Source organism: Bos taurus, chromosome 5, assembly GCF_002263795.3.
Source record: "Bos taurus isolate L1 Dominette 01449 registration number 42190680 breed Hereford chromosome 5, ARS-UCD2.0, whole genome shotgun sequence".
Taxonomy (NCBI): domain Eukaryota; kingdom Metazoa; phylum Chordata; class Mammalia; order Artiodactyla; family Bovidae; genus Bos; species Bos taurus.
The window spans coordinates 15456320-15528408 of record NC_037332.1 but is presented as its reverse complement, the minus strand read 5'-3'; the positions used below and the strand labels follow the sequence as shown (position 1 = coordinate 15528408).

General features: G+C 37.3%; 1 protein-coding gene across 1 annotated transcript; it reads left to right on the top strand.

The window, feature by feature from the left end:
• The first annotated feature begins 26432 nt into the window (after window positions 1-26432).
• On the top strand, window positions 26433-60016 carry RASSF9 (Ras association domain family member 9). Its single transcript, NM_001193083.2, is given in 2 exon segments — window positions 26433-26479; window positions 58756-60016. Coding segments are annotated over 2 exon segments (1308 nt in total).
• The last annotated feature ends 12073 nt before the right edge of the window (window positions 60017-72089 follow it).

Here is a 72089-nt window from a genome sequence, read left to right as displayed (position 1 = left end):
CTTCCTGGACTCTCCAACCTTTTTATACTTTAATACCTAAAATTTACCCTGTAGTGTTTCTACCATCTGGAATCTTCCTTCCTTTTTCTCTGTGACCTCTCTGTCTCTCACTTTCTGACATTATCTTTCATTTTAAAAAGGCTGTATTTTATGACCTTATCAAAGTAAACTTTTCCAAGTTTGAATCCCGAAAGTCTCATCTGTTTCTACTACTTCCAGTTTCTGCTAGCTGTTTGTGGTCAACTGTGAAGGGAAGCAGAATTTGCACTCCCAAAATATGCCTCTTTGCTGTGTTGATTATCTTGAGCTGGTTATTTTTAAGACACAGCCAAGACAAGAGAAGCTCTGAAAACAGTAGAAGCTACCCGGCTTTTAAGGGCCCTTTACTTTAATAAGGAGAATCTCCACTTGTAAGATTATCTTCCTCTCTAAACTATGCCTGGAAGGGAAGGATGACTGCATCTCTGAAAACTCTCACCAGTGGAGAAGGCACCAATTGCATAACAATTACATCAAGGTTTACTGTGCTTTCCCTGATAATCTCCCATTAACAGGCCTTCCCCAAGCCCCTCCCCGACATCTCTCTTGCTTTTAGCCAAAGATGATATTTATTATGGTGGCTTGGACCATTTTGGGAGCAGATCAGTTTTCCTGGGTATCTCCCATGTATACAGGAAGTGTATCTGGTATTAAACTCCTATTTGTAAACTGTTAATCAGTTATTATTGTGCAGAGAGTGGGGATGGGGATCTTGATGAAAACCTGGAAGGATAGAGGGAAAATTTGTTTTCCCCTCCCCTACAACTGTAATAGGGCTTCACTGGTGGCTCAGATGGTAAAGAATCTGGAGATTCTGAGGAGGTGGCAGGAGACCCAGCTTTGACCCCTGTATCGGGAAGATCCCCTGGAGAAGGGACCGGCAATCCACTCCAGTATTCTTGCCTGGAGAATCCCATAGACAGAGGAGCCTGGCAGGCTACAGTTCATAAGATCACAAGGAATCAGACACAGCTGAGCAACTAAGAACACACACTCAACTGTAAACCTCTAGAAAAAAAGGATGCTCACACATGATTATATATTCCCTTCTTCCAAGGTTTGCAATCTGTAAGTACTCAATACGCAATCACTAAATTGAATTGAAATGCTGATTATTTTAAATTTCTAACTTGTTCTTCCATATTTCCTTTTGTGACATTTCTTTCAGCCACAATTCTAATTTCAATGACTGAGAACTCTTGTTATCACTAATCTTAATATTTGATATGAGTCTTTAATAATGAGGTCAATTCTCTCAGACTTCACTCTAGTCATTAGTGTCCTCCCTGACTGGGGAAGTCAACTTTAAAAGTATATTTAAGACATACAACCTGGGATCATGTGCATTCACCAGTTGAGTGAATAAATTGCAGGTTCACTCCATTCCTCTAAATAGGTCTCTGGTTTGGAACTGGAACTGTGATTCCTCTGAACAAACAATGATGCCAATCTCTTTGTAAACTCAATTGATTTTTCTGTTCCATTGAGGTCCATTTTCTAAACAAACAGACAATTAAATGCATTCACAGACCCACACCCATATATACTATTGTACACACACAGCAGGTATAATCCAGTCCTTGGAGAGTTAAGTAAATGTAAACCAAATGTCCAATTTTCCAATCTATGTGTAATCATGCTTTGCCCATAATCCCTGTAAATTCCCAGCTTCTTTCCCCTTGGCTCTTCCTGTCTGTGCTCTTGCATCCGTAGAGGTAATTAACTTGGAAAACTTGACGATGGATTTCTGCAGCCAAAGCATATTTTGCAACTTGAACTCCAATTATAACACAAGCTTTGCCTGGGATTCACATGTTAATGAGTTGCCATATTTGACTAAGGATTTTCTATATTGTAGTTTCTGCTGATCTCACATAATCTCATTTCTCATATCAAAGAAAACATTGATATGTTCACAAAAATCACTCCCCTCTATATGTGATGCTCCAGCAATTGTCCTTATAAGCCCTCTTTTTGAGTAAGATTGTTAGGTAGTTAGAATAGGAAACAGGAGTCCAGAACGGCAGTGGCTGAAAGACAAGGAAGGGAAAAGCCCGTGAAATAGAAAAAAGGGAGGTCAAAGGAAGGTCCAAGGACCAGAGTGAGGACCTCAGGTAGAACAAACAGCACTCCTGGAGAGCCCAATTTACATAGGGTAGGCCTAGGGGAAGGAAAAAAACATATAAAAAGAGGAACCAAAGGACCGGGGGTCTCTCTCTCTCTCTCCTGCGCGCTGGTGCACACCCGCACTCTCTTCTCTTCACGTCTTTCATGCCCTCACACCTTGAGGATGGATTTTCCTGCTATTTTCTAAATAAAATTGAGCTGTAACACAGAGCTATAACACTGATCTGTCTAAGAGCTATAACACGGTCTTTTCAAGACCTGAGAGCTATAACAAGGTCTATCCAAGATCCGAGAGCTATGACACGCCAAGGGCTTTAATGTCCGTCACTCCAAATCTTTGTTGAGACCTAACAGAACCAAGGAGAATACACTCGCCTGACAAGATCCAAATGAAAGACTTACAGGAAAAGTTCTTAATAATCTTCTTTTATTTTTTATTTTTACAAATTAGAGTGTAATTATTTTGAGTAAAAAATGAGATGCATGAGTTTTAAAGAAAAGTGTCTCTGTCTCTTTTTTTATTATAAAATCTAAGAAGATTTTTCTATCACTTGTAACACACAAAACTGAACAAACGTACTTGAGTCCCCATTTACCAGAAGCAGATTCAGTGACTTTTTTTTTCTTCATCTGAAGACTATATTAGACACTCAATTTGGAATATAATGGTCTATATTATTACTACTTCTTTGTTTTACTATTTTTTTCAACTTAGATTCTTTCCCTACTGATCTTGTTAAATCTCATGGCTGTGAATTCTATCTATTCCCTAATATCCCGTCAATTTGCATCTCCAACTTCTCAAATTGCATATCCAATCACATCTTCCGCAGCTCTACTTAAAGTATACTTACTGTCCAAAAGACAACTTTTTTTTTTTTGAAGTAAGGAGAGACTTTATTGAAAAAAATTATTACAATGAATGGAGGACTCTTGTAACAGGGAGAGTGCTCTGATCACAGGTCATAAAGTATGCAAGTATCTCCTAAACTAGCAATTTTAATAGAGTGTGAGAGGTACCGTAATAGCAAACACGTAACAAGAGGCCTAGGACACAGATGACAAGGGGGTTAATTCTGCTGCTAGAGAAAGGGACAGAGTGACAGGAACAAGGGAATCGTGTCTTGGAAAGCAAGAAGCCACCTTCAGAATTAATAGGGGTTTACATTTACTTGCTTCTTCCCAGGTGCCTCAGTAGTAAAGAATCCGCCTGCCAATGCAGGGACTCAAGAGATGCGGGTTTGATCCCTGGGTCAGGAAGATCCCCTGGAGGAGGAAATGGCCACCTACTTCAGCATTCTTGCCTGGAAAACCCCATGGACAAAGGGGTCTGGTGGGCTACAGTCCATGGGGGTCACAAAGAGTCAGACATGACTGAGCAGCAGCAGTCCATTTACTCATTGAGTGCTTTCCACAGCCCCGTGATGCTAAATTGCTTTCTGTGTGAACTCATTTAATCCTCACCAAACTGTCAGCGGGGTATCAATTCATTTCTGCTAGTGTAACTTTGACAGAGACACTGAGGCAGGGGGATGGCATCCTTGGGAGCAGGCAAGGGAGCAGGGATGGGAAACACTGAAGCTTCCTCCTCGAGCTCTTCTTTAGCCAAGTCTCCCTGAGCCACTGACTCCAAAGTTCATGAGTTGTGTGTCTATTCAAGTGTCTTCTGTGTGCCAGGCATTGTGTTAGGTGCCAAGGCTACAGCTGGTGGGCAAGACAGCATGGTTCCTATCACTCATCATAAGGTTTATATTCTAGCAGGGCAGCTGAGGGCTTCTCAGATGGTACTAGTGGTAAAGAACCCACTTGCCACTGCATACCTAAGAGACTCGGGCTCAATCCCTGGGCCATGAAGATCCCCTGGAGGAGGGCAAGGCAACCCACTCCAGTATTCTTGCCTGGTGAATCCCAAGCACAGTGGAGTCTGGTGGGCTACAGCCCCTGGGGTTTCAAAGCATCAGACATGACTGAAGCGACTTAGCATGCAGGGGAGATGAACTGGTGAGTTCCATTCCAGTGTGATGAAGAGAAATGAGGGGACACTGGGAGGACTCCTGGGCTTGCAGGATGAGGGGGGCTTCCTGGAAGATCTTGAGTTCAGGGTAGCTGAGCACCACCGGTGAGGCACAGGGGCTGCCTTTGTCCCCCTTCACAAAAGACACTCCTTGCCCTTTGACCCTCCGCTGGCCCAAGAAGATAAGTCCCTCTGCCAGGACCTGGGGTCCAGTCAAGGGCCTTCAGACAGACTCACTTCTGTTTCCAGGGTGTCAGGGTTTCCACCTGCGGCCATGGCATGCCCAAAATAAAACTTTTGAGTCCTTCGAACACCTTTCTAAAAATATCCTCCTCCCTTAGTGTTCCCCATTTCAGCAATTAGAAGCGTCATTCCCTGAATTGCACAGATCCAAAAACTGGAAGTCATTTACAATTTCCATGCCCCCATCACTTCCAAGTTATCAGATCTCCCCAGGGTGCAGGTCTGCCACCCAAAAGTATCCCAAGTCCCAGTCCTTTTCCTGACTCCATCATCACCATTCAGCTCCAAGCTATCATCTTCTTATCACCATTTAGGCCTGAGCTGCCACTGCACCTCTGGGCCGCAGTAATAGTCACTTACCTAGTACACATACCAACAGTCTTAATCCATTTCAATCTAGTCACCATACAGAGAAGTTTTTTGTTGTTTTTTGCTGTTTTTGTTTTCTTTCTTTCTTAGGTAAATGTATTCTTATTACTCTCTAAAGGTTTCCTGCTGTATTTAGGAGGAACTTCTGACTGTGACCTTTATTATCCTGAATGGGCCTCTGATTCTCTCTCTGTCTGTATATTTCAAGCACACTGGGCTTCTGACGTTTCCCTAAAGAAAGCCAACATTTTCCTTCGGAGATCTTCAATAAATGTTGGAATTAGATAGAAAGAAACTGAAAGTGGTAGTCACTCACTCCTGTCTGACTTTTTGTGACCTTTATTCAGCAAATACTCATCTCGTGCACCCTCCCAGAGTGGGTAGAATATACATCCATACCCTTGACTATGACTTCAGCCATGAGGCTTGCTTTAGCCAAGGAGATATTAGTAGGCAGGAGATATTAGTACACATAAGGAAAACAAAGACTTAATACCAGCTGTATCTTGGGACTTGCCCTCCTGCTTCTCTGCCACTGCCACAAGAACTTTCTGTGCTTTACCCCAAAATGAGAAGAAACATCAAGTAAAGCAAAGTCAACATCAAGCAAAACTAGTCAACTTGCAAAACTGCAATGGTGAAGCAGAGCTTCCTGAGCCTAAGGCAGGGTCCTGTTGACCCTAACTCACAGCTATACAAAGAGAATTAAATTATTTAAGTAGCTGAGTTTTAGGGTAGCTTGTTATGCAGCATTTTCTTGGCAATGGTTGACTGAAGCAACTGTCTATTTTAAAACTTATCTCACTGCTACTTGATTCAATCTCTATAGTCTCTATTTATCCACTTATTTTTGTCTTTTGTGCTTAAAAACAGGACTTTTTTTTTTGGTCTTATTTTTCATATTACCAGAACATGAAATAATGCTTTTCCATTGTAGGGACTCAGTAAATACTGTTAATTGGATGAATTAATGAACTAACAAAATTCTTAGTAGCCATCCCTGATGTTTTAGGGTGGCTATTTCTCCTTCATCTCTCACAAAGACATTTTCACTCTGTAGTCTGTGTACAATGAAACCCAGGAAGCAAATTTCTTTTGGAGAGAATTTTTCTCAAATGATATAAGAGAATGCTTCCATTCAGGGGAGTCGTGAATGTTATTTTTAATTGCAATTAATATTTTGCAAGTTATTATTAAGGAAAAGTGGAAGTATGGTGGTCCTAAAAGCACATGTTGATGTTTCCAGTTTGGTGAGTCAGTTTGTACAGAAAGTATATAGAGGGACAAGTTGTCAGAGGCAGAGGCCTACAGCCAACAATATAGCATTCTGCATCTAGAAACAGCCACCGTAACCAATACCACAGTCCTCAGAGTAATATAAGGATTAAACCTGAAATGGATTTATTGAAAACCTGCACTATGATAGACACTGCGTGAGATTAATTTGATTTCATGTATCATAACATACTATGAAGCAGGGTTCACAGAATGATATTATTCCCATTGTGTTGGTTTAAAAAAACTAAGGCCATAGTGAGTTTAAATAAGGATAAGGAGACTTATTAAGTAGAACTTGGATAGGACTGAACAAGGCTTTCATTTCTAAAGCAACAACTAATCTTTGTAATATTAATGCTGGATCCAAGTACAAGTCAAAGAAAATCTTGTATTAACATGCTATAGAAAATACTATGCCAAATAAAGGGCTGGCTAATACTTTTAACCTAAAAGTACATTTAGTAAAAGTCAGATTGGATTTTATTTTCAAATTGATTCTAAGTCATCAGCTTAGCCCTGTTTTTCTCCCTTTTCAGGTTTAGATGTGTTGCACATATTAAACAAATGAATAAATAATCATAAAAAATAAATAAAAAATAAAATAGCAAAAAAAAAAATAATAACAATCTCAGAATCCTCTTCTTCTGAGTCTAGAAACAACTACCATAACCAATACCATAGACCTCAGAGTAATCTAAAGATTAAACTTGAAATTTATTTATTGAAAATCTACTCCATGACAAGTACGGTCCCAAATTAATTTGATTTCATGTAATATAGCCTACTATGAAGCAGGGTTCATTATAAGGGCTATGTTGCATCTCAATGGCTCTACATGCATTGAATTGTTTCAACTGGTGTAGTAAATTAGAAAGTATGGAAGAAGAATCAGGAAGTTAAGCGAGGTTACAGCTTGTGCAGGGTTGGAGTGAGTGATCTGAAAAGGAGGATACTTCCCACTTCGGACTCTGGGTGGAGGCATTTGTATGTCTAGTATGAAAACACCACACAAGCACTCTGGGGAATCAGGTCATATTTTAATGTCATCTTAATTCATGAAGCCAAAGAATGTCACAACAAAAAGGCTGTTACCAATAAGCGGTTTTATATTTAAATTTTAGAGAAGGGAATACAGATCTAGACATTCTAAATGAGTTACAAATCTCCTCTATTTTCCAACTCCTCATCACATTGGTCATGATTGCACAGACTCTAACTTCACTTCTTATCCCAGAGGAAGGCTATTCTTCAATATCAGTCAAGTGATTTTAAGAAATTAATTTATCTTCTATGAGTCTCTCTGTTACAGTACAGCATCCCCATAACAAGCTGGAAAGCATACAATGGGTATTAGTCACTGTAGAATGGACTTTTATTTTGGACAGGTCTGTTTTTTTGTCTTGTTCTTTTATCTTGCTTTGGTCATTATCAGGTTTTGTTGCTCTCTTTCAGTAAATACATCCTTTCGCTTCTAAGTAATAGATTCCTTACTCATATTATCTTTTGTCCCCCCATTCACAGTGTAATATGACCTTTTCCCCTATGTCTTCTCTGGCCCTGAATTCAGAAAAACATGGTCATAAATTAAGTGCGTGCATAACTTCTCAGTCATGTCCCACTCTTTGCAACACTATGAACTGTAGCCTACCATGCTCCTCTGTCCATGGGAATTTCCGGGCAAGAATACTGGAGTGGCTTGCCATTTCCTCCTCCAGGGGATCTTCCCAACTCAGGGATCAAACCTGAGACTCCTTTGTCTCCTGCATTGGCAGATGGGTTCTTTACCACTGAGCCTCAAATGCCTTTAAGGACAAGGAGGTGACTTGTCCTATTTAAGTCCTATTTAAGGGGACCATCTGCTTGATACTGGGACTTCCCCGCTAACTCAGATGGTAAAGAATCTACCTGCAGTGCAGGACATTCAGGTTCAATCCCTTGGTCAAGAAGATCCCTTGAAGAAGGGAATGGCAACCCACTCCAGTGTTCTGCCTTGGAGAATCCCATGGATTAGCCTGGTGGGTTACAGTCCGTGTAGTGGCAAAGACTCAGAAACAACTGAGCAACTAACATTCACTTTCTGCTTGATACTGAGCTTCAGATGATTTTTTTCCATATGGAAACATAGACCTCAAATGGCAAATTTCCCATTTTTTTCAGTATTTTCCAAAATTTTAGATTCTTATGGAAATGTCACAATATTTAAATGCAAATATTTTCTTCAATTTTCTCTTTTGCAGTACCAAGAAAACTGAAATGTCTGTGTACTGAATTCAGCCTCAAGATCCACCATTCTGTTACTCCCTGGTTTTAGTCCTATTCCAATAACTTTCTCCCTGTGGCTTAGACTTTAAGCCTTTTCTGAGCCTGTATTATCATCTGTAAACTAAAAATAATAATTGCAGTCTTCCCTGGTGATGCAGATGGTAAAGAATCTGCCTGCAATGTGGGAGACCTGGGTTCGAAGAAGATCTTCCTGTGTTGGGAAGATCCCCTGTAGAAGGGAATGGCAACCCACTCCAGTATTCTTGCCTGGAGAATCCCATGGACAGAGGAACCTGGTAGGTTATAGTCCATGGGGTTGCAAAGTGTCAGACACGATTGAAGTGATTTAGCACGCACACGCACACATTCCCAGTAAATTTCTCTGATATCACAAACCATTTAAGGTATGGATAACCAACAGTTTGCTGCTAAATCGCTTCAGTCGTGTCCGACTCTGTGCAACCCCAGAGATAGCAGCCCACCAGGCTCCCCCATCCCTGGGATTCTCCAGGCAAGAACACTGGAGTGGGTTGCCATTTCCTCCTCCAATGCATGAAAGTGAAAAGTGAAAGTGAAGTCACTCAGTCATGGCAGACTCCCAGCGACCCCATGGACTGCAGCCTACCAGGCTCCTCTGTCCATGGGATTTTCCAGGCAAGAGTACCGTAGTGGGGTGCCATTGCTTTCTCCGTTAGGCTCTATCCCAGACTAATAAATGCTAACACCAACACTTCTCAATAATTGTCTTTCATTATGTCATCTTAGGAAGTTGTCTACTAATCTGACAACATGATCACAATCAGTTTGAGATGCTATCTCAGTATTTCACTATTTTAAAATGCATGTATGTGAAAAAATAAAATAAAATGCATGTATGTGACCTGATTGAATTATCCTTTTCTTATTAGTTGGTATCCTTCAATACATTTTATTAAATTGTCTAAATTATCAAAGGTATTCATATACCATTTTTAGTAAATTTTCTTTACTATCTTTTTATTGTCTGAGAGTTTCTACAGCAACATTCGCTTTTTAATTGCTGATATTGCTTGTGCTTCTCTTTTCTCACTTTTTCCTTGATCAATTTTGTGGCAGATTTTTTAGTTTTATTCATCTTTCCAAAAAAGCTACTTTTGTCTTTATTTTTTCCATCATTTGATCTTTATTTTACTGATTTTCAGTCTTACCTTTACTCCTATTTCCTTTTTCTTACTTTTGGCTTAAATTATTCTTCCTTCTTTATCTTTTTAAGGTTAGGTTTAGAACATTAATTTCAAAGCTATTCTTTTTCTTCCCCAATATAAACATTTAAACATATAAATTGTTTTATCAGATCATGGTTTTAGCTGTTTCTCACTAATTCCTATTAAAGTGTATTTTCACTACCATTCATTTAAAAACATTTTTTAATTTACTCGCAGGTTTTCTTTCTGATCCACAGAGTGCTGGATCCCACCCCGAAAAGTCCTTATTATGTAGACCAGGTTGGAGTCACAGAATCAGCATTTCCAACAAATTCCCAAATGATGCTAAGGCTGAGCTCAGGCACGGTCCTTATTCTCCAAGGATGGCCTTTCTGAAGATTATTCTCTCTAGCAGTTTGGAAACCCAATTTCTTCCAATACTGGGCTACTTCCAGAATCTCTGCTCTCATTTTCTGAGCAATTACTGAGGGCCTGTTTGTGGAGTCAAGTCTTGCAGGACATTGCCATGAATTTGTTTAGTTGGATATCTGGAGGGGCCACTATGCATACTTCTGAGGCTCCTTCTCTGTGCCTCTCCCTCATCTCTGCTAGCCTATGCCACGGAATATAGCAGCTTTAGCAGCAACAAAATAGAATCACTGTTTTCTTTGACCAGCAGCTTTGCTCTCTTCTCTGGGAGTTCTTCATTCTTAGGCAGCAGTTTGAATGTGCCCGGGTAGAAAATCGAAGGGAATGTGGGACTCAGTTCTGGAGTTATCCTTCTTTCATGAATTACGGTTATATGCTATGTTTTTTTCCAAAGCTTAAAAAGGTGTTTCATATATTTCATTCTATTTTGTTCATTTTTTTATGGCAGGAAGATAAACCTGACATTCAGTATTCTGCTGTGGCCAGGACTGCTGGGTATATAAATCATTATCGCAAACTCTTACCCACAAAGGAATGAAAGATGTTCTCTCAAATAGCTCATTGTTTTTCTTTTCTTCCACTCCTCATTTTCCACTCTCCAATTCCGGCTCCAATTGTAAAAGACACAGCAAAATACTCAATACTTGGAACTCAACTAAAAGGGACCATCAATGAACAAGAAATCATTCTCTCACATAACGCTTCAATTGAAACAAGGTAAATGGCAACAAACCACCTCATGCAAAGAAAATTATTTTTTAATTGTTGATTCATTTTAAATTAATTCGTTCCATTTATATTTATTGAACAGTGACTTTTTGTCAAGCACTGGGTTAAAGATTAGGAATTAAACAATGAGGAAGAGAGTCATAATTTTTTATTTCAATTTTAAGAGAAGAAAGCCTGAAAGAAAAAATATCACAGTGGGAAAAAAATAGAACATTTCAACTGCCTAGATACCAAGAGTTCTCTTTGGTTAGTATCTATATTAGTGAATTCGCCATGATTTAGGATCCAGAAAACTAACCATGTCTTAGTTTTAGATATAATCAAATCCTAGACAACTTAATTCATGATAACTGAACTCACTGGAGAGTAAACAGCAATTTACTCTGAAAGAGCAATTTCTTAATATATACTGAGTTCTCTGCTGCTGCTGCTAAGTTGCTTCAGTCGTGTCCGACTCTGTGCGACCCCATAGACAGCAGCCCACCAGGCTCCCCCGTCCCTGGGATTCTCCAGGCAAGAACACTGGAGTGAGTTGCCCTCAAGGTCTGCTGCCACACCCTCAGACCAAAACATTCTTTCATTTGATACAAGTCTATTAGAATCAAGAGTTGTTTTGCGAGAATGAAATCAGCACAAAGATTGCTAAATGATAAGAATGGTTTCTGGCACCAGGCTCTGGTAATCTAATACTTGGCTTGCACAGTAATAATAGCTAATATTTATTCAGCCATTATTTTCTCACAGTATTTTGAAGTGGTACATACAATTATAATCCCTATCTCACAGAAAGATTGAGCACCTAGCAAATGGTAGAGTTGGCATTCAACATGGTATCTGGCTCAAAGGCTCAAGTTTTCAACTGCTTTGCCACAGGGCAATACAGAGTCATATACAGCATAGCTCCAATGGACTCATATTCCACATAGCTCCAATATGCTAGAGCTGTGCAGGGCACTGTATTCGTTAGCATCAGCTGTTAACAACTTTCAGGTACTTTCCTTAGCAATCCTTGATATGTAGCTTAGCTTGAAGGAAATCATTTCTTATTTCATCAAACTGTATATAGATCTAACACTATTTTTAATGAGTTGTCTAAAATTGGAGTACATTATTTATTTAAATACTTTCTTATTAAACTGTATTCAAAATGCTTCTTTTTATGAGAGGCAGCCTATCGTAATTGGTAAGAACATAGCTTTGCTTCTCTGTCCTGCTGTTCAGTAGCTTTGTGACCTCAAGGAAGTTATTTCACTTGTGTACATTCTAGTCTCCCTTATCTGTGACATAATTATATAAATGTTGAAGCTGAAACTCTAATACTTTGGCCACCTGGTACGAAGAACTGACTCATTTGAAAAGACCCTGATGCTGGGAAAGACTGAGGGCAGGAGGAGAAGGGGACGACAGAGGATGAGATCATTGGATGGCATCACAGACTCAATGGACATGAGTTTTAGTAAACTCCAGGAGTTGGTGATGGACAGGGAGGCCTGGCGTGCCACAGTCTATGGGGTTGCAAAGAGTCGGACATGACTGAGCTACTGAACTGAACTGAACTGAATCATGTAAAAAATGAGCTTACCGCATAGACTCTCAAAAGAATTAAGGAAAGTGCTAACATATAGTATGTTCATTACACAATTTGTTTTTCACTATTGCACACAATGATACAATAGTGCACCATTTGGACACTTACAAATACTTTTTAGGTTAGATTTTTAGAAGCAGAACCACTGAATCAAAGATATGTATACTTTAATTTTTATAGAGTGTACACTGGAAAATTATTTCCCAAACAGATCATTTTGATTGAATACCTACAAAAAGTGTATACCCTGGTAAATATTATTTTTAAAATTTGGCCAATATAATGTTGAAAAAGTTACTTGACTTTGTTGTTCTATTTAGCATTTCTCTGGTATCTAGTAAGTATGATAATAATAGTTATTTAACCATATAATATTGTGTAATATTGTGATTTTTAATAAGAAATAGTTATTCGATTTTCATGCCCATTTCTGGCACAGAGGTTGTAAAACCCTTGGAATTTACTAAATGAGAATGGTAAAGATGTCTGTCTTTTTATGTAAATGAGGTGAATTTTGGATGGGATAATAAGAAATATATATTTGATTTTCATCCCCATTTCTGGCACAGAGGTCCTAAAACCCTTGGAATTTACTAAGTGAGAATGATAACGATGTCTGTCTTTTTTATGTGAATTTTGGATAGGGGTCTGGTTGCCAGGAGAACCAACCATTTGATTAGAGGGTTGCACTTGTCATTCCCCTGCCCCCTATCGACTCCAGGGAGGGGAGAGGGGCTGGAGGTTGAGTTCAATCACAAATAGCAAATGATTAAATCAATCATGCCTATGTAACAACACCTCCATAAAATTTTAAAAGGATGGGGTTCAGAGTGCACCTGGATTTGGAACTAGGAGGAGAATGGAGCACTCTGAAAGGGCGTGGAAGCTCTGCGTCCTGTCCCCGTACCCTGCCTTGGATGTCTCTTCCTTCTGGCTGTTCCCGAGTTATATCCTTTATAATAAATCAGCCATATGGTCTCTTCTGCCATTATTTGTTAGAAGAAAGTCATTAAGTCAAACCTACGGCTATTAAGTGTGTCTCTAAGACCTGTCAACACACAAGGGGAGGAGAATTAAGCTTCATCTTATTGAAGGAGGGAGCATCAAAGAACCTGTGGAAATATTTTTAACACTTCAACACTGGATATCTCTAATCTTTCTATGAATTTTCTGTTTACAAACATGACCATTTTTTTTTTAAGTCATAGGTTTTAGGACTCTGCTGCATCTGAGAATCTACAAATTGTAAGCCACAAGACTGGAGTAGCAACAGAGTCACATTTTAAAAACAAATCTCTCCCATCAATCACCTGAGTAAATGCCTATATTTATGAGGAAATCTAGTATCACCTCTTCCTCTCTCCTTTACTTTCTTCCTTCTTTGGAAAAACAAAGCAATCCTGCTCACAGAAAATACTGGGAAGGAAATTTTGCAAATGTGAACTTTTTCTAGATTTTTAACTGCCCTTGTCCCTATCGCTCTCACAAGGTTTCAGTCTCAAAAACTGGAAACACAAAGTCAGATCTGTGTCCACTGCCCTAAAAAGCAAGTGCATAAAAGGCAACTTGGAAGGTCACACGTTTCTTCCTAACCTACCCTAACAAACATAGGTAGAATTGGAAAGTCTATGGTGGCTACTTTGAGAGTTTTCCAGAATAAGTCTTCCCTCACAGGCTTAGAGTTTTCTGATAGAACACTAGTGAGAAAGACACAACCTGAAAACTTCTTTCAAGTTGACCTTGAATCACCCTTGGCAGCCCTGGTATATTTTTGGTCCAGAATGGCACCTTTATTCACTGAGAAATCCTTTAATATTAATTGAAGATGTGGACTGAGACCCCTGCCCTTCTCAGGAGGCTCCCGGATCAAAGTGCAAACTGCCCCACCTCTTCTCCAAGAACACAAGGAATATTAAAGGAGGGACAACAGGTTCAAAAGGGATATTTTCTCTGGGACAAAAGGTTCTGGTTTGTTCTTCCCCAAGAAAGATTAGTCCAAATGTATCTGCTTCATATTATTGGTATATTCGTCTGCTTGGACTGTTATAACAAAGCATCACAAACTGGGTTACTTAAGTGACAGAAATTCATTTTTTCAGAGTTGTGGGAGCTAGAAACTCAAAACCAAGGTGCTGGCAAATTTAGCTTCTGATGAGGATGTTCATCCTGGCTCATAAACTGTCTTCTGTCTTCTCTCTGTGTCCTAATGACCTTCCTCTCTATGCCTACAGTGAGAGAAAGTGCTGGTGCCTCTTCCTCTTCTTATAAGGACACCAGCCCTGTGGGAGCAGCACTCCACACTTATCTCATTTAATCTCATTTAGGTGAGTCCCCAAATATTGTCTGTTCAAATACAGTCACACTGGGAGTTAGAGCTTCAGTTTATTAATTTGGGGAGGACACAGTTCTGTCCATAACAATGGATATTAGTGCTGTGACACATATGAGGCTAGTACATTCTACACATCATAAAGAAAGATAGTAATCTTTCTTTAGTGTGGTGAACTAAAATTACATTCACAAAATCTTTACTAAGTTTAAAAAAGGAAACAATCCCAAATGTACTTAATAACATATCTATTAAGTATCATATGAGGAAAATTTTCCAAAGATCACATAAGTGATTATAATTTTAAATTATTATTGTTGCAAACATTCATAAAATAGAAATAATAATACCTAGTTCTCAGAGCTATTATGATTTTCCTCTAACTTGCCTTAATAGATTTAATTGCTTCTCCCCCATAACACCACTGTGTTTTATGCACAGCTTAAGTCAAGGGATAATATTTTATATTACCATTGCTTTTCACATTCAACTCAAACTTTTTGAAAACTAGAACAGTGGCTTCTCACCTTTTAAGAGCAGACTTTTAATTCAGTGCTTTGCATACTCTAGTAGTCTAATAAACATTTATTCTGTCAAAGAACTTAATAGCCTTAAGCCAATGTGCTTGTTAAACATGAACCAAACATAAATGAGAAGAAATACTAATTAGCAAATGTATAAGATTATGCTTGTATCTTTTTAACACTAATAATTTAACTGTTTTTAACCTTTGTTAAAAAATCATCAAAATTTGCCATTCTCTAAAATTCTCTGCAAATTACCACAAATTAATTTGAATTTTTCACTCACAAAATGTATTTCAAAGAAGAAAACCAGATTCAAGGCTTTAATTTTGGCTATAAGTAATACTTCAGACATGAAATTAAAAGACGCTTACTCCTTGGAAGGAAAGTTATGACCAACCTAGATAGCATATTCAAAAGCAGAGACATTACTTTGCCAACAAAAGTTTGTCTAGCCAAGGCTATGGTTTTTCCTGTGGACATGTATGGATGTGAGAGTTGGACTGTGAAGAAGGTTGAGCGCCGAAGAATTGATGCTTTAAATTAAACTGTGGTGTTGGAGAAGACTCTTGAGAGTCCCTGGGACTGCAAGGAGATCCAACCAGTCCATTCTGAAGGAGATCAGCCCTGGGATTTCTTTGGAAGGAATGATGCTAAAGCTGAAACTCCAGTACTTTGGCCACCTCATGCAAAGAGTTGACTCATTGGAAAAGACTCTGATGCTAGGAAGGATTGGGGGCAGGAGGAGAAGGGGACGACAGAGGATGAGGTGGCTGGATGGCATCACTGACTCGATGGACGTGAGTCTGGGTGAACTCCGGGAGTTGGTGATAGACAGGGAGGCCTGGCGTGCTGTGATTCATGGGGTTGCAAAGAGTCGGACATGACTGAGTGACTGAACTGAACTGAATACTTGAGGCAATCGAAGAATCTTAAATCAATAGATGATTGCCCTTTGTAACATTTTTAAATGCTCTGATTGAAGAATAGTCTAATTATTCCTCATCTTCAACATATAAAAGTTAACTCCTTTTAAATGTTTACTAATAATAACTATAACTTAGTCAAACCTGAAGGTTGACAACCAACTTTAATTTTTCACTAGTAATAATTCTATCAATTTCATGTGTGAGTGGTTGAGGAAGTGAGAAGAGAAGAAGTGACCCCAGTTCTGTCCAAGAACAATCCATCCAACAGGATAATTTGAGCCTGAGTCATACATTGTACAGGAGGGAGTGATCAACATCATCCCCAGGAAAAAGAAATGCTAGAAGGCAAAATGGTTGTCTGAGGAGGCCTTACAAACAGCTGTGGAAGGAAGAAAAGTAAAAAGCAAAGGAGAAAAGGAAAGATATACACATTTGAATGCAGAATTCCAAAGAAGAGCAAGGAGAGATAAGAAAGCCTTCCTCAGTGAACAATCAAAGGAAATAGAGGAAAACAATAGAATGGGAAAGACAAGTGATCTCTTCAAAAAAATTAGAGATACCAAGGGAACATTTCGTGCAAAGATGGGCTCAATAAAGGACAGAATGGTATGGACCTAACAGAAGCAGAAGATATTAAGAAGAGGTAGCAAGAATACACAGAAGACCTGTACAAAAGTAGATCTTCACAACCCAGATAATCACGATGCTGTGATCACTCACCTAGAGCCAGACATCCTGGAATGTGAAGTCAAGTGGGCTTTAGAAAGCATCACTACGAACGAAGCTAGTGGGTGGAATTCCAGATTCCAGTTGAGCTATCTCAAATCCTAAAAGATGATGCTGTGAAAGTGCTGCATTAAATATGCCAGCAAATTTGGAAAACTCAGCATTGGCCACAGGACTGGAAAATGTCGGTTTTCATTCCAATCCCAAAGAAAAGTAATGCCAAAAAATGCTCAAACTACCACACAATTGCACTCATCTCACACACTAGCAAAGTGATGCTCATAATTCTCCAAGCCAAGCTTCAACAGTACGTGAACCATGAACACTCAGATGTTCAAGCTGGATTTAGAAAAGGCAGAAGAACCAGAGATAAATTGCCAACATCTGTTGGATCATTTAAAAAGCAATAGAGTTCCAAAAAAACATCTACTTCTGCTTTATTGATTATGCCAAAGGCTTTGGATCACAATAAACTGTGGAAAATTCTGAAAGAGATGGGAATACCAGACCACCTGACCTGCCTCTTGAGAGACCTGTATGCAGGTCAGGAAGCAACAGTTAGAACTGGACATGGAACAACAGACTGGTTCCAAATAGGGAAAGGAGTACATCAAGGCTGTATATTGTCACCCTGCTAGTTTAACTTATATGCAGAGTACATCATGAGAAATGCTGGGCTGGATGAAGCACAAGCTGGAATCAAGATTGCCAGGAAACATATCAATAACCTCAGATGTGCAGATGACACCACCCTTATGGCAGAAAGCGAAGAAGAACTAAAGAGCCTCTTGATGAAAGTGAAAGAGGAGAGTGAAAAAGTTGGCCTAAAACTCAACATTCAGAAAACGAAGATCATGGCATCTGGTCCCATCACTTCATAGGAAATAGATGGGGAAATAATGGAAACAGTGACAGACTTTTATTTTCTTGGGCTCCAAATTCACTACAGATGGTGACTGCAGCCATGAAATTAAAAGATGCTTGCCCCTTGGAAGAAAAGTTATGACCAACCTAGGCGGCATAGTAAAAAGCAGAGACATTACTTTGCTAACAAAAGTCCGTCTAATCAAAGCTATGGTTTTTCCAGTAGTCAGGTATGGATGTGAGAGTTGGATTATAAAGATATCTGAGCGCCGAAGAGCTGATGCTTTTGAACTGTGGTGTTGGAGAAGACTCTTGAGAGTCCCTTGGACTGCAAGGAGATCCATCCAGACCACCCTAAAGGAAATCAGTCCTGAATATTTATTGGAAGGACTGATGTTGAAGCTGAAACTCCATTACTGTGGCCACGTGATGAGAAGAACTGACCCATTTGCAAAGACCCGAATGCTGGGAAAGATTGAGGGTAGGAGGAGAAGGGAATGACAGAGAATGAGATGGTTGGATAGCATCACTGACTCAATGGACATAAGTTTGAGTAAAGTCCTGGAGTTGGTAATGAATAGGGAGGCCTGGCATGCTGCAGTTCATGGGTTCCCAAAAAGTTGGACACGACTGAACAACTGAACTGAGCTGAACATACACACTCAGAGTGGGAGGGACTGCAGGTTTATGGAACTGACTATTAATCAGGTATAATGTACTTTGAATGTTATCTCTGTTACTATACTAATTTTCATAATAGTCACATTAAGTATGGATTCTATTTGAAATTAGTTAGGAAATTATATTACCTGACAATAGTTCTCTCTCTTAGAACATTTGACCCTTTTCTTAGAGAAGGGAATGTTGACTGGGAGCTTCCATTAACAGTATGAACCAAATCTTGAGCACTCACTGTATGATTTTCTATTTACATCAGTCATAAGATGGGCCATACCAACAGTCTGACTGTTTACTCGGGCTCTTTGGACCATGTTCTAGAATTTTTTTTTTTTTCACTCATTTAGTTCATACACAGAAAGCATGTCTTTTGTCCCTGAAATCTTCCTGGCGGCTCTACACTGAAATACTATTTACCAAATGTCAAATTGTGTATGATGTTCTTAATTCCATATCATTCTCTTATTTCCCCACATCAACAGGGTTAGAAGTCTGCAAACTATATTTATGAGATGCTTTGCCAAGCTCAGTCATGTCAGACACGACTGAGTGATTGAACTGAACTTGCCAAGCTAGTGGCTTCAGTGCCAACTTCCTCTTAAGTTCTAACATTGAGAAATGCAGGCAGAGTTTGGAAAGTTGGAGAAGCTGAGAGATTTGCAAATACTGACCCAGTGCTATTGGAATGCACACTTCAGGATTTTCACCGGGAATAGTTAAAACAGAAGTGGAAGAAGTTGATGAAGTTTCTCCAGAAGCTGAGAATCTGGTGCTAGCTCATGGGTTTCAGTGCAATCATGGTAGCAACTTCTGGTATTCAGCTTATAGTTCTCCATTCTTTCCAACACCTTTGTAACCAATTTGCTGCATCAAACCTCACTTATCTTGAACTACCTAAAGTAGTGTTTAATTTCCTTATGGGAAACATATTGTATCACCTTCTCTTATTCATTCCATATTATATTTTCTAAAGGAGAGTTTTGAATGTTAAAATTGTTAGTTTCTGGCATATTAAAACTTGAATAGTAAGTTTCTCATAATAAACACATCACATGTCTCTATAAGACATATAATTTTTGCAGCAAAAACTCTTAGTGCTTCATGAGTTCATAAAAATTTCTTTCACTGAATTAAAATAGTTTTACTTCTTTATTAACTATGAAATAGAGGTTATTTAGGTCTATGAGATTTGAACTGGTTATTTAAATGCTTGAAAAATAGATTAAGGACATACAGTTATATAATTTTACAAGAATACTGAATTGGAAGAACTGTGTTGAAAGCCTACTACTGCATTAAATTTGGAAATATACTCTCCTCTGCACTTAAGCAGTAAAATGAGCCCTTGCACAGATGAATTCCAAGGGCTGTGTTTTTAATTATGCTATTTAGGCTGATTATTTTTATTTTGTTCTATTTTAATGTTAATCAAAAAGCTGTATTTGAGTTGTTAATATAGCCAACAAAGTCTGTTCTTGGTTCTACTTCATGTTAACACATTTTTTTGAGCAAGTGCATTTATATCTGAGTCTCGTCTTCTTCATTTACATAATGAGAGATTTGAAGTAGAGGGTAGAGCTATGCTTCTTACCTATACTAAAGTCATCTTTGCCTCCACATTTTGTTCTTTGTCTTGAATAATAGTTTAACCATCACATGGCTCTACACTTCAGTTTTCCTTATTTATAAAACTAAAACAGTATTTTCTCTTCTGCTGAACATACTGGGATCAAGCATATAAATGCTTTGTGTAAAGCACAAAGGTTATAATTCTATTATTATTGAATTCTATTGTTATAACATAATGTTATAATTCTATTATTTCATATAACAGGTGAATGTATATTTGAGGATGCTTATATATTCATATATACTCATTTTATTTTATTAAAGTATCTGTGCTTCACAACATAATCATTGAAGTTGATCAATTTCTAGGAACAGCCTTCCTTATGTGGATTTGTCACTTTATCTCATTTAGGGTTAATAATAGCCATGGCTGTTAAGGGAAGAAATTTGGCCTTTTATTTAGGACACAGGTATCTGGCCAACACCCAACAAGCCAGCTTTTCAAATACTGTTTAATCAATTAAAAGCTTGAAGCCACCTATTGAAGCTGTATGACTAACTAGACATGTGCTTATGTAAAATCTTCAAAAGCTTCAAAATGCCATTCTAAAATTTTTCTTTTGGGAGAATCAAAAGAGCATTGCCACTGTAGAATCCTGGAACTGAAATGAACTTGTGCTTCTGGGCTTTTCCTCAACCATTCAAGATTGCTATTTCTTCCTTGCTCAAACTTTTAGAGAGGTTATTTCATAACCCATAACACATCCATTATTTAAAAGATTCTGTGAGAAAAAGTACATCCATTCCCCTTTTTAGACATGCTTTCTACTTCCATGAGCACCCTTAAGAGAGGAAAGAACTTCAGAAGATAGACACTTATTGGAATAATAATAACAGTGATAATAGCTCTGGAATTCCATTTAACCACATCTTCCACTCACATTTTTTTAGATTTTCTACCTTTTGCTTTAAACAGCTCTGTTCCACATGGTGCCCTTTTGCTGCATCTTGATTGCCCAGAGATTCTCATCCAAGTTTGGATTCCACTCTTCTGGCTAGTATTAATTATCTCTGAGTTCTTCATTGTCCAAATAAAACAGGTTCTCTGTCTTGCTGTGCTGTGCTAACTCACTTCAGTTGTGTCCACCTTTGCGACCCCATGGACTGTAGTCTGCCAGTGTCCTCTGTCCATGGGACTCTCCAGGCAAGAAAACCACAGTGGATTTCTGCGCTCTCCCCCAAGGGATCTTCCTAACCCAGGGATCAGACCTGAGTCTCTTACATCTCCTGAATTGGCAAGTGTATTCTTTATCACTAGCACCACCTGAGAAGCTCTCTCTGTCTTATTATTTTTCTCTTAATTGAAAATGGTGTTTTCAGTAAATCACTAAACTAATTGATTATAATAAGCTGTTATATTTAGTAAAATATAATAACATATAGTATGCTATTTCTTCACAGATTACCATATGGAGTGGAGTGATTAGCCGCTGATTCACATGACCACATGGACGGTAGCCCACCAGGCTTCTCTGTCCAAGGGATTCTCCAGGCAAGAATATTGGAGTGGGTTGCAAAGCCCTCCTCCAGGGGATCTTCTTGATTCGGGGACTGAATCCACATCTCTTATGTCTCCTGCATTAGCAGGCAGGTTCTTTACCACTAGTGCCGCCTGGGAAGGCTATACTCATATCTACTGTCCTTGTAATGAAGTAACACTGCTAAAGCTAAAAGTCAGCCAAATTCATATAATAAAAAGGTCAGCAGAAGTGTAGACAGGGTTGATGGAGGGGGAATTGGAGGCAGGTGGTACAAACTTCTAGTTCCAAGATAAATAAGTGTTGGGGATACAACGAACAGCATGATAACTATAGTTAACACTGGTGTATAAGTACATTGGGCTGGTGGCTCAGATGGTAAAGAATCTGCCTGCATGCAGGTGTTCTAGGTTTGATCCCTGGATCGAGAAGAGCCCCTGGAGAAGGGAATGGCAACCCACTTCAGTATTCTTGCCTGGAGAATCCCATGGACAGAGGAGCCTAGTGGTCTACACTCCATGGGGTCCCAAAGAGTCGGACACGACTGAGCGATTAACACTTTCATTTTCAAAAGGTATACTAACTTGAAGAGAGTAAATCCTGAGAGTTCTCACAAGAAATTTTTTTTTTCTTTTTTTGTTTTCTCTTTTTATTGTATCTATGAAATGGATGCTGGTTAAACCTATTGTAGTAATCACTTCACAATACATGTCAGTCAAACAATTATGCCATTCCCCTTAAACTTATACAGTGATATATGTCCACTGTATCTCAATAAAACTGGGAAAATTCAATTTAAAAAAGACTCCCTAGGGAATTCCTTGGTGGTCCAATGGTTAGGACTGCATGCTTCCACTTCAGGGAACACAGGTTAGATCCCTGGTTAGGGAACTAAGATCCTGCATGGTGTAGCCAAAAAAAAAAAAACAAACACCTTCTTAATATGAAGAGAGGCTCTGAATAAACTGGACCCCAAATTCATACATATATCTTGTTATACCTCCTTCTAAAACAGGCCTTTCTATCAGAATACCTGTTTTGACACTATTTAGCTTCTGATAACAGCTTAACCACAGATTCAATAGCATTCATATGATTCAGGAGAACATTCATTCTTCTATCAAGTCTGATGTGTATCTTTCTTGTTGATTTTCATCTTAATTTAAATATATAAGGAAATATACTATTTTTATTTATTTTGGCTGAGCTGTATACTTAACTATGATTGAAGGAAGATTCTATTTTCTACCATCAAAACACATTTTACACGTTTTATCTTTTAATAAAGATAGGGATTATATAGGAAGTTAACCAAATTTTTGCTAAGAAGATTTTCCATTGGTTCAGAAAAGGACAGATGCATGTTCAGAGTTTTTCTAAAGTATATTATTCAAAAACCTGAACTGTATGAATCTCATACAAATATTAATATATAGTGTGCAAGTGTCAATGATTAACGTATTAATGAAGAATTCAACAGAATTGTAAAGCCAGTCCAAAAGCAGATAGGAAAGACTGCCATATATATTAACAGTTAATGAATTAAAGAAAGAAGGCTGAAATAGTTCTAAGTTAGATGTAAGATTGGTTGATGTCTCACAGAGCAATAAAACTATAATCTTTTGAGTTATCTTTCTACTTGCATCTTTCTTTTCTTCTGTTTCTTTTTTTTTATACAACTTAAGCCCTTATTTCACAGAGTTTGGGCCTAATCAGTAGTAAATAGTAAGTTCAAAAAATCTCACTCTTCAAGGGAACTGGATGGTCTTTGAGAGGAACTGTTAGAAAAAAGTTCCACTATATCACTGAAAGGCCGTGAAGTCATTAGTTTGCCTTATTTTCAATATTAGATAATTTGTATACTACCTTCTACCTAATAAAGAAAAGTACCCAGTTCCTTGTCTAATACTGTGTCAACACTTCATGTGTAATTTTTTATTTAGTTCTCAACAGAGCATTAATAAGCATAAGCCTTTTTATGAAATTGAATATTTCCTTAAGAAAAATTCTTATGAGAAAAAACTTGGATAAAAGAGTTCAAATATTTTAAAGGTTATTGATGTACATAGCCAAATTCATTTTTATAAGGGATATAACCATCTGTACTATTCATGTAGAATAGAATACTCTGACCATCAACTGACAGAGTTGAGCATTATCATTTTAAAAATCAGGCATTTTGGTAGATGAAAAATAAAATCTCATTTCAATTTATCTACATAATATCTGGTTAATAGCTGTTTTTTTAAAACATAGTTTTGTTATTTTCTTTCAAATTATTGTTCACTTGCATTTCTATTTAGATAAAAGTGACCATGTTTTTGACTCCTTTCAGCTTTTAATATCTGAGGGATATTAATCCTTTGTGTTTAATTCTCATACATCAAAGAGTTTGTCATAAATAGTATTAATAGAATATTTTATGTGAGGAATAATTACATCCTAAATGAGGTTCATTTGTGCTAACTTGAAACTCAACATGATTATGTTAATAAAGATATAATGTTGTTTCCTCTTGTTCCATTAAACTGCTCTATTAAAAATTGTTTTATATGAAAACTACATATATAAATAATGTTAATAAGGGTCGAGGACTGAAACTACAGGAAACGCAGGGATATTTGTAAATGCAAAATTCTTTCCAACTTGGCTGCAGCCATTGTTAATAAGTGAACAGCATAGCTTTAGGGGATTCTATTTTGAACAACTTAGAATAACTGGGCAAGTTTCCTTGATAGTATCATTTTGGGGGGATGTGCTTGTAAAATAAAGTCAAGGACTGAAACTGAATTATATCCAAGATTGTTTTATTTATGTTGCATGTAAAGTGTGTACGTGTATATGTATATATACATATATACACACATACATGTGTATGGTGGTGGTGGTGGTTTAGTTGCTAAGTCCTTTCTGACTCTTTGCAATCCCATGGACTGTAGCCTGCCAAGCTCCTCTGTCCGTGGGATTTCCCAAGCATGACTACTGGAGTGAGTTGCCATTTCCCAGGGATTAAACCTGAGTCTCCTGCTTGGCTGGCAGATTCTTTATCACTGAGCCACCTGGGAAGCCCCATACAGGTATAAATTAATATGTATATATATAAACATATAAAACAAAATATGTCATTAATACTTACTACTTTTAGTATTTTAAAGATTTTCTCTGGCATCATTGCCACAGATGCATTTAAAAGATGACTGTATTTTTTAAAAATTGTCCTATCTTCCAAGAGTAGATAAAAGGTAAGGGAAGCCTATCAGTGCTTCAATCCATGGGGTCACAAAGAGTTGGACATGACTGACTGAACTGAACTGAATGGAATTAAAGCACTGGCTATTCTAATAAATGAGCTAACATAACAATTAGGGATATATATGTGGCTTGTAATATTTATGTACAATTACAAATAATAAATTTTAAATAATAGTGCTATATAAAATACATATATATATATATATATATATATATATATATATATATATACAGCACAGAGGACTAGGTAAGAATTATGATAAATTTTGGAAAGATGAGTTTTTTGAGCTCTGTAGAATTCTGTACAAATCAGTGCATATAAAAATAATAGAAAACTTTGAGATCACCCTTTTTTCGGTGTGCTTTTGTTGAGGGTCAGAAGTGTGCTTCCAAAGAAAGTAAAAGCCTTTCATGTCCTTCGCTGAGGGCTAGAGATCCACTAGCCTGAAGTGTTACTCAGATTGAAGCCACAGTCCTTTGATTTTTTTTTCCCCTCCCTTCCTCCAAGCAAAGATCAGAAGAGCGGCGGGGCTGGGGGCGGGCAGGAGGTGGCGCGAGGAGGTGGTAGACGAGAGGGGAGTCGGAGGAGAGGGGTGGAAATGAAATCTGAGAAAAACATGTCTTGGGAAAATTCTGCAGGGCCTCGCCCCTGGACAGCGCTTTGTTTCTCACGGTGTCTCCGCGCAGGCGAGCTCCGCCCACCCCGCACCCGCGGGTTGCAGGGGTCCCGGGTTCGAGCCTACGTGGGACCGGGAGATGCCCCCAGCCCCTAGACCAGCACTACACACTCCCGGTCCCAAAAGGCCGCCCGGCGCGTCCTATTTCAATTTACTCGTCCTGGGGTGAGAGCAGGCAGTTGGCTCTTCCTTCAAACTCTAAAAGGGCTAGTCAATGACAAAGATGGGGCGGGGTCGAGACCCCAAACCCTGGCTGGTTCCTGTGCCAGTGCTGCGATCTTTCAGCCCTGAAGCCCTTTGGTCCTTCAGGTCCTCCAACTTTTGAAAGATGAACTGGAAGGGCGGAGGAGCTGGGAACCTCTTAACCTCCTGAACTCGGGGGGCTCAGATTCCGAGGTGGTCTTCGAGCCCACCAGGACCCAGCCTCCAGCTTCGCTCCTCTAAGCCTGAAACCCCAGGCAGGGATTTTTGTGGCGAATCGCTAGGCAAAGAATTCTTGACCCTCACTCCTGCTGGCCTCGGTCAGATTACTTTTCACAGACTGGAGCTGGCTGGGAGGTGGGGGATATTTACTTTTCAATCTTTTGTATGTGTTCACTACACCTTGTGTGGTTGGGTGTGGACAGCGGGGGAGGGGGGGTTTCCAAATCTAGTGGAATTCCCATTCGTGGGTATTATCATGCCTGTGGGGTTGGGAGTTCTTTAAAGTTTAGCAAGTCTGCAAATAACTACAGAACACAATACAGTCCCCCTCCCTTCCTCTCTCTAGCTCTCTCTCTCTCTTTTTTTTTTCCTTTTCCTGCCTCCAAACGCCTTCTTGGAGGCTGAAGCTGGGCAGGTCTCCAAAGGTGCAGCAGTCACAACAATCCCGCAGTTCAAAGTTAAGCAGCAGTTGCACAACTTTCAGCCGCTCTCTTTAGGCGGCTACTAATGAGCTAAGAAACCAGGAGCATCTGAGGAGGTGAAGAGGAAGCTCCCAGTTCTCCTCCCTCCACCCTACAAATCCAACCCCCCCATCCCACCCCCACTCTCTCCCCCGAGAACTTTGAGATATCACCCTTGCTGTTCGCTGGCCTGGCGGACCATGGCTCCCTTTGGAAGAAACTTGCTAAAGACTCGGCATAAAAACAGGTAAAAGTTCAGCGTGTGTGTGTTCAGAAGCTTCTGTGTGAAAGTATGTGTTCTGTGGTAGTTAGATTCTGATTTAAAATGCTCTTGGGGGAATAAAGTCCTGGAGAGTTAGGTATTGTATTTGCACTCCACTGGTAAGGATATTGTTCAGTCACAGTGACTGCAGTGACCGCAGTTGAAGGATCTCTGAAAATAAAAACGATGTTTTTAACTCCCTTTTTTCTTCCTTTGGCCACTGCTGGTGCCACCACTAGCATCCTGCTCTTTGTGCTTGTTGCCTTGCTTATTTGATAGTAGTGGAAGGGCAAGTTTTCTTTTGTGTCAGACAGGATTTTAGTGTATTAGATGAAGATAGAACTACAATTTATTACCTACTAATTAGAAAGAAACCAGAACTGCTGATACAGTCTGGAAACAATGCTTTGGCTCCCCTTTGAGTGGGGCATTCTTGAAACCTGGAAAGTTCCCAAAGTGAAAATTCTCGGTAGAGAAACTTTTTGTGAACTCATTCTTTCGAAAATCTTTGAGCAATTTAGGTGATTTTAGGCACTAAAAAGGATTCAAACAGCTGTCCTCCTTAATCCTTATTATTACTATTTGATTTGATTTGCCATTTTTCAAGCCAGCAATGCCCATAGTGTAAATAAATGTATTTCACATACATGCAAATTTTTCTCGAAATGTATTTATGTGTGTGTCAGTCCTATTAAATATTTTATTAACTCAAATACCACATTATTATGCCTAAAAAAATGTGAGGGTAACTGTAGAGAGGGGCTTTACTTTTTTAAAATATTTTGACACAAGGGCTTTTCCACAACTTTTCTCTCAAACACACTTGTTTGTACTTGTCATAATTTACGTAGTATAAATTTGAAAGCGTATAATTACATGGCAGGAAATGATATGATTATTTTAGAGGGTCTGCATGCATTATAGTGGTACAACTTTAAAGTCAATCTCTAGACTTTAATTTGGGCCTGAATGTCTACTTGAAAAACACTGTCATTATCTCTTTCCAAGTGTCTTTATGAATTAGTTGACTAAATTAAGAAATGAAAGCAGCAATAATCAGTACTATCAAACTTTCTAAATATGTTTTATTTTCTAATAATTTGAATATATATCACAAATATTTCTTATTGTTAGTGAGACTATGTATATGTTAAATGTATCTTAAAGAAAGTGAAAGTATTAGTCACTCAGTGTCCGACTCTTTGTGACCCCATGGACTGTAACCCGCCAGGCTCCTCTGTCCATGGAATTCTCCAGATAAGAATACTGGAGTGAGTAGCCATTCCCTCCTCCAGGGGATCTTCCCAACCCAGGCATCAAACCCAGGTCTCCCGCACAGCATGCAGGCGGAATTTTACTGTCTGAGCTACCAGAGTAGTCTTTAAAAATGTGGTAGTGATAGTTATCAAAAATAAGCTTGTATTTTAGTACTGCCGATGCATTAAAAATTATTTCAAACAACACCCTTTGCCAAAAGAAAATCCTTACTGCTTTTTGAAGGATATTTCAGTACCATTATTTTTGAAGTGTGTTTGTTTAATGCTGTAAAGATATATAAAAGATTACTTTGGGAAAGTTCATGGTATTATAAAACAAGTTATGTTTTCGGTATAGTGATCTTTCTGAATAGCACCCCTGTAGATCAGAGTCGTTTTGTATTTGTATGTGTGTTTTAAATAACTCAAGAATTCTGTCATTGGTACGCCAAATAACCGTACAACAAATCTGGGTACACCCCTGGGAGTTTCCCTCCCATGTCTACTTCCGTTGCCTCAAATTGACTCTTCAACATCTACCCGTACAACTGGCTTTTGTTCATGGAGGTGAGTATACAAACATTTTAATATGACCTTTTCTATGCAAAATTATGAAAAAGTGGAAGCAGACAATGAAAGATGGGGAAGCTTAATAGTATTTTAAGTTGCTCTGAGAAAGTGGAATGGTATTGAAGTAATCGAAGGTGATGCTTCATTATGAACATGTGTTTTGGTGAAAGTGGTAGTAGTCTGTAACGACTGTAATAACTATGTTATTAAAGATTTGTGTTTTTCTAATCCTTAAGAAACACTTAAACCCAGAGGTGACTTGGGATGTAAAACTGTGGGTATTTCCAACTAAGTAGGTAAATAAGCCACGTGGTGTGTTGAAAGAGAATTAATGTATATTTGTTTTCTTCAAGGTTTAGTTTTGCTATAGATGAGATTTTTTGTTGTTGTTTTGTCTGTTTTGTTTTTCCATATTCTCAAAGGTAAAACTACAAGTGAAATTTAGTTACAGGATTAAGTTTATCAATTTCAGTTCCCGAGTTCTATAATGATTTAAATAATTATACTCCAAAACATAGAAACCAAGTAACTTTCCTTAAATGACAGGTGATTCATCCTTTGATCGATTCATTCTTTGATGATAAAACAGTTATCTGATAACAGCCAATGCATTCTTTAAGTACATAGTATAAAATTCCTTGTAAAAAGTAAAGGAAGAATTTGAACAATGTATTTGTATACACTGTGATATAAAATGTATGCAGTTAAAGGATTATTGTATCTTTGTCAGTACGGAAATGAGGATTTTTGGAGGGAATATTAGCATTTTGAGATCATAAAATTTGAAGAAAGTTTGTTTATTGAAGTTTTCTTTTTTTTTTTAATTTAATTTTATTTTTAAACTTTACATAATTGTATTAGTTTTGCCAAATATCAAAATGAATCCATCACAGGTATACATGTGCTCCCCATCCTGAACCCTCCTTCCTCCTCCCTCCCCATACCATCCCTCTGGGTCGTCCCAGTGCATCGTGTTCTCTCTCTTTTCAGTTTTGTTCACTCTTATTAATAGAATGATATTTAATCACCCAAGATTGAACCTCTTAAGGTAGTTCTGCCAGTAGTCTCATAATACATGGATATTTGAGAGTCTTAAAGACAGATGAAAAACAAATGAAGCTTCAAAGTATGAAGCATAAAAACTTTTAGAAAACATGACCTGTAAACGTTGAGGAGGGTAGAGCCATATCTGTCGGTTCAGTCGCTCAGTCATGTCCGACTCTTTGCGGCCCCATGGACTGCAGCACGCCAGGCTTGCCTGTCCATCACCAGCTATCACCATTGTCTAGTCCCCATTGGTTCTAATTCTCAGGACAGTGCCCGACATGTGATGGACTTATATTGTACAGTTGTTTATGTAGTTTTATAAACTAAAATTGTTACTTGTACTCAAGTAAAAAAAACACGGCAACATTCTATTCTCTCGTCATCATCTGATATCACCTGGTAGTATATAAATGTGAATACTCTATAAAGGATTGGTTGACAATTGATGCAATCCAAAAACCAGGGAGATGGACAAAAAAATTATATGGATTTGAACACTAAGCTAATCCTGCCCTACCAGAACATATTTTCTAAATGTTAAGAATTAGTCAATTCAAAAAACTGGAAAATAGTCTTCAGGAATACTGAGGATAATGCTTGGTCACAAAGCAATTTTATTTGGACACATAAACATTTTATGCTTTTCATTTCTAACTTTCATGTAAATATTTAAAAGAAATGGAGCCAATCTAAAATCTTTATGCTTAAATCAGAATAATTGTTTTACAACTTTCTGATCGTTATAATATTTAACAGAAGAGTACACTTTTCAGAAAACCCTTTGGTCTCAGGAAGTGGATTGTTTACTTTGTTTCCGTAATAATTAGAATGTCCTGTGACTGAATCCCAAAGACTGAGAATTACCTTCTTATGCAACTTTTTGTTCACATAAAGAATAAAAATGTTGGAGAGTCTAGATATTTTCTTTTCAATGAACAATTAAAGTTTATGAAAACGTTTTTAAAAAGTCGCTAGGCGGCTTTTGTTTCTCATAGAAAATCCAGAGAAGCAAATAATGAAGTGTGAATTCATTGGTATTCAAATGGACATTCAATGATTGAATTTAGATTATTAACATAGTTAGGTACTCACAGAAGTTCCATCTGTGAGTGTGCTTATCTTTGTATTGTACTAGGTCACTTCAGTCGTGTCCAGCTCTTTGTGACCCTGTAGACTCCTGGCAGGCTCCTCTGTCCGTGGAATTCTCCAGGCAAGAATACTGGAGTGGATTGCCATGCCCTCCTCCAGGGGATCTTCCCAACCCAGGGATCAAACCTGCATCTCTTATGTCTCCTGCAGTGGCAGGCGGGTTCTTTACCACTAGCACTACCTGGGAAACGCCTACAATTCCTTGGTGTTTAATAAAATTTGGGGGCAGAGAATTGGTTGGACTTTTTACCAAACCTTGCTAGAAGCAAAAAATTGCCTTTGTAAAGCAGTACTTCATACGTTTGTTGGAAATATAAAATTAGAATACTTCTTTCAGGTGATTCACTGAAAATTAACAATGATTATGAAAGAATCTAATTGTGTGAATGCTGCTACTGCTGCTAAGTCACTTCAGTCATGTCCGACTCTGTGTGACCCCACAGACGGCAGCCCACCAGGCTCCCCCGTCCCTGGGATTCTCCAGGCAAGAACACTGGAGTGGGTAATTGTGTGAATAAGACCTTATAATTATCATTAGGTGTCATTCAGCTGGGCTTCTCAGGTGGGGCCAGTGGTAAAGAACCCTCATGCCAAAGCAGGAGACATGTATTTGATCCCTGGGTAGGGAAGGTTCCCCTGGAGGAGGCCTTGCCAACTCACTCCAGTATTCTTGCCTGGAGAATCCCACGGGCAGAGGAGGCTAACGGGCTACAGTCCATGGGGTCGCAAAGAGTCTGACATGACTGAAATGACTTAGCATGCGTGGATGCGCTATTCAGACAACTTGTCTTTCCTTTGGCATTTTCCTATACCTATATCAGAGGTGATAACAAACTTTGCCCTAATATCTACTTGAAATCCAAAGTCTCCAAACATTTTGTAAAAAAATTATTAGTAGTAAATAACACAGCTATATTGTTTTATAATTGACATATAATTTGCATTAAAATTTGCTTTTAAATGAATGAAAACATATCTAACCAACCAAGTTTTCTAAAACCAGGTGCCTCATATTGCTCCCGGAAGCTCCGCATGCCACAAATACTTCATCAGAAGGAAGAATTAAAGTTTTGTGCTCATGATAGAAATTACTGGCAAGCCGGATGTTTTCTCTTTGTAATTAGAAGTATGGTAATTTATGAATTCTGTAAAACAGGAAACTATCATGTGAACTGTTTTGTCTAACCTCCAGTAAATATTTGAAATGCCCCTGAAACTGACTTGAGAAATGCCAGATATTTGAGTACGTACATCTTTTCAGTTCCCAGGTGTTCCTGAAAGAGATTTCCCCTGATGATACCTGGTAACTTAAGTAGTTATTACTTGGCAGCAGACAGTGCATTAGGAACAATGATTGGAATGCTCTAACCCTGGCAAAAATACCCTGAGAGCAGTGGCTGTGGTGAAATTGAGCCCTAGGTTAAATCTTGAATTGTTACTCAAAAAACTACAAGCCAACTTAGAGCCCAGTACATAAGATGCTTTATTATGCACCATATCAATTCGTGAAACATGTAAAGATGAAAATCTTAAGGATTTTTTTTAAGTATTTAAAAGTTTGTAGCTGGTTAACAGTTTTATTTATATGGCCTTTTTATTAGCTAGACTGTATAACTTAGAAAGTTTTGATGTTATTTGGTTCGTATATATTTGGGTAGATCTCTAAGTAATTCACAAAACTATGGCTCTCTTCTTTTTATTTTTAAAAATGGAAAAAAGTTGAAGTAGTGGTATGAATTTACCTCTTCCAGGTAAATGTGGATGCCAGTCCTTGATAAGAAATCTCTTAGTAACATATTGGCTTTCTTAAACAAGGCAACATGCCACCTGCATTGTGTACACATGACCGGAAAACATTCAGCGTACTTCTGTGTAATAATGTTCTTTAATGTATACTTGCCTGGGAGTTTTAAAAGATATCCATTTGGCAAAACATGCATAATGCATACAACATTGATTTCTTTATATCTCTTTTTTAAAAAAATGGATTCTGATTCAATTATTGGGGAGACTATTGCAAGGCTACACCTTCTAGAGATATCTGTTGCATATTGCATATCTGCATAAATTGCATATCTGTTGATTGTAATTTGAAGTAATTACTAATGCAAATGGTCACCCAACAGCAAAGTATTTAATAATTACTTGTGTGAATGAAATAGAGTCTTGGGGAGATGTTTAGCATTGGCAGTGATCAGTAAACTATTTCAAGAACAAAAATGAGTGATGGGTATTAAATATGCTGACTAACAAGGCAAATTACTCTCAATGGTTTATATCTGCATGTTAGAATGCCCACTGTTTTTATAAGTAAGATGACTTAAGATATCTATAAAAAATTCTCATAGAGTATACACACTCAGTGAGATCAGGGACCTCTCCTATCTTGTTTCTTTCTAGATAAAATTGAGTAGGTGCTCAATAAAACTTGTTGATTGAATAAATGAATTCATACTCCCCAAATACAGCTGGTCCCCATAAAGCATTTGCATCAGACTTGTACATTTGTGGTGAACAGATTCATGGGTAGTCAAAGAATGAATCCATAAATTCATGGCTGACCTCTCATCATCCCAGCTTCTAGGCTCAAGTCCTTGCTTTCAGATGGTTAAGGGCCATCTATGAGAAATAGATGCTGTAAGAGACTTTTACTGGACTCCTGGTAAAAAACAAACCAAGGCACAGGGTGATTCATTCTTCTCTAGGGATGCTCTCACTTCCGCTCATGCTCCTAGAGTGTAGCCATGTATGTATGTGAGTTAGGTTTGGCGGGTGATGGTAGCTGGCTATTCTAGACCCCACTGTTGAATGTAGAACATTTCCTTCTTCTGTGGAGACAAGAGGGAAATACAATTGGGGACCAGTTTGTTTTCTCACATGAAAGGAGGATTTATGCTCTTTGTATATGACAATTACAGTTATGAGACAATGGGAAAATGCTAGAAATAGGCAGAAAGTAATCAATTGAAAATTCCAGTTCTTTAGTCACCTAAAGTTTAGGTCTTATCTCGGATTTGCCATCACTGGTTGTGTGCACCTTTTTTTTTAAAGTCTTTATGGAATTTGTTTCAATATTGCTTCTGTTTTATGTTTTGTTTTTTTTTTGCCTCAAGACATGTAGGATCTTCTCTCCTGACTAAGGATGGAACCCAAACCCTCTGCATTGGAAGGCAAAGTCATAATTACTGGACTGCCTGGGCAGTCCCTATTTTATCTTTCTAATGCAACAATAACAGTAACAAGAGCAAGCAAAGGCATTTTTTTTTTTTTAACAGAAAACAGAAAAATTCTGTAAAGCAGTTATCCTGCAAAGGCAAAATGTTAAGTTTGACAGTTGAAGGGGTTGCTCTTTAAGTAGAGGAAACACACAATTATGATTGATAATACACTAAAGTCATTATGGGGCCTCGGAATGTGACTGTGCAAGTGAGGAAGCCCTTATGCCTCAACTTCATTAGATTCAGAGTAAATCCGTTTATAACACGTCTTAAAACACTTACTATGTGCACTAAGTAATTTACATAATACTTAAAATTGCCCTGTGAAGAAGGTACGACTTTTTCCCCTGTTTCATACATATTAGTCAGTTAAGACCCAGAGTAGTGCAACAATTAATAAGTGGCGGAGACAGAATTCGAATCCATCCTCTTAACCATTACTCTGCATAGTTTACTTAGTATTTAGTTTTCTCATCTCTAAAACAGAGTTAATCCTAAACCATCAAGAATTTGGATTAAATCTGAATGTAAATAAAAACTTAGCACAGTGCTAGGAGAGTAAAAATTCAGTAAATATTCACTCCTTGTTTAAGTCTCTTGGATTAAATATGTTATGAAGTATATCTTAAATTTTTAATACCTAAACATGATATTTTGTGGTTCAAAATTTCAACCTTGACTCACTAGAACTCTGGTCTCTTTTCCTGATCACCACTCATCTCTTTTCCTCCCTAGATACAAAGAGGTAACATCAAAAATGACCGAATGTAATTAGATATAAGTATATAAATGTTGCACAGTACTAACTTTGGATCTTGATGAAATATTTCAATTCTGACAGTTTTCCCTTTAATTGTCATCTCAGCAAATCTTAGCAAAATTAATTGTCATCACATCTCATCTTAGCAAAATTCTGAGACAATTAATGATTTTGCAGTGTATGGCATAGGGCTTCCCAGGTGGCGCTAGTGGTAAAGGACCTCCTGCCAATGCAGGGGACATAAGAGACATGAGTTCCATCCCTGGGTAGGGAAGATCCCCTGGAGGAAGGCATGACAGCTCACTCCAGTATTCTTGCTTAGAGGATCCCATGGAGCGGGGAGCCCAGTGGGCTACAGTTCACAGGGTTGCAAAGAGTCAGACACGAGTGAAGTGACTTAGCGTGCAGCAATGCTCAGCATGGTTTAAGAGACGGTTCTTTATGTGCCTCTGTGAACTTTAACTAAAACGAAATGATACATAATTTGAATATTTTAGTATTATCTTTGTTTAATAATATGAGAGACTGAATTGAATACTTAAGGTGTCTTTCATGTTTCAAGCTTCTGTGATTTTGAAATTCCCTCTGCAGAATATATTCAATTCTCTTGTCCTGCTTTTTATGCCTTTTCAAGAAAACTTTTAAAAATGGAATTGAAAGAAAGATTTTTTCTTATAATTTTATTTTACTTAAACATCTCATGCATTGCCACATAACCTCCACCATGAAAGGTAACATTATGGTAAAAGTCAAATGGTTTATTTTCAATTATAAAGAGACATGATTAGTTTATAAATTATAATATCTAAGAATTATTGAGTATTTGCTAAGCACAATTTTAAGTTTAGTAGCACAAATGTAAAAATGTTAGGAATAGCTATCATTTTATTTTATTTCTTCAGGACTGGTAAACAATGTATTTCATATTGTACCAAACATGCAAAGACACAACCTCATTCCTAAGAGACTAAACTCCTAATTGAGAAAACAGCACTATAGTAGCTCATGCATGAAATTGTTTTTTAAAAATCACTCTTCCATGGGAAACTACCATTGACAGGGTAAATAAAGTCATAATCTTTATACTACAATTTTAAAAAATGAAAGTATAATCTTTTAGAGTTGAGGAAGGCTGTTCCTCTGTAGAGTAGCTGCTCACTAAATGTTTTTGACTGCTTCTAAATAGAAATACATAATAGAGAAGTAAATGAAGAAAAATAAAAATAAAAGGAGCATCGTCATAATTAGACAGTGTTTATTGAACTCCCACAGTTAGGTGACAGGCTTGGACAAGAGAAGGGAACACAGCAAGGTATATAAAGAGAGGTAGGAGGGGACTGAATCATACAAAGCTAGGAATGACTCAGGATGATCAAAAGAGAAGAATTCAGGAAGCCCGCAGAAATAGGGTCGGTTTGGCAAGAATCCAGAATCTTGCTTGGGTTGGTGAAAACAATATTTGACAATTGAGAAAAATGTTAAGGATGTGTTTATATAACAGTAATAGACTTACAGTCAACTTTAATTGACTGATGTTTATTCTAATAATCATGTTAAACTGGTCAGTCTATCAGTTTATAGAATTGAGTTGTTCTACTATTTTGTGGATCTTTTAAATTTTAGCTCTACTAATGCAGATAGTGGTCCAATTTCAACAAATTTTCATCCTCACTAATTATGGTGTATAATTGATAGGAATTTTGTGTCTGGGTTTTACTGATGTACACAGTATATATTTGGTCTCAACCAATGACTGAGCTATTTTATAGCCACCTAAGATGTCTTTGGTTACTCTTATGCTCCTCATTTACTCTGGTTTTTTTCAGTCCTTCTAGAATTCCCTGCAGTTACGGTTAACTGAAGGTACATAAGAACTATTAGCAGTGAATCAGCTTGGGGGAGACCACAGACCTTCTTGGGCTTCCCAGCTGGTGCTAGTGCTAAAGGACCCATCTGCCAACACAGGCAACGTAAGAGACATGGGTTTGATCCCTGGGAAGATCCATTGGAGGAGAGCATGGCAACCCACTCCAGTATTCTTGCCTGGAGAATCCCATGGACAGACGAGCCTGGCGGGCTACAGTCTATAGGGTAGCAAAGAGTCAGACATGACTGAAGTGACTTAGCATGCACACCCCCACAGACCTTGAGAGTAGAACTTGGAGATATGTATTTTTAGCTCTGCACATAATTAGCTTTGTCTGGAAGCTACGAGAGATGCTATTGAAAAACCATGGATGTCTCCATGGAGTAGACATATAATAACTACAGTCTCATAAGAAGAAAAGAATTGTACACAATTAGCAAAAGCACTTATGGAACTCTAGTGGACCTTTGAGTTCTACCATTTTTAATGCACAGGAAGTCAAGCACTTTGTAGCAGGCAACCACAAAGTGTTAGATTTAATTTCTTGACTGCTTGTTCTTCTACTTTGATAGTGAAAGTCAAAGAACCTTTTCTTAGAATTACTAATAATAGGCATGGAACTTAGACTAAGTTTGTTTTTTTTTAATGATCATTTTTAGTGGTTCTATTTTAGCTAGGAGAACTTGCTTAATCGCAATTTAGAGAATTACATAAAATGGCAGCTTTTGCTATGCAATGCCTTATGTATTCTCAGCATATAATAGTATTGCTTTATTATCTACCTTAGCATCTGAAAATAAAACATTCTCAACTCTCCCACTCTATCAGATTTGGTATCTACTTGTATATATTTCCCTTGTTTGGACTCAAGATAATGGTTATTTGATGATTTTTAGAAATTCAAAAATATCAAATGAATCCCTTTCTTTGGGGGCATTAATAAGATTAAATGGACCTTACTTTAAGGAAATTGTTGCTTGGTAGACACACAGACATACTTTAATTAAAATATAGGCAGGTATTTTAAAACATCATAATAAAATCTATGCTTTCAACAAAAATATTTATTTACCTTAAGATGTGTGCCACACATTTTTCTATGTGTTGCAGATTAAAAACTGAGAAAGACAGTCAATCTTTCTATTCTTATTGAGGTTGTAGTGCCGTGGTGGACAGGCAGACAGTAAGCAAACAATAAATGAACAAGAAATTTCAGGTAGAGATTACAGTTATAGGAATCACTATAAAGACAGAACTATAAGAATTCAAAACTGAGTAGAAGGGCATGATAGAAAGTATCAGGATGGGAAAAAACCAATCAATGATAACTATAATTTGGGCTCTGAGTAAATAGGAATATAGTTGTATCATCATAAAGAAAAGAAAAAGTGGCAAGAGTAATTTGAGGGAGGGAAGAACATGAGGGTGAAGAGTAAAAAAATTCAAGGTGTCCTTTGAATGTTACCAAATATTCCACCTCCAAACACCTGGTGTTTGGACACCCTGCACATTGAAAGCAGCCTTTCATCCAGCCTACTCCCATCCCGCCTGACATCCATATGGGACTGATTAATATGGAACATACTGCACCTGGAATGGGACTTTAAAGGCAAAACACACTAGTTTCCCAGCCAAGACCTTCAAGCTGACTAATCCTATGTTAAACCTACTCATTCTTCATCCAGCATTTCACTGCCATCGTCTTAGTGAGCCTTCACTCATTGCCTTTGGCTGAAATTACCTCCAAACATGGTCATGACTTCCATGAGATTATGCATTCTACTGTATAAAGACCAGATTCTTTTTACTTTCTTTTATTTTTAATTGGAGGATAATTGCTGTACAACATGAATCAGCTATATATATACATATATCAACTCCCTCTTGAACCTCCCTCGCACTATTTTTACTTTCTTATCCCCTAAAGAATAATACATAGAACCACTGTATAGATATCAGAGTTCAAATAATATTTTAGTAATTAAATAAACAGAATCTAGATTTTTGATACAAGTAAATCATCTAGGTCAGGAGTCGGTAAACTTTTTGTGTAAAAGGTCATATAATAAATGTTTAGGTTATTCCCACCATAATGTCTCAACCACTCAACTCTTTCCATGTGGTGTGAAATAGACAATTCAGAATTAAGTGGGTGTGACTATACATAAACTAATTTTATTTACATGGAGTGGATAGTTATAACCAGCAGGTCCAAGTTGACTGAAAAATTCCTTTTGTTTATTTCTCCCTCAAAACCCTTCCACCACTCATGCTCCAAAAAAATAAATAAATAAAAGAACACTTAGGTAGACATGGTGACTGTGTTAAAGGCGGATGAGCTAGAGAAAAAATCTAGGAAGACTCCGAATTTGCAAACTCGAGTGAAATGGCAGGGTGATAGTGATTCCCTTTTGTTAGGATGGGAAATCAAGAGATGGAAGAGTTTGAGATGTGTGAGGAGGAAATGGTGAATTCATTTTGATGGGCCATGTTTGAGGTGGCTATAATATAAAGATAAGTAAACATGTAAATACTAAGTTGGGAATATTGGTCTAGAGCTCAAAGGAAAAAATAATAGATGTTGGAACTGTCATCATACAGCTGGTTGATAAGGTTGTGGCTGACATTACAGTCACCCATAAGATATATATCAGTTCAGCTCAGTTCAGTTGCTCAGTCATGTCCAATTCTTTGGACCCCATAAATCGCAGCACACCAGGCCTCCTGGTCCATCACCAACTCCCGGAGTCCACCCAAACCCATTTCCATTGAGTCAGTGATGCCATCCAACCATCTCATCCTCTGTCATCCCCTTCTCCTCCTGCCTTCAATCTTTCCCAGTATCAGGGTCTTTTCAAATGAGTCAGCTCTTCGCATGACGTGGCCAAAATATTGGAGTTTCAGCTTTAGCATCAGTCCTTCCAATGAATACCCTGGACTGATCTCCTTTAGGATGGACTGGTTGGATCTCCTTGCAGTCCAAGGGACTCTCAAGAGTCTTCTCCAACACCACAGTTCAAAAGCATCAATTCTTCAGCACTTAGCTTTCTTTATAGTCCAACTGTCACATCCATGCATGACCACTGGAAAAACCATAGCTTTGACTAGACGGACCTTTGTTGACAAAGTGATGTCTCTGCTTTTAATATGCTGTCTACATTGGTCATAACTTTCCTTCCAAGGAGTAAGCATCTTTTAATTTCATGGCTGCAATCACCATCTGCAGTGCTTTTGGAGCCCCCCAAAATCAATTCAGCCACTGTTTCCACTGTTTCCCCATCTATTTGCCATGAAGTGATGGGACTGGATGCCATGAACTTTGTTTTCTGAATGTTGAGCTTTAAGCCAACTTTTTCACTCTCCACTTTCACTTTCATCAAGAGGCTCTTTAGTTCTTCTTCACTTTCTGCCATAAGGGTGGTATCATCTCCATATCTGAGGTTATTGATATTTCTCCTGGAAATCTTCATTCTACCTTGTGCTTCTTCCAACCCAGCGTTTCTTATGATGTACTCTGCATAAGAGTTAAATAAGCAGGGTGACAATATACAGCCTTGACGAACTCCTTTTCCTATTTGGAACCACTCTGTTGTTCCATATCCAGTTCTAACTGTTGCTTCCTGACCTGCATACAGGTTTCTCAAGAGGCAGGTCAGGTGGTCTGGTATTCCAATCTCTTTCAGAATTTTCCACAGTTTATTGTGATCCACACAGTCAAAGGCTTTGGCATAGTCAATAAAGCAGAAACAGATGTTTTTCTGGAACTCTCTTGCTTTTTCCATGATCCAGCAGATGTTGGCAATTTGGTCTCTGGTTCCTCTGCCTTTTCTAAAACCAGCTTGAACATCTGGAAGTTCACAGTTTACGTATTGCTGAAGCCTGGCTTGGAGAATTTTGAGCATTACTTTACTCGCATGTGAGATGAGTGCAATTGTGCAGTAGTTTGAGCGTCTTTGGCATTGCCTTTCTTTGGGGTTGGAATGAAAACTGACTTTTTCCAGTCCTGTGTATATAGTGAGACAAGAAATGAGTCATTAAAAACCTGGAAGATGCCTATTGTATCAGTTATCATTTACTGATAATAAAAGCATCATAAAAATTAGTGGCTGAAAACATTTTTTTTTTTTTTGCCACATGGGGTCTTAGTTGCAGCATGTGGGGTCTAGTTGCAACATGTGGGATCTAGTTTCCCAACCAAGGATTGAACCTGGGCGTCTTGCATTGGGAGAATGTAGTTTTAGCCATTGGACTACCAGGAAAGTTCTAGCAATGCATTATTTGCTTGATTTTCTGGATAAATTGGGATCATTATTCCGGTTTTTACTTGAGCTCTCTCATGAGCAGTGAGTTAGTCAAGGCTTAGGGTTCAGTGGGTTAACTGGTCAACTGAGATGGCTGGATCTCCCTGTCTTTCCATGTGGTCTTTCATCTCAAGTTTTTTCATTAAACAGCAGTCTCAGAACAGCATTCCAGGAGGAAGAAGGCGAAGTTGCAAGATTTCTTGAAGCCTGGACTAGAACGTGCACATGTGGTTTTCATCACATTCTATTGGCCATACTTAGTCCCAAGGTCTATTCAAGGAAAAATAAATAGATTCCATCTTTCAATGGAAAAAGCTGCAAAGAATTAGTGGCCACCCCTGCATCACATCTACATTTATTGAGTATGTCAGAACTGAAAAGAAGTTAGAAAGGGAAAGAAATAAAGAGTAAAGAAAGAGTCAAGGGAACAGACTACTGCAAAAATGAGAGGAAAAGGTCACAACATAAATCTTATAAAGAGGTCAAGTCAGATCAGTTCCAAAAATAGCAATTGGATTTAGAGATTACATCTTTGATAAAGCTAGGAAGAAATGTGTCTGCTGTGGGTGTGTGGTGATGGAAGTCACTTTAAAGTGGTTGTTATTGGAAAGAGGTGAATTGGAGAAAGTGACTGTGGGTTATTATTTGAGTTTGTGAAGGAAAGATAGTTGAGGTGTGTGTGTGTGTGGTCAAATTGAGTGACCTGATTGTAGGAAGGACCAGAAGTAAAGATAGAAGATATAAAGAGTTTGAAGAGTGAAGAGAAGTCGCTCAGTCACGTCCGACTCTTTGCAACCCCGCGGACTGTAGCCCACCAGGCTCCTCAGTCCATGGGATTTTCCAGGCATGAATACTGGAGTGGGTTGCCATTTTCTTCTCCAGGGGATCTTCCCGACCCAGGGATTGAAACCGGGTCTCCTGCATTGTAGGCAGACGCTTTACCATCCAAGCTACCAGGGAAGCAAGAAGGGATAAACTGGGACTTCCCTGGTGGTCCAGTGGTTAAGAATCCACCCTGCAATGCAGGGAACAGGGGTTTGATCCCTGGTTGGTGAACTAAGATCCCACATGCCCCGCAGCTGAGCCCCTGTACTGCAGCTACTTAGCCTGAGCTCCACAGTTATAGAATTCTGTGCATCACAACAAAAGATCCCACATGATGCAATGAAGATCCCACGTGCTGCAGCTGAGATCCCACTGAGCCAAATAAATAAAAATGAAGTTATTTTAAAACATTATAAAAGAAGGGATAAATTATGAAGCAAAGTCCTAGAGGAGGTGGAGACAGTGACATTCAGAGGCTATTAAAGAGTTAAAAACTTTGAGAAAGTAAATGGATGTAAGATACTTTTCATGTAGATGACCAGTGTTTTTCTTTTATCCATAACGTTTTCAAGTACCTCTTTAAAAAAATGGCATGAGGCCCTGGTATATTCTTATTTCTACAAGTAATTTACTTGTTGCTCTTTAGGTAATTGATTTGTGACTAATGTGAAGAGATGATTATTTTAAATAAAACTGCCAGTTGGAAGTCACAGTTTATTACTGTTTATTATAGACCATGTTCAGAATGTAGAAATCAGGAATAAAGGAGCTCCTCTTACATTTTCAGCTATCCTACTGGATAATTCAAATTCTTACATATTTCTAGCGCCATTCAAATCTACCATCATATTTCAGAACACATTTAGAGAGGGATGAGTAGGTGGCTGCAGGCAAATACAAGCTGAAAATCACCGTCATTAGAAAACAGCTTCCACTAAGAAGGCAAAAGCAATTATGGGCTTAGCTGCCAAAAGGAAAACAAATGTTAGTAGTTGACATAACTACAGCTATTGTTAAACTAAATATTCAGGCTGGGTAACTTTCCTTTAATGAATGTGCTCTCTTGTTTTGAATTATTTCTTTACAAAGTACAAATCAATAAGGAAAGTTTTGCGAAGCACAGGTAACACTTGGAAGTAAGCCCTAGAATTTCCAATAAGATTAGATATTTTCTCAGCATTTCATCTAGTAAACACTACATGTTAATATTTACATTTTGAGTATAATCAACTTCCGGAGTCTTAGTTTACTTAACCTCCAGTAATCTCCAATACACATTCTTTACACATCCCCTTCCCTTTTCTCTGTTTATGGGAATTATGTATAGTATTATAGGACCCTGCAGTGATGGAATGTTTAGGGTTTTTCTTATCCTATATGACTGGCTTATATTATTACACCCTAGAAAATTAAAACTGGTATTAGTAATGCATAGAACTAGTGATTTTTTCTATGCATATATATGCATAAAATTTTAATTTTCAAGATGGTTTTAATATTTGCTACCCCTATTTTTCATAGAATGATTAATTTTCTGAAGGACTCCAGTTTTAAAACTATTTTAATAAAATGTGAATAAAATAAACAGTTTGCGCTTAATGAAAACTATTTGATAGCACTATTTTCATGCTTCATCTATCAAAACAGTAATCCAAATTTACATAGCAGCCTAAGCAAAGACTTGTATTGTTTGTGACTGACACGATCTGTGATGATCTCTTCCTGAGACTACAGTACTATGATCTCAAAAATTTTACTTCAGAGGGCATGCGTTATTCTCTGGGTAAAATAACCAGAGTTATTTTAGCATGTAGATGCAGAGAGATTCCTCACCATTTGTCTGCTTCATTAATTTTAATTGTGTTCAGACTTTGTTTTGTGTGTGTCTAAGTGTGTAAACCATTCCCTTATTTTGGGGGATTCCAAAATCACTGCAGATGGTGATTGCAGCCATGAACTTAAAAGACGCTTACTCCTTGGAAGGAAAGTTATGACCAACCTAGATAGCATATTCAAAATCAGAGATATTACTTTGCCAACAAAGGTCCGTCTAGTCAAGGCTATGGTTTTTCCAGTGGTCATGTATGGATGTGAGAGTTGGACTGTGAAGAAAGCTGAGCGCCGAAGAATTGATGCTTTTGAACTGTGGTGTTGGAGAAGACTCTTGAGAGTCCCTTGGACTGCAAGGAGATCCAGCCAGTCCATTCTAAAGAAGATCAGTCCAGGGTATTCATTGGAAGGACTGATGCTAAAGCTGAAACTCCAGTACTTTGGCCACCTCATGCGAAGAGTTGACTCATTGGAAAAGACTCTGATGCTGGGAGGGATTGGGGGCAGGAGAAGAAGGGGACGACAGAGGATGAGATGGCTGGATGGCATCACCAACTCGATGGACGAGTTTGAGTGAATTCTGGGAGATGATGATGGACAGGGAGGCCTGGCTTGCTATGATTCATGGGGTTGCAAAGAGTTGGACACGACTGAGCGACTGAACTGAAGTGTGTAAACATTACAGAAAGAGTCAAAATTGTCACTTAACAGGTTTTTTTGTTTGTTTGTTTTTAATTTTATGGGTAGTGTATGGGAATAAAATGTTTTCCTTGACCCTGTTAAGTTCCATGCCTGGTTCTGAAAATTAAACTGACCAAAAACAGACTGACAAGAGAAAAGCATTCACATTAATTTATTGTAAGTTTTACATGACACAGGAGCCTTCTTAAGGAAATGAAGATCTAAAGAAATGGTTAAATCCCAATTGTTTTATGCTAGGTTTAATGAAGAATGCACAGTCATGGAGAAGTGTGGTAGATAGGTCAAAGAATACAAAGTAAGTATAGCAAACTGGGAGAAATTTAATAGAGTCTGGATTCGTCTCTTCACTTTGTATTCAGAGATAAGAGTGCTCCTTTCCTTCCAATATAGGAAGGGCATCTCTCAGCTGAGGATGCTAGGATCACTTTCAGGGGAGAGGCTTGGATGGAATGTCCAAGTGAACTCCCCATTTCTCCCATTTTCTAGAACTCCTTCCGCTTCAAATACTCCAGGTACCATATTTTGACATATCATGTATTGAATCCCATCAATAGTACATTTGCTTACTTCACATGCCTTCATGGTACATTAAGGTGATCAATGTTTAAGTACAGAAAACAACCCAAACCAAATAGATTTTAAAATCAATATAGCTTTAAAAATGTGTTTATTTTTGATCATGCTGGGTCTCCATTGCTGTGCACAGACTGTCTAGTTGTGGTGCGTGGACTTCTCATCGTGGTGGCTTCTCTTGTGGAATGTGGGCTCTAGGGCGCCGGCTCAGCAGTTGTGGCTCACAGCCTCAGTTTCCCTGTGGCAGGTGGACTCTTCCCAGACCAGGGATTGAACCTGTGCACCCTGCATTGGCAGGTGGATTCTTAACCGCTGGACCACCAGGGAGGTTCTCAGTATAGCTTTTAAATGATTAGAGACCATGTCATGCTTTAGAACTTACTAAAAATGTAGTATGTGTATAGAAAAAATATTTATTCTCTCTAGTTGCTGGGATGAATAAAATACTTTAAAAAAATCTGAATTGAATGGGCAATTCAGCATTTTACACAGATGTCTACTAGAGGAACTATAAAATTATTTTCTGGTTGCTTCTTAAACAGGTGAAAGAATTAGGAGTCTGTGTACTGACAAGCTTCCAGATTTCCAAGAAAGTCAGTCATTAAATATCACATTGATAGATGATCCTGTATGTATGGACAATGTATAGAAGCAGGTAGTAAGTAAATATATAAAATACTTTTATCATAATACCACAATTTTTTTCCCTCTTCAGTAGATGACTGTATCTGACTCAGATTTAGTATCTTGTTTCCAGTGAGAGAAAACTTAATGAAATATGTTGATTATTTTATTAGGCAGTAGGGAGTTCATCAATACGGATTCAATTCTAACTCATTTAATCCAAATTATTCTTATTTTCCTTATTTCTACATGATCTGTATTTTCTCCCACTTACTAACTGAGGGTGGTATTGAACAAATTCTTAATTTCTTGTGCTTCAGTTTTTTAATCTTTGTAATGAATTTGATTACAGGACATAGCTGATAGGGTTGTGATGAAAATTATATGAGTTTATATATTTTAAGCACTTAAAACAATGCCTGGCACATATTAAGCATGAAATAAATGTGAGCTATTGTCAGACTTTATTTTTCTGGGCTCCAAAATCACTACAGATGGTGACTGCAGCCATGAAATTAAAAGACACTTACTCCTTGGAAGGAAAGTTATGACCAACCTAGATAGCATATTCAAAAGCAGAGACATTCAAAAGCAGAACCAACAAAGGTTCATCTAGTCAAGGCTATGGTTTTTCCAGTGGTCATGTATGGATGTGAGAGTTGGACTGTGAAGAAGGCTGAGCACCGAAGAATTGATGCTTTTGAACTGTGGTGTTGGAAAAGACTCTTGAGAGTCCCTTGGACTGCAAGGAGATCCAACCAGTCCATTCTGAAGGAGATCAGCCCTGGGATTTCTTTGGAAGGACTGATGCTAAAGCTGAAACTCCAGTACTTTGGCCACCTCATGCGAAGAGTTGACTCATTGGAAAAGACTCTGATGCTGGGAGGGATTGGGGGCAGGAGGAGAAGGGGACGACAGAGGATGAGATGGCTAGATGGCATCACTGACTCAATGGACGTGAGTCTCAGTGAACTCAGGGAATTGGTCATGACAGGGAGGCCTGGCGTGCTGCGATTCATGGGGTTGCAAAAAGTCGGACACGACTGAGCGACTGATCTGATCTGATTGTTATCTAACGTCTCCTTCTACACACACCCCACTGTTCTTTTCCCCAGTCACCTTACTTATTTTCTAAGTATCTGTTCCTTAACCACCAAGCCTAAACATCATCATATTAAGTAATAAACTGAAAGAGTCCTCCTCACAGATAAGATCTAAGGATCTTAGATACAGGATCCAAGATCCTGTCCCAAATGAAATCTCATGAGGTTCTTTTACCTAATTTGACTTTAAAGGGTTATGGAAATTGAGAATGTCTTGAAGACATTGGGGTCAACTTCTATGTCTTATTATGGTTTATTACATATTACCTAACTTTGATTATTATTGCTTTTTAAAAATTTTTGTGGCATTTTTATACAGAATATGTTAATATCTCATGATTTCCAATAATATTTAAGATGATATTGAAATTTTAAAATCTTTCTCTCTAAACATATCTTTTGTCCTTCCCCAGCTATATAATGCATTTCTGAAATTAAAGATCATCTTATCTTCTATAGAATTTTACCCGCATTGTTTATTCATATTTATTAAAATCATAATTCTGTTAACACATTATTGACCAGGGGATGTTTTGCAGAAACTAATGCCTCTGGTCAGTAATGTGTTAAGAAATGAATCTTGAATCAAGTTATAAAAATATGTATGCTATAATTCAAAATGGACAATTTATTTGGGGAATAACTAACTTATTAGTTACTAGGATAGATTTGATTTACATAGAACTTTTTTCAATCATATATTTAAACTTTTATCTTTACCAGAGTCTGTCTTAAATTTCTGTTTGGGTCATTTTTTTCCTCTTACTACAAAGCCACCCAATTATAGTACACAAAATATAAATTTTTCTCTTACATAATAGTAGTGATATTAACTAATTAATTAGCTAAACTCATTGTATTGAATTGGATAAAATGTTCATTTGAGTTTTTCTGTAAGATGTTATGGCCAAACCAGTATTTGTATTCTGATAATTTTGATTATTGGGAAAAGATGCTATTAAATTTGGAAGCTTGACCTTTTAGTTTGAAAAGAAATGTGTCATGTAATTTAAACCCTGACTACCCAAACTAATTACTTATGGCATCCCTCAGTATTTTAAACTCCATAATTTGTAGAGCTGGGTTTGTAAGTTAAAATACCAGTTTATAATCTTTGGTATGGAATGTGATTTAATAAACTTGCCCTTTATCTTCACCTATAATTATTCTTTATTCTGGTCATAACAAACACCCTCTTCCAACAACACAGGAGAAGACTCTATACATGGACATCACCAGATGGTCAACACCGAAATCAGATTGATTATATTCTTTGCAGCCAAAGATGGAGAAGCTCTATACAGTCAGCAAAAACAAGACCAGGAGCTGACTGTGGCTCAGACCATGAACTCCTTATTGCCAAATTCAGACTTAAATTGAAGAAAGTAAGGAAAACCACTAGACCATTCAGGTATGACCTAAATCAAATCCCTTATGATTATACAGTGGAAGTGAGAAATAGATTTAAGGGCCTAGATCTGATAGATACAGTGCCTGATGAACTATGGGATGAGGTTCGTGACATTGTACAGGAGACAGGGATCAAGACCATCCTCATGGAAAAGAAATGCAAAAAAGCAAAATGGCTATCTGGGGAGGCCTTACAAATAGCTGTGAAAAGAAGAGAAGCGAAAAGCACAGGAGAAAAGGAAAGATATAAACATCTGAATGCAGAGTTCCAAAGAATAGCAAGAAGAGATAAGAAAGCCTTCTTCAGTGATCAATGCAAAAAAATAGAGGAAAACAATAGAATGGGAAAGACTAGAGATCTCTTCAAGAAAATCAGAGATACCAAAGGAACATTTCATGCAAAGATGGGCTCAATAAAGGACAGAAATGGTATGGACCTAACAGAAGCAGAAGATATTAAGAAGAAATGGCAAGAATACACGAAGAACTGTACAAAAAATATCTTCACGACCCAGATAATCATGATGGTGTGATCACTGATCTAGAGCCAGACATCCTGGAATGTGAAGTCAAGTGGGCCTTAGAAAGCATCACTATGAACAAAGCTAGTGGAGGTGATGGAATTCCAGTTGAGCTATTCCAAATCCTGAAAGATGATGCTGTAAAAGTGCTGCACTCAATATGCCAGCAAATTTGGAAAACTCAGCAGTGGCCACAGGACTGGAAAAGGTCAGTTTTCATTCCAATCCCAAAGAAAGGCAATGCCAAAGAATGCTCAAACTACCAAACAATTGCACTCATCTCACACACTAGTAAAGTAATGCTCAAAATTCGCCAAGCCAGGCTTCAGCAGTATGTGAACTGTGGATTTCCTGATGTTCAAGCTGGTTTTAGAAAAGGCAGAGGAACCAGAGATCAAATTGCCAACATCTGCTGGATCATGGAAAAAGCAAGAGAGTTCCAGAAAAGCATCTATTTCTGCTTTATTGACTATGCCAAAGCCTTTGACTGTGTGGATCACAATAAACTGTGGAAAATTCTGAAAGAGATGGGAATACCAGACTACCTGATCTGCCTCTTGAGAAATTTGTATGCAGGTCAGGAAGCAACAGTTAGAACTGGATATGGAACAACAGACTGGTTCCAAATAGGAAAAGGAGTTCGTCAAGGCTGTATATTGTCACCCTGTTTATTTAACTTATATGCAGAGTACATCATGAGAAAGGCAGGGCTGGAAGAAACACAAGCTGGAATCAAGATTGCCGGGAGAAATATCATAACCTCAGATATGCAGATGACACCACCCTTATGGCAGAAAGTGAAGACGAACTAAAAAGCCTCTTGATGAAAGTGAAAGTGGAGAGTGAAAAAGTTGGCTTAAAGCTCAACATTCAGAAAATGAAGATCATGGCATCCGGTCCCATCACTTCATGGGAAATAGATGCGGAAACAGTGGAAACAGAGTCAGACTTTATTTTTCTGGGCTCCAAAATCACTACAGATGGTGACTGCAGCCATGAAATTAAAAGACGCTTACTCCTTGGAAGGAAAGTTATGACCAACCTAGATAGCATATTCAAAAGCAGAGACATTCAAAAGCAGAACCAACAAAGGTTCATCTAGTCAGGGCTATGGTTTTTCCAGTGGTCATGTATGGATGTGAGAGTTGGACTGTGAAGAAGGCTGAGCACCGAAGAATTGATGCTTTTGAACTGTGGTGTTGGAAAAGACTCTTGAGAGTCCCTTGGACTGCAAGGAGATCCAACCAGTGCATTCTGGAGGAGATCAGCCCTGGGATTTCTTTGGAAGGACTGATGCTAAAGCTGAAACTCCAGTACTTTGGCCACCTCATGCGAAGAGTTGACTCATTGGAAAAGACTCTGATGCTGGGAGGGATTGTGGGCAGGAGGAGAAGGGGACGACAAAGGATGAGATGGCTAGATGGCATCACTGACTCAATGGGCGTGAGTCTGAGTGAACTCCAGGAGTTGGTGATGGACAGGGAGGCCTGGCATGCTGCGATTCATGGGGTCGCAAAGAGTAGGACACAACTGAGCAACTGATCTGATCTGATCTTTATTCTTTAATTAATTATATGCTTTTATTCAAGACAATGTAAACTTCTACAAGGTAATTTTAGATTTGAGCCTGAGATAAATATCCTGAAATTGAATTTCTTTTGTTACTGTATTATAGCTGCCATTCCTAATCTTTAGTTCTGAATCTTGCATTGTTGAGTTAGTCTGTCTCCAAGTGTTATTTACTGACTTGTTTTAAATATGAGTGCCACATGTAGTGGGTTATACACCAAAGAGTTCTATAGACTGGACCTAATTCCCTGTGATAGTTTATTTGGTCAAGGTATTTTGAGAACAGACTTCATAAGAAGGATTTTTATAATTCTACAGGCATCTATGTTTTCCATGGAAAAATCTTACTATTAGGAGGCATTGAAGTCTGTTCTCTGTGCTGAATCAGAATTCAGTGCAACATGTATTTTTTTTCCCTCTGTACTCTTATTTTTATTACAGGATACATAAATGAATAACATATGTTATATTAATTCTGATTGTGGTCCTTGCTATGGCTTTGAACTGCATGATGATATCAGGGAAAAATAAATGTCTTTTAAGGAGTTTAAATATATTTTGAGGTTTAATCAAAATTTCAAAGGGAATTAATTTTACTATGTGTTAGGAAATATTAAGGAGATTATTCCTACTTTTCTATAGAATTAGAAGTTTGGAAAGCATTCATTTAATTTGAACTGCATGTAAAAAAATTACTAAGACAATATCTTAGTTTGGCCAAAAGTCTGATAAAATTTAGAATAATAGCAACCTTTGTTTTGTATTCAGCAATCAGAAAAGCACAAATAATCAGATTTTTAAAAATACAGTATTGACAGCCTTCAGAATGGGAGAAAATAATAGCAAATGAAGCAACTGACAAACAACTAATCTCAAAAATGTACGAGCAACTCCTGCAGCTCAATTCCAGAAAAATAAATGACCCAATCAAAAAATAGGCCAAAGAACTAAATAGACATTTCTCCAAAGAAGACATACAGATGGCTAACAAACACATGAAAAGATGCTCAACATCACTCATTATCAGAGAAATGCAAATAAAAACCACTGTGAGGTACCATTTCACACCAGTCAGAATGGCTGTGATACAAAATCTACAAGCAATATATGCTGGAGAGGGTGTGGAGAAAAGGGAACCCTCTTACACTGTTGGTGGGAATGCAAACTAGTACAGCCACTATGGAGAACAGTGTGGAGATTCCTTAAAAAACTGGAACTAGAACTGCCTTATGATCCAGCAATCCCACTGCTGGGCATACATACTGAGGAAACCAGAATTGAAAGAGACACATGTACCCCAATGTTCATCGCAGCACTGTTTATAATAGCCAGGACATGGAAGCAACCTAGATATCCATCAACAGATGAATGGATAAGAAAGCTGTGGTACATATACACAATGGAATATTACTCAGCCATTAAAAAGAATACATTTGAATCAGTTCTAATGAAGTGGATGAAACTGGAGCCTATTATACAGAGTGAAGTAAGCCAGAAAGAAAATCACCAATACAGTATACTAACGCATATATATGGAAGTTAGAAAGATGGTAACAATAACCCTGTACACGAGACAGCAAAAGAGACACTGATGTATAGAACAGTCTTTTGGACTCTGTGGGAGAGGGAGAGGGTGGGATGATTTGGGAGAATGGCATTGAAATACGTATAATATCATATATGGAACGAGTCGCCAGTCCAGGTTTGATGCACGATACTGGATGCTTGGGGCTGGTGCACTGGGACGACCCAGAGGGATGGTATGGGGAGGGAGGAAGGAGGAGGGTTCAGGATGGGGAACACATGTATACCTGTGGCAGATTCATTTTAATATTTGGCAAAACCAATACAATATTGTAAAGTTTAAAAATAAAATAAAATTAAAAAAAATTGGTTTAGATCTAAAAAATAAAATAAAATAAAAATACAGTATTGTATTCCAATTCATTTGAATAATGTGACTTCAAGACAATATTATATTCCAGGGTGCCTTTGAATAACCAAAGCAAGAAAATGTTATATTCAGTGTAGTTTTATTGCTAAGGTATTTTTAAAGATACTTTCTAACTTGTCTAGGCATGTCGTACATGCCTGTACTGTCCACAACCTTAACTAAGTGATAGATTTATTTATTTATTTTTCTCACTTCCCTTGGTTATCTCTGGGAATTTCCCTTTGGTCCTGTAAAGACTGCAGATATTATCTTGACTACTTCTTCTCCTAAACTGAAGGTGTCTCAAAACCTTCATTCCTAATTCTGGTCTTTGGTTGTCCACTCTGTCACAGGGCAGAATAAACTTGCAAAGAAAGAGTAAGGGAGAAATACAATGAAACCCTTTCTGCTGACTTCCAACCCTCTCCATGCCTCTGGCACTGCCCTAGTCTCCTTGGCCACTTCTATCCTGTCATTTCATCCCCACATCTTTTCTTCCTACTGTCCATTCCCCATTTAATGGTCAGATATTCAAATACTATTTCTTAATGAAGAAGGAAGATTTACTATTTCTTAATGAAATCTATGAATGCAAGTTTGTTTGTTTTTCCCCTGAACTAAAATTAATCCTATTCTGAATACTTGTGTTTCTATAGCATCTTAATGCAGCTATCAGTATTCTTTAGGACCAGTTCTGGGACTAACAGAGGGAAGTCCAGTTGGACAGGATTAATAATAATAATCATAAATACTGGCAATGAGGGTGAAAGGAGAAAAAGTTCCATTGGCAATCCATTAAGTAGAATGCCAACTTGCATCACTTATTTAGGAAATGTCTCACTTATTTGTTATTTTTGTTTTAATATATTTTACTGTTAGATTCTCCACAAGATGTAAGAGAAAACAGAATAGACAAAGCTGTGATGAAAGTATATTTTGTTGTATATATGGATCAAGATTCCTCAACGGGCTTCCTCTGTGAGTCATCAGTAAAGAATCCACCTGCAATTCAGGAGCCACAAGGGATGCAGATTCAATCCCTGGGTGGGGAAGATCCCCTGGAGGAGTAGATGGCAACCCATTCCGTATTCTTGCCTGGACAATCCCATGGACAGAGCAGCCTAGTGAACTACTGTCCCCGGGTTACAAAGAGTCGGACATGACTAAGCAATGAGCCCACGCATGCATGCATACATGGTTCTTCAACAGCACCACTGTTGACATTTTAGGCTAGATCATTCCCATGCTCCTAGCATCCCCAGACCCTAATGTGAAAACCTGAAATGTCCCCACACATTTCAGGCAAAATCACCGCTGGTAGAGAACCACTGGTTTAGAAGGAGAGCGTTCTGTTTACATAATAAGCAATGGTAATAAAAAGAAACAGAAGAGTCTTTGGGCAATGAGGCAACACTAAGAGATATGTCCAACATGCTCATAAAGCTTCACAGGTCTGTACCCTTCAATCTGTTGGAGACTTCCATCACTGTTTGCAGACAGAGGTTCCATCAATTGCTTGAAACTGATAAAAGTTTAACTTTTGATTTCCAAGCATGGAATATGATTCTGCAGAGTTGAGCAATAAGAGCATTTCACTTAGAATCACTCCTATATATGGCAGCTAGATTATGTTAGTATCATACTTCCAGGCTGGCCTAGGAAATAAAAAGTTATAATGTAGATTCTTTGGAAAAATGCATTCAGAGATCTAAATATTTTTTATAAATACCATGGATTGCTAGTTTACATATACTGGGTTTTAGCATATCTTATAATGTAATTATTCTTAATAATTTCTCATTTTAATGATTCTTATTTTTTTTTAAGTAGGGCTCAATATGTAATATTTGTCCTGATAAATTTTATATATCAAATTTCAATTAAACTTCAATGTCTACCATACTAGGAAGAAATGTCATTTTTTGCATTATTCTCCTGGGCCCCAAGTTCTTTTTTTTTTTTTTTTTGTACAACTTAAAGATAGCCAAATATTATCTATTTATCTTTATTTTTCTCTGCCTTCACACTTAATCCTTTTTCTGTAAATACTTATGTTGTGGATCTTCAATTTGACATTAAAATGTCTTATTTAATACTTAAGATTTCCAGATTTAAATAGTTGATTTATTCCCTACTGCTTTATGCACCATAGTTTCTCAATGGAAACTTGTTGAAGAAATGTTTAGTTGTATGAATTTGCATATATAATTCCAAGCCAACTCATCTTAATTCTGTGTGTTCTGTGGTATTAAAACTAATTATCAGTGGAGACATTTTTAAGTTCATGATTGAATACAGGGTGAATGCAAAAATTCTCAAATATAATTTTCACTCTATTTCAGAATAAATCTGGAAAAGTACCTGTGAGGCTAACACATGTTGCTGAATAGTTTCATTTGGCATATAAATTTTCTTAATTGTCTGAAGAAGATAATCTAAAAGGAAAAAACTGAATAATGAAATAGTTATGGAAGAGTAGTCAGGTGAAATATAAATATATGTATAGATTCTTTTCAGTATAATAAACTTTATTACCACAGTGTTAAAATCAGAGAGTTATAAATCAGAGAAAGATTAAAAGGATTCTCAGCTCATCTGTGATCCAAATATTATACTAATGATCCTTTTAAACATCTTTAATTAGATAAACAGTTGTGTTATATTGGAAGTGTCCATGCAAAAATACTGACAAGCTAAAAACAGGTGAAAAAATATTGTGGGATGGATTGGAAAATATTTTGAAAATAATACTGTTAACTACTGTAGCAAGCTCAATAATGTTACTGAATAATACCACACCCTTCTCAGCATTAAGTAATAATAACAGTAATTTTACCATTAGTGTTAATAACCTATATTTACCCAGTACATTTTCCACAATTTTCAAAGGACTCTTCTTCTTTCTCTTATCTGATATTTGAAGCAATCTTGTGAGAAATGTGAGTCAGATATATAATATATATTGTAGTATTACAGTGATGAGTACAGAAGATTAGAAAAATTTATAATTTTTCTAATTATAAATTCATAAATAAATTTATAAATAAATTCTATACATTAAAATAATTTATTGGAATTCAAAATGAATTAGTTAGTGAAAATGAATTGTTAGTGAAAATTAAGATGAAATCATATTTTAAACTATCAAGTATTGTTCCTACTATTCCTTTTTTGAAAATCTTTACAAATAAATCTTGTTAATGTTTCAGAAGGCAAAAAAGAATTTAAAGCATCAGATAAAAATGGATACTGTGGTGCTATGAGTGTTTTTTATTTTCTTTTATATACGTAAATAATTTTTAAGCTTATTTTGTGATTATAAACTATTTGAAAACATAAACAGAGCATGTTGTTGTTATTCAGTCTCTCAGTCATGTCCGACTCTTTGCGACCCCGTGGACTGCAGAAGGACAGGATTCCCTGTTCTTCACCATCTCCCGGAGCTTGCTCAAACTCATGTTCATTGAGTCAGTAATGCCATCCAACCATCTCATCCTCTGTCATCCCCTTCTCCAGGCTTCAGTCTTTCCCAGCAACCGGGTCTTTTCTAATGCTCTTTGCATCAGGTGGCCACAGTACTGGAGTTTCAGCTTTAGCATCAGTCCTTCCAAAGAAATCCCAGGGCTGATCTCTTTCAGAATGGACTAGTTGTAACTCCTTGCAGTCCAAGGGACTCTCAAGAGTCTTCTCTAACACCACAGTTCAAAAGCATCAATTCTTCGGCGCTCAGCCTTCTTTATGGTCCAACTCTCACATCCAAACATGGTGATGGTGGTTTAGCCACTAAGTCGTGTCTGACTCTTATGACCCCATGGACTGTAGCCTTCCAGGCCCCTCTGCCCATGGGATTCTCCAGCCAAGAATGTGACTACTGGAAAAACCGTAGCTTTGACTGTATGGACCTTTGTTGGCAAAGTAATGTCTCTGCTTTTTAATATGCTGTCTAAGTTGGTCACAGAGCAAGCATCTTTTAATTTCGTGGCTGCAGTTGCCATCTGCAGTGATTTTGGAGCCCAAGAAAATAAAATCTGTCAGTTTTCATTGTTTCCCCATCTGTTTGCCAAGAAGTGATGGGATTGGATGCCATGATCTTAATTTTTTGAATGTTGAGTTTAAGCCAGCTTTTTCATTCTCCTCTTTCACCTTCATCAAGAGGCTCTTCAGTTCCTCTTCACCTTCTGCCATAAGGATGGTGTTATCTGCATATCTGAGGTTATCGCTATTTTTCCCATCAATCTGGATCCCAAACAAAACAATACTTAATTAGAATCTTTGGATATATTCAATAATATCAAATTTAATAAAGTGTAAAATACATATATAATTTCTAAAGTATGTATGGGAAAGGTCATAATATATAGTAAATAATTATGTAGTATATATTGTGTATATAATAATAAGGACTTCCTACGTGGCTTAGATGGTAAAGAATCCACCTGCAATGCAGGAAACCTGGGTTCCAATCCTGGGTCAGGATCCCCTGGAGGAGGAAATGGCAATCCACTTCAGCATTCTTGCCTGGGAAATCCCATGGACAGAGGAGCCTGGCAGGCTACATACAGTCCATGGGGTCACAAAGAGTCCATGGGGACATGACTGAGCAACTAACACACTTTCATACTACATAATTACAGGTGCAGTATACTATATATTGGGCTTCCCAGGGGACTCAGTGGTAAAAGAATCCACCTGCCAATGCAGGAGATGCAAAAGACAAGTCTATCCCTGGATCAGGAATATCCCCTGGAGAAGGAAATGATCACCCACTCCAGTATTCTTGCCTGGGAAATCCCATGGACATAGGTGCCTGGTGGGCTACAGTCCATGGGTGGTAAAAAAGGCTGACACGACTTAGTAACTAAACAGCAAATGTTTTATAAATCATACAAATATTTCTGTGATCCACATTTCCATGATGGTATCAACCGCTGAAGAAATGCTCAGCAAATATTTGTCAAATGAATGAGTGAATAGAATCTCGATTGGAGCCATACTATAAAATAAACATCATTTGCAAAATCCTAAGCCTGCTACAAAGTAGAATTAAACATAATGTGGCTTATACTAGGTATGGAAGATTTACTGCCTACATTCAATGAAGAATAGTAATTACTTTTAAACACGCTCAGTCAAGTGGCAGAAGTTTCGAAAATTACCTGGTTTGAATGATGATAATAAAAATTCCTCAAAATATTTAGAGAATAATTGAGTCAAGAAAATAAAAGGACGTTTAGAGCAAATTTTTTTAAGTGTTTGAAACCAGTTAGCTTGTGAACTGTTAATAAAGGCACTCAATTTCTCATATATAATATGGAAATAATAATATCTTTCTTGATTGTGCATAATGACTGTTAGGGTTATATCATCCACATGAGCTGAAAACTATCAGGTCTCTAGTGGAAGCCATAACATATAAGCACTTGCTCCTTCCAAAACAAGAGAATCCCAATTAGCGCAGGGATCATGGAAGAACTGGGGAATTCTCATGTATGTCATTATTATTCTAGCGTACATAAAGACTCCCTGATCCCTGTTTTCCAGTCTTCTTCACAGCTGCTTCACAGTGTAGAGCTGAAGCGCTTATAAGTCATGTGTCATCCTTAGCTACAGACCCAGAACTGATGTTTCCCATCTAGAAAATGTAACAGAATGTAAGGATTACTCTAAGGAGTTAGCAGTAGGGCTTTTATACTTATGAGAGTTTTGTCAGCTAAGGGAGGCATCCAGGCAAGTCAAAATCCTTTATTGCTGTATGAAAGCAGGAACAAGATTAATAAGAAAAAGGCATAGAAGGTAATACATTTCCACATGCTTTTCTCCATGGCTGGCTATTGGGAAATGTCCTTCCTTGACCAGTTGGGTGCTCTAATGAGGCACTGTGGTTCCACTGCTATCAAAGGCTAATTTATGTGATAAAGTTCCTCTTTAAGAAGTAGTTTATGGTTTTTCTTCCAATTTAATCCACATGTCTAAGCCATTAAACTCATAAACTTGTTTTTACAGTGCATTAATTAAAAGTACACTCCAGTCAGCTTTTTTGCTTAGGTTGAATCTTCACTTTGTCACTACTTTGTGACTTTGTTCCTATTCACATGTCACCTTCTTAGAGAAATCTCTCCTGAGCTCTCTAAATAAAGTAGACCCCTTCCCTTCCAAGTCATTCTCTATCACTTCATCCTCTTTAATCCTCTCCCTAGCATTTACCCCTATCTTATCTTAATTACACGTTTATGTCCATGTCCTTGTCTCCTTTGCTTATTGCTATATCTTTAGCATCTTCAGACATATCTGGCAGATGGTTGGCATACAGTAAATATTTGCAGGATGAAATAATCACTAATTTCAATAATGGACTATTTTCAATTCTTTACTAACATTCTATTTACATTTCCATGATTATTCCCTAGTCCTACGTCTCCAGCAAAATAGTCTTGTATGTGCATGCTAGGTCACTTCAGTTGTGTCCTACTCTTCGTGACCCTATGAACTGTAGCTCCTCTGCCCATGGGATTCTCCAGGTGAGAATACTGGAGTAGGTTGCCACGTGCTCCTCCAAGTGATCTTCCTGACCCAGGGATTGAACTGGCAACTCTTAGGTCACCTCCATTGGCAAGCAGGTTCTTTACCACTAGCACCGCCCTGGGAAGCCCCAGAATAGTCTTATTCTACCTCTTATTCATCACCACTCTGATTATTATTTTAACTCTGGTAATTCTAACTGCAGTTATATTGTGTCTGGCTTTCTAAAGATAAAATAGCCTCCATTATCTTTGACAACAATTTGCCTGTTCCAGAGCCCAACAGGAGTTAAAAAGAAAACTAAGATATTTTTCATGGTCTTAAATTTTCTTTATTACCATAAAACGTGTGATTCTTATGTAGTCTCACCTCAAAATGCATCTCTCACTAAGGGTAAGATTTAGAGAGGGTATTAACATTAAACCATCTTTCTGAGTTTATACACGTGATGACAGTAGTATAATGTACTTTGTTTTTCTTTTAGACCTCCAACTAAAGAAATGGATTCAGAAGAGAAGGAAATTGTGGTTTGGGTTTGCCAAGAAGAGAAGATTGTCTGTGGGCTAACCAAACGCACCACCTCTGCCGACGTCATCCAGGCTTTGCTTGAGGAACACGAGACTACATTTGGGGAGAAACGATTTCTTCTGGGAAATCCCAGTGATTACTGCATCATAGAAAAATGGAGAGGCTCTGAACGGGTTCTTCCTCCCCTAACTAGAATCCTGAAGCTTTGGAAAGCATGGGGAGACGAGCAGCCTAATATGCAGTTTGTTTTGGTTAAAGCAGATGCTTTTCTTCCAGTTCCCTTGTGGCGGACAGCTGAAGCCAAATTAGTGCAAAACACAGAAAAACTGTGGGAGCTCAGCCCGGCAAATTACATGAAGACATTACCACCAGATAAACAAAAAAGAATAGTCAGGAAAACTTTCCGGAAACTGGCTAAAATTAAGCAGGACACAGTTTCCCAGGAGCGAGATAGTATGGAGACATTAGTTCATCTGATTATTTCCCAGGATCACACTATTAATCAACAAGTGAAGAGAATGAAAGAGCTGGATCTGGAAATTGAAAAGTGTGAAGCTAAATTTCATCTTGATCGGGTAGAAAATAATGGAGAAAATTATGTCCAGGATGCATATTTGATGCCCAGTTTCAGTGAAGTTGAGCAAAAGCTAGGCTTGGAATATGATGAAAGGCAGATGCTGGAGGACCTGAGAGAAAGTAATGGAATTGTACAGCTGGAGGAACGATTGACCTACTACAGAAAGCTCATTGACAAGCTCTCTGCCGAAATAGAAAAAGAAGTAAAAAGTGTTTGCATGGAGATAAATGAAGATGCAGAAGGGGCAGCTGCCAGTGAACTTGAAAGCTCTAATTTAGAGAGTGTTAAGTGTGATTTGGAGAAAAGCATGAAAGCTGGTTTGAAAATCCACTCTCACTTGAGTGGCATCCAGAAAGAGATTAAATACAGTGACTCATTGCTTCAGATGAAAGCTAAGGAATATGAGCTCCTCGCCAAGGAGTTCAATTCCCTTCATATCAGCAATGCAGATGACTGCCAGCTAAAGGAAAACAGAGGAAAGGAATCTGAGGTGCCCACCAGCAATGGGGTGGTTTCTCCTTTTACTCAAAGAATATTTAACATGTATACAAATGACACAGACTCAGACACTGGTATCAGCTCTAACCACAGTCAGGACTCGGAAACAACTGCAGGAGATGTGGTGCTGTTGTCAACGTAATTTAAATGGCTTCACTCTGACTTACTTTAATATTGTTTGTGTTTGTTTAATTTAATAGGAAAATTTAAATATTCCACTCGATAAAAATGTAAATAATGTTAAGGAATTCAGTAGCTAGTAAGAGCTAGAGAAGTTTGTTTGTTGGTTTGTTTTGATTTAAGAGTTCCAGTGTTATCTAATTATTACAAGTTCAAACAATGAGCTGTTTATTAGGAATGCAGCAAAAATAGCTTGTAGGTATATAACAGAGAAATAATTTGATGTGAATTATAGTTTGTTTCTATGAGAAGTGATGTATTCAAACTTCAGACTAATTCTTAATATTAGCATCAATATATTGAAACTATACACGTGAACAAGTAAAATTAAGATGTATTGTTATAGAGTTTTCAACACTGTATCATTGGTATTTTATAATCTGTAAAGTATATGATAACTCTTATATTATAACTATATTAATTCAAATCCTTGTTCATTTCTTTGCTATTTAGAATATATATCATCTCTGTTAGTTCCTGAATCCCTCTACCTGTTTAGGTTTAGATAAGAGGAGATGGAAGGGTCGTTACTGGAACATGTACAAATACCATCAGTGGATCAGAAAGGGGTATAAATAAGAAAAGCCAAGTTTTGCAGACAATAGCAACTTTTCTAAAAAAGCTGAAAATTAATAGATATTTATGTGCTTTCTCTATCTGATATGCAAACCTTTAGCTCAAACCAGTCATCTATGCAGGTTCATTCTTTGAGTGAGATACGGTGTGAGTCACAGAGAAAAATCACAGGGTCATAGTCCTGTTTGATTATACCTTATCTAAAAAAGGTGAAGGGATGCATCTTGGAGTCCTTTGTGTGGGTAAAATAGAACTCCATGTACCTTAAGTATCCCCTGGAGGAGGGCATGGCAACCCACTCCAGTATTTTTGCCTGGAGAATCCCATGAACAGAGGAACTTGGAGGGCTACCATTCATAGGGTCACAGAGGGTCAGACACGACTGAAGCAACTTGGCACACACAAAAAAAACACCCATAAATATTAGTATTTTTCCTCTGAAAATAGAGATAGGAACTCATGTGAACAAAATCCTTTTATTCTGCTACACTATAATTCAGATGGTCTATATGGTCCTTCATTTAAGGTGCAAACTGAAAAAAAAAAAAAAAAAAAGAGCTCTACTTTATCCCACTCTCAAGCATGAAAGTAAATATCCAACAAATTGAATAGATGATTTAGATTCTGTCTTGACTGAGAATCATTATAGTGCCAGAAGAGGCTTGGTTTGGCTTGGTTTTAGTTAGGAAGTTCCTTTCTTTCTCTTTCTCTTTCTCTCTCTTATCTCCTTCTTTCTCTGCCTTATTTCTTGCTATTGAACACATTACATAATTGTATTAAAAAGTGTTTTGTTGTACTATTGCATGAATACAGCTGCAATTGTTTTTTCCTTTAGCTAACATCTTCCTCACATGTGAGTAAATAGATTATTTTACTTAGTTTGAATATGTGGATATTAGTTAAGATTCTCAGTATTTCTCATTTCTTTCTTTTTTATCTTTATGTTTACTGTACTATATGTTTTAATTCAGTCTCCTAATATTTTTAAAATTTCTCCATCCTCCAGACATTTTGCCAACCTTTGGGAAGATATTTAAAATTTTCTTAATATTTCAGTTTGGGGGAGTATCTAATGTTACCCTTTTTCATACTAAGATTCTGCTGAAGGCCTTATTTGAAGTTGCATGGTAAACGCCTTATCTGAAGTTGCATGGTAAGAAAAGTAGGAATTTCCACTGTAGGGAAAGTATGATAATAAGTAATAACACAAACATGGGTTTAATTTGAAAGAAATAAGAAAGTAATTAAATAGTCATTTAAGAAAGGGAAGTTTATTTGCCTAATATTTCACTAATCATTCAGTACTATGGAAAGCTATTGACATATTTATTATTCTCTTCTGGGGATTAAACTCAGAAGATCATCATCAAAGATAAAACAGTTGTAGTATTGTTTTTCAAAAGTAATCTCGTTGAATCTCTTTGGATTACTCTCTAGTGAGAAAATAATGAGAAGAACATTGTTACCTGCTATATAATTTGATTAATTATCTGAATCCAAATCTGATAAGAAATAGAACTAGTTAGATAATGGCATTTTAGAAACTTTGCCTGATTTTATACAATGTTTGATTTTATACAATTAAGCATAGTGATGCATTCTAAGAGCTAATTCTTCTATTTTTTCAGTAAATAATGTTAAAAACTCTTGTCAGAAAGCAAGACCTTTGAGTTTTAAAATCACATTAAAATTTCAATTTGTTCTGTTGTTATACAAATGTATTTGTGCCTTTGATTCATTACAGTATTAAATCATCAATCACCATGGTGAATCTCTAATTTAGAATAATATATTAATACAAATAAAAATACTAAAATGCAGTGCCCTCATCTCTGGATACTGAGCTATGTAAAATTAAATGAGAATGTATAGTCTAAATTTAGAACTTGATAGAAACTTTAGTATTTTAGTTATTTATAGAAGCTTTAAAATAAAATGTTTATAAATTCTTGAATAACCTAACAGATTAACTATGAAATTGTTATATGAAGCTAGAAATAGCAAACAAAACCTGACTATTTTTCCCTGACTAAAATCTGTAACAAGACAGATTTTCAGAGTGTGTCTTGTTCATTCTCCCACTTGAAATGTCTCTTTTTTTCTTCCATCTGCTGTATACTGAAATACCATCCATTTCAAGCTTTTCAATGTGTTATCTCTTGCTATGAAACATGTTTTTCTATTCAACCATTGTAATAATTTATCTCTGAACCCACAATTATATCAGGTGTATTTTTCATAAAGGAGCATTTATATTCTGGCTTAGCATATATTTATATATGTACTTATCTAACTTCCCTCCCTCAACACATTTTTATTGTCTTATTACTTGTCTGTCTTGTTAACCTTACTGCTTCTAATCAATCTCTTTGCCCCTACTCAATTCTGAAATTGAATTGCTAAATTTTAGAAGATTATAACTTAAAAAAGTTATTTCTATACATGGTAAATAATACCGGTGCATTTTATATATAAATATGCATTTTAGCAAACTTAAAACATTAACAATTCTACTTATAAATCCTTTGGAAGAGAGACTATGTCTTAGTGTCATTATGAAAAAATGTTACCGTACTATTTTCTATTTTATTTTTAATTCACAGAGTTACTGATTACAAACAATGGGAATATTTTCTTTATAAAAGCTTCAGTGGTTAAATTGTGGTGTTTTTCACTGCATCCCTGCATTTAATGAAAAATATTTCATAGAGCTAGGTTTTAAGTAGTAGACACACAAAATAACTTTGAAATATCTTAACTATTTTATTTTATCTTTTTCATTAAAAATATAAATAAATGGCCTTTCATTGGTGTGTAGAAGCTATTTTAATCCCTTAAAATTTTATTTTTATATTTATTTAAACATCTACTGTACATGACAAAATATATATCTGTGGCTGCATTTTATAATTTTTCAAGGTAGGATTATTATTTTAATTGAAATGTATTTTTCTTGAGACAAAAGGAATACCTTTTAATATGATACAGATTTCTTTTAAATATTAGGCTATTTCTTTTCATACTACCTGATTGGTTTAATAACTTGATGTGACAAGTACAAAATACAATTTTTTCAAGTGTAACTGGTCCAGAATAATAAAAGGAATAGTTGTATACTTTTGTGTGATATTGTTTGCCTTTTGGGGTGCGTTATCTGTCTATTAAAAATAAATGTTTTTCAGTTGAAATTATATAATTGTCATGCTGACTCGCACAAGTTAATATCAGGCATTGTTTCATGACAGTATTAATATAGAGCAAAATGATCTAACAAAACCTTTTGTTTTGGGTTTCATACATGTTTGTTTCAACTTATCATGAAAGAATGTCCTCGCTTTTATACTAGATGGTGGGATTTATACTAGATGGATACTAGACGGCTATCTTACTTTCTATAATGAAGTCCAGTTAAAAACCAAAGATACTACTCAAGTACGTATCTACCCTGCTATTATTCAGTTTGTCATTACCCTTATTTCTCAAACAACAATAATTTTAATTAATTTTGGAAATAACTCAATGATTTGGAAAATAAGGAAACTCATTTGTTCACTTTATAAATGACCATGAAATTGCTCTTGAAAGATTGTATATAATATTTAGTAGTGACACATAGAAATAAGTTAACACTGTTTTCTTAGTGTATCTCAATAGTGAGAGAAAATGCACAGCAGTCATTTTCTTAACCTGAAATTAACTTGTGTTTTCAATAACCCTTGGAATGGAGAATCACAATTTGTAAGGTCCATAATGAATAGTTTCATATCAGGAAGTGAAAAACTAAATGCCTTCATATTTTTAAAAAAGGAATTTATTAAATTTTTCCTAAATACAAATATCAGACACATTTTTATAGAAGACTATTAAGTCTCTCCCTACATCACATATGTATATATATAATGTACATGTAATACCATTGAGTTTGTTTTCAAGTAAAATAGACATATGATATTTAAATTATTATTATTACTATAATTCAAATACTCAAAAAATGTGTACCAGGAAAAGTAAGTCTCCCATTACTTAATTATCCAGATATCCTCCTCAGAAATATCACTGTTATTTACTGTTTTAGAGATAACCTATGCATATATATATGTATATATGCACACACACACACATATTCCTACATTATTCATGTAGAGGTTTGATGGTAGCAGGGGATTCCACTATATCAACCATAATTTTATTTCACTAGTCCTCTTCTGATGGACATTTAGGTATATTCCAATTTATTATTATTAACAATCATTTACTGTTATCTCATCAATGCATTTCTGATAGGCTAGATTGCTAGAGAAATACTCTGTTAAAGAATAAAAATATATTTTTAAAAATTGAATGAACATTGCTAATTATTCTTTAAGGAAATTAACTCTTTAAGAACTGAATTGGAAACATACTCATTCTTTCCACAGTGTGTGCTGCTTGTGTATTTGAATGTAAACATTTAAAAAAATTTTATTTTGAATTTATGGATTTTTCTCATTAATAACACATGAGGGTTTTTTTGGGGGGGATTATTCTTTAAAACCGCCTTTCCATTTCATGATAAGTGATTTTAAAACTGTTTCTATCATATCTTCTGTATGCTATATTTGTTTCATGTCTTATTTTTAAACATTTGAACTATCTGAATTGAGTTTACCACAATGTTCAAAAGTAGAAAGACAATTTTTTTTGATACTTACTAGAAAAAGAATTATTTTGATAGTTACCAGTTATCCCTAATCACTTACTAAATAAATCTGTCCCACCTTTTTTTGGTGAACCAACCTCTGGTGTGTTTTTTGGGTCTATTTCTGGACTTGCTTTCAGATCAGATCAGACCAGTCGCTCAGTCGTGTCCAACTCTTTGCGACCCCATGAATCACAGCACGCCAGGCCTCCCTGTCCATCACCAACCCCCGGAGTTCACTCAGACTCACGTCCATCGAGTCAGTGATGCCATCCAGCCATCTCATCCTCTGTCGTCCCCTTCTCCCCCTGCCCACAATCCCTCCCAGCATCAGAGTCTTTTCCAATGAGTCAGCTCTTCGCATGAAGTGGCCAAAGTACTGGAGTTTCAGCTTTAGTATCATTCCTTCCAAAGAAATCCCAGGGCTGATCTCCTTCAGAATGGACTGGTTGGATCTCCTTGCAGTCCAAGGGACTCTCAAGAGTCTTCTCCAACACCACAGTTCAAAAGCATCAATTCTTCGGCTGTCAGCCTTCTTCACAGTCCAAATCTCACATCCGTACATGACCACAGGAAAAATCATAGCCTTGACTAGATGAACCTTTGTTGGCAAAGTAATGTCTCTGCTCCTCATTATGCTATCTAGGTTGGTCATAACTTTCCTTCCAAAGAGTAAGCGTCTTTTAATTTCATGGCTGTAGTGATTTTGGAGCCCAGAAAAATAAAGTCTGACTCTGTTTCCACTGTTTCCCCATCTATTTCCCATGAAGTGATGGGACCAGATGCCATGATCTTCATTTTCTGAATGTTGAGCTTTAAGCCAACTTTTTCACTCTCCACTTTCACTTTCATCAAGAGGCTTTTTAGTTCGTCTTCACTTTCTGCCATAAGGGTGGTGTCATCTGCATATCTGAGGTTATGATATTTCTCCCGGCAATCTTGATTCCAGCTTGTGTTTCTTCCAGCCCTGCCTTTCTCATGGTGTACTCTGCATATAAGTTAAATAAACAGGGTGACAATATACAGCCTTGACGAACTCCTTTTCCTATTTGGAACCAGTCTGTTGTTCCATATCCAGTTCTAACTGTTGCTTCCTGACCTGCATACAAATTTCTCAAGAGGCAGGTCAGGTGGTCTGGTATTCCCATCTCTTTCAGAATTTTCCACAGTTTATTGTGATCCACACAGTCAAAGGCTTTGGCATAGTCAATAAAGCAGAAATAGATGCTTTTCTGGAACTCTCTTGCTTTTTCCATGATCCAGCAGATGTTGGCAATTTGATCTCTGGTTCCTCTGCCTTTTCTAAAACCAGCTTGAACATCAGGAAATCCACGGTTCACATACTGCTGAAGCCTGGCTTGGAGAATTTTGAGCATTACTTTACTAGTGTGTGAGATGAGTGCAATTGTGTGGTAGTTTGAGCATTCTTTGGCATTGCCTTTCTTTGGGATTGGAATGAAAACTGACCTTGTCCAGTCCTGTGGCCACTGCTGAGTTTTCCAAATTTGCTGGCATATTGAGTGCAGCACTTTCACAGCATCATCTTTCAGGATTTGAAATAGCTCAACTGGAATTCCATCACCTCCACTAGCTTTGTTTGTAGTGATGCTTTCTGAGGCCCACTTGACTTCACATTCCAGGATGTCTGGCTCTAGATCAGTGATCACACCATCGTGATTATCTGGGTCATGAAGATCTTTTTTGTACAGTTCTTCTGTGTATTCTTGCCATCTCTTCTTAATATCTTCTGCTTCTGTTAGGTCCATACCATTTCTGTCCTTTATCGAACTCATCTTTGCATGAAATGTTCCTTTGGTATCTCTGATTTTCTTGAAGAGATCTCTAGTCTTTCCCATTCTGTTGTTTTCCTCTATTTATAGCATTCCATTGATTTAGATGTGTATTTTATTAGAATTTGTGCTTTACCTGGTGATTGCTATAACTAACATTAGAAAGTAACTTGGAAATGCTGGTATCTATCAACAACTCCAATTATTCACAGCTTTCAGTCAGTACTCCTATTTTTCATAATAAATGGCAAGCAAATATTCCAAAATTTGTGAAAACACATATACATTCAAGTATTTATCAAGTTTTTATGAATAATAGTAAATGAAAAGCCCAATAATAGAGAAATTAGGTAAATTCTGAGGTGTTACTTGTGTGAGAAATTTATAAACATTAATACTGATGTTTTTATAAGACCATACAACAGAGAAATCTAGTTTGAAAGAAAGGAATTACAAATGTATACTGACCAATTCTGTTTAAAAAAAAAACAAAAACATGCATTGTTGTTGCAGTCACTAAGACGTGTCCGACTCTTTGTGATCCCATGGGCTGCAGCACGCCAGGCTCCCCTGTCCTACACTATCTCCCAGAGTTTGCTCAAATTCATTTCCATTGAGTTGGTGATACTATCTAGCTATCTCATCCTCTGCCACCCTCTTCTCCTTTTGCCTTCAATTTTTCCCAGCATCAGGGTCTTTTCCAATGAGTTGGCTCTTCCCATCACATGGCCAAAGTATTGGAGTGTCCACTTCAATATCAGTTCTTCCAATGAATGTACAGGGCTGATTTCCTTTAGAATGCCTGGTTTGAGCTCCTTGCAATCCATGGGACTCTCAAGAGTCTTCTCCAGCACCACAATTTGAAAATATCAATTCTTTGTCACTCAGCCTTCTTTATGGTCCAACTGTCACATCCATATATGACTACTTGAAAAACCATAGCTTTGACTATATGGACCTCTGTTGGCAAAGTGATGTCTCTTTTTTTAATATGTTGTGAAAATGTATATTGACCAATTCTGTTTTTTAAAAAATGCATACCAAATAGCAAATTCATATAAAAATGAAGATGCATATTTTTTGCTAAGAGTTTTTGTATTAAGGTGAAAATTTGGTTCACAATATACTTCATATATACACATCATAACCTAAAGACATTAAAAGTGTTTTCTGTACATAATAAAATATCCTTCTGACTTTCTTATATTTTTTTCTGAGACTCCTTAGAGACTTTCATGTACATCAAACAGCTAGAGTGATGAATAATGATAAGATTAGCCAACTGGGAACAGAAAGCCTGAATGCTATAAGCAAACCTTCTGAATCCCAGAATACCAAATTCCTACCTATAAAATAATTTTTTAAAAGAAAATGAAAAGTTAAAAAAATAAATTAGCTAATCCACATTTGGCTTCTCTGGTGGCTGAGTGTAAAGAATCCACCTGCCAAAGCAAGAGACACAGGTTTGATCCCTGGGTCAGGAAGATCCCCTGGAGAAGGAAACTGCAACCCACTTTGGTATTCTTGCCTGGGAAATCCTATGGAAAGAGAAGCCTGGTGAGCCAGAGTCCATTTTGCAAAGAGAGGAACATGACTTAGTGACTAAACAACAAGAGCAATGGTTCTTTCTAGCTTGATTAAATTATGTAAGATAATGCATTCAATGGCTTTGGTAAATGACAACAAACACTTGATATATTTCTTGTTTTTGGCTCTGTTCTCTTTCTTTTATCTCTGGCAGCAGCTGCTGCTGCTGCTGCTAAGTCACTTGAGTTGTGTCCGACTCTGTGCGACCCCAGAGATGGCAGCCCACCAGGCTCCCCTGTCCCTGGGATTCTCCAGGCAAGAACACTGGAGAGGGTTGCCATTTCCTTCTCCAATGCATGAAAGTGAAAAGTGAAAGTGAAGTCGCTCAGTTGTGTCCGACTCCTAGCAACCCCATGGACTGCATCCTACCAGGCTCCTCCGTCCATGGGATTCTCCAGGCAAGAGTACTGGAGTGGGGTGCCATTGCCTTCTCTGGTGGCAGCAGCTATGCAAGGTTAAATCAAAGTAACCCATTGAAAGAAGGAGTTAAAACTAAAAAGTCTGCCTTTCTTAATATTTTCACTCTTATCTCTTTCCAGATTAGTTAGGACAGGGCTGTAGGGCTGTTAGCATGGCCCTTGGTAGACAAGGAGTCATGGTTATGTTAGTTAAACAATACATGGCCAGGGAAAAAGAACATCATTTATGTTTCCAGAACAGAAAAAACTATGCTGGAAATAGAGTTGGAGAGAAAAATAGCCTGTATTATTTATATTTATATTGCTCCAGTCTAACAGATATTAGCACCTAGTATTAACCAAAAAATTTTTAGTAAAATCAGATGTGTAACTAAAAGTTCTAGCACAGTTCCTAGACCACAAAAGCTGTTCTATAACTGTTAACTATTATTTTGTAAGTGATGCAAAAAGTGAAATTTCTATCCAATAATTTTCTTATTATAATTTAAGTATCTTGGAAAGATTATATCATAACTGTCTATCACTCAGTACAAATACACTAGCACTTATACAGAGGCACATTCAAGGTAAGGTTTTTCCCTTCTGAGTCCTATTTTTAAAGTTTATTTTTCATTCTAAGTAGCATTTGTCATACCTCACACAAGAGAATGGAGAGAGTTTTATACCATTTCGGAACTGAAACTAAGACTTTGAAATGCTTCTTAGCATTACCTTTTACATATGTGAGTTTCATGAATCACTCCTCTAGCAAGAGCAAGTGTTGGACATAGTGATTGCCAATATTTTTTCTGATTTTTCAAGTATTGACAAAAAGCTAAATTACCTTAAGGAGAAAGAGCCCAAAGATGTACAGAAAAGTTAACTACCCCCTTTTCAGCATCTACTCACACTACCCACTCCTGAGGTCATCTTTCAAAGGATTATATCATGACAAATGTCAATCCTGAGAGGAACAGCAGTTTCCCTGGGATGAAGCATGGTAATGCTAACTGGGATTTATAATTCAAAAGTATGTCAGAGTAGGGAGGAACATGCCCTGGGTTGGAGAGTTAACTTTTTAGGCATTCTGAGCCATGAAGCTTTCTGCAGTAGTTCCCCAAACCTATCTCCACAACAGACTCACAAAGAGTGCTTGTTAAAAATTCCTAAACTTCACCCTGGAGAACTGGACTAAAGGAGGTCTAGATTGTAGCCCCAACTTTTGTGCTGTTAAACAGCTACCCTAATGTTTCTAAAGCAACAACATTCAATTGTGGTTTATTAATTCTAGCAGAGCTGGTGAGTAACTGAAGGCTTTACTATAAAGGATGTGAGGAGCAAGAATTCTCAAATTGACTAAGAGAGATCATTGGCTTGGGAAAGATGTAAACAGTTCTAGGGTCTGAAGCCAAAGGCAATCTGAAAACAGACACTAAATTTGTTAAAAGGCAGCTTTTAACAAATTCAGAGATGGCAGGTGCCCAAGGACAGAACCCTTATTGTATCACTTTCAAACAGCATGTAATATTAGGTGAAAATGATAGAAGAAATTAGACTATTGTGGGACTACTGTTGACATATACGTACTGCAAATATTTTTGTGTGTGTCTCATACTCTTTTCCTCAAAGAGGCGGGTAAGTAGGCTTGCATATTGAGAATAATAAACTATCCAACCTGGTGTGTTTTATTAGCTCAAATTAAATATGATTTCTTCCATCATAAAATAGCTAAGAGTTTTCACTCAGGAAGCCAGGTCAATTCTGTTCAATTTGGATTTCAGGCTGTTTTCCTACATGATTTTAGTCAAATTGTTCAAGCATTTTGTGCTTGAATTTTCTCAACTAAAAAATTGAGATAACAGTATCTGAATTTTTGTAACACTTTAAGGATAAATGATGTAGCATGAAAAATACTGAGCATGGCACCTGTAGGCCTTTTTTAATTGCACCAAGTATTACTACAACAATATGTTCTCGATCTTATTACTTTTTAATATGTTAAGGATAATGAAATAATCATGTATCATTTCATTTATGTCAAAAAAATTTAAATGCCCATCGGGTTGAAGAGTAGGTTATGTTAGTTTTTGCTGTCAGTTTTGGGGGGTTATTTACAGAGTGTCCGTCTATTCATCCCACTTGCCAATTCAGCTATGTATTTACACAGTTTGTATTACACCATAAAATTTCACTTAACATACTTGACTACAGTCCAGCATGAAAATTAAAATTTTGTATGAAAAAAAAAAGAATCGAAGTAGAGCTATAAATTGAAATATAAATGCAAGTTTTATTAGCAATATATATATCCTTTCTTGGAGAACAACTACTTTTATACTTAATTTGAAGCAACAATCAAAATTTTAATGAAATTAGTAAGATAAAGTTGCACTATACTTGGTCATTGAGACAATTATGAAGGGATTGTGTATTCATAGAACAGACAATTAAAGGCAGCAAAAATTGCCTAGAATCTCAAAATAGACCACAAAATTTTCAAAGTTAAGAAATGTTGGTGTGAGTAAATTATGTATGGTGCAGAATATCTCTCAGACAACAAATGACAATTTTTCAAAAACATCTGACTGATTGTTTGGAAAAATTAATTTCCAATAATATTCAATTATGTTAAGGAATCAAGCTATTACAGAGTGTTTACATTCTGTTTCTCAAGATAATGAGATCAAGTTCATAAATATTTGTCATGAAACCAGCATTTTATGTACATATGCTGTTGCTGCTGCTAAGTCGCTTCAGTTGTGTCCGACTCTGTGTGACCCCATAGATGGCAGCCCACCAGGCTCCCCCGTCCCTGGGGTTCTCCAGGCAAGAACACTGGAGTGGGTTGCCATTGCCTTCTCCAATGCATGAAAGTGAAAAGTCAAAGTGAAGTCACTCAGTCGTGTCCGACTCTTAGTGACCCCGTGGACTTTATCCTACCAGGCTCCTCCTGCCATGAGATTTTCCAGGCAAGAGTACTGGAGTGGGTTGCCATTGCCTTCTCCA